The sequence below is a fragment of the Diuraphis noxia genome, unplaced genomic scaffold, assembly GCF_037042655.1.
Source record: "Diuraphis noxia isolate RWA-SAM2 unplaced genomic scaffold, SU_Dnox_SAM2 contig0002, whole genome shotgun sequence".
NCBI lineage: Eukaryota > Metazoa > Arthropoda > Insecta > Hemiptera > Aphididae > Diuraphis > Diuraphis noxia.
The window spans coordinates 59,627,673-59,699,761 of record NW_028301712.1 but is presented as its reverse complement, the minus strand read 5'-3'; the positions used below and the strand labels follow the sequence as shown (position 1 = coordinate 59,699,761).

At 27.3% G+C, this 72,089-nt stretch overlaps 5 protein-coding genes and 1 long non-coding RNA gene across 7 annotated transcripts; 4 read left to right on the top strand and 2 right to left on the bottom strand.

Annotated features, from left to right (window-relative positions):
* Positions 1 to 6,567: 6,567 nt before the first annotated feature.
* LOC107162491 (phosphoserine aminotransferase) lies at positions 6,568 to 16,425 on the bottom strand. Its single transcript, XM_015509426.2, has 9 exons — positions 16,183 to 16,425; positions 16,019 to 16,092; positions 14,349 to 14,476; positions 7,988 to 8,103; positions 7,759 to 7,920; positions 7,408 to 7,502; positions 7,120 to 7,289; positions 6,796 to 7,053; positions 6,568 to 6,712 (listed from the first exon to the last, which is right to left on the bottom strand). Exons 2-9 carry the CDS (start codon positions 16,082 to 16,084, stop codon positions 6,598 to 6,600), a joined length of 1,110 nt encoding a protein of 369 aa, XP_015364912.1. The 5' UTR covers positions 16,085 to 16,092; positions 16,183 to 16,425; the 3' UTR covers positions 6,568 to 6,597.
* On the top strand, positions 14,472 to 14,909 carry LOC149058736 (uncharacterized). The gene is made up of 2 exons (XR_016190321.1): positions 14,472 to 14,646; positions 14,768 to 14,909. It is a non-coding gene; the product is annotated as an uncharacterized LOC149058736 (long non-coding RNA).
* Positions 16,426 to 25,488: 9,063 nt separating the features above from the next.
* Positions 25,489 to 33,082, top strand: LOC107162502 (pyruvate kinase-like). 2 transcript variants are annotated; one of them, XM_015509445.2, is made up of 10 exons: positions 25,489 to 25,785; positions 28,620 to 28,737; positions 28,882 to 29,105; positions 29,169 to 29,355; positions 29,430 to 29,639; positions 29,710 to 29,891; positions 30,770 to 31,015; positions 31,083 to 31,305; positions 31,402 to 31,558; positions 32,773 to 33,082. In XM_015509445.2, exons 2-10 carry the CDS (start codon positions 28,620 to 28,622, stop codon positions 32,783 to 32,785), a joined length of 1,560 nt encoding a protein of 519 aa, XP_015364931.1. In that variant the 5' UTR covers positions 25,489 to 25,785; the 3' UTR covers positions 32,786 to 33,082. The 2 variants fall into 2 exon arrangements, with proteins under 2 accessions (XP_015364931.1, XP_015364930.1); XM_015509444.2 differs by lacking the exon at positions 25,489 to 25,785 and adding an exon at positions 26,124 to 26,371.
* Positions 33,083 to 36,777: 3,695 nt separating this feature from the next.
* On the top strand, positions 36,778 to 41,538 carry LOC107162486 (GTPase Era, mitochondrial). The gene is made up of 6 exons (XM_089219385.1): positions 36,778 to 37,303; positions 37,442 to 37,566; positions 37,644 to 37,818; positions 38,744 to 38,989; positions 40,939 to 41,119; positions 41,205 to 41,538. Exons 1-6 carry the CDS (start codon positions 37,058 to 37,060, stop codon positions 41,414 to 41,416), a joined length of 1,185 nt encoding a protein of 394 aa, XP_089075511.1. The 5' UTR covers positions 36,778 to 37,057; the 3' UTR covers positions 41,417 to 41,538.
* An 11,983-nt stretch (positions 41,539 to 53,521) lies between these two features.
* Positions 53,522 to 59,877, top strand: LOC107162492 (circadian clock-controlled protein daywake-like). Its single transcript, XM_015509427.2, has 6 exons — positions 53,522 to 53,695; positions 58,011 to 58,103; positions 58,176 to 58,326; positions 58,469 to 58,611; positions 58,697 to 58,846; positions 58,938 to 59,877. The coding sequence occupies exons 1-6, from the start codon at positions 53,611 to 53,613 to the stop codon at positions 59,096 to 59,098; spliced, it is 783 nt and encodes a 260-aa protein (XP_015364913.1). The 5' UTR covers positions 53,522 to 53,610; the 3' UTR covers positions 59,099 to 59,877.
* On the bottom strand, positions 56,631 to 68,940 carry LOC107162485 (pseudouridine-5'-phosphatase-like). Its single transcript, XM_089218450.1, has 5 exons — positions 68,874 to 68,940; positions 68,362 to 68,580; positions 66,610 to 66,842; positions 66,142 to 66,339; positions 56,631 to 56,675 (listed from the first exon to the last, which is right to left on the bottom strand). The coding sequence occupies exons 1-4, from the start codon at positions 68,938 to 68,940 to the stop codon at positions 66,142 to 66,144; spliced, it is 717 nt and encodes a 238-aa protein (XP_089074576.1). The 3' UTR covers positions 56,631 to 56,675.
* Positions 68,941 to 72,089: the final 3,149 nt, after the last annotated feature.

Below are 72,089 nucleotides of genomic sequence, written 5' to 3'. Positions count from 1 at the left end.
CCGAGCTTTTACTATATTACTATATAATAATATATATATACCTACGAAATACGTATAACCTAAGGTAAAACCTCTTTATAAGGACCTCCTGTAAACCTCGTTATAATTAATGTAATCAATACATTAAGTAGGTATAATGTTACCATAGGGTTGACAAAATGTATAATATTGGTAGTTTCAGCTTAACACAAACACTACTTGTAGGTCTGTAGGTGACAATATAGTATAGTAGGATTTAGGTAAAATTATAAATACTTAGAATACTTTACTTAAGTATTGTTGTACCAATCTATGGGCTACGGCGATTCTATATATAGTAAAGAATAATAATTTTCTTTGGGTCATTCGGCAGTGGCGTATATATATTATATATTATGTTACGGTAAAAGTACGAATACCGGTTAAACCTAGAATTTACCGGTAAATCTTAGGTTTCGCCGACCACTGTTGGTAAAACCTAGGATACACAACATTGTTTGGTCAAATCCTGAATAATTTTTGTAGTTCGGACTTTTACAGACGAGATTTGGTAAATCTTAGGAGAAACAATCAGTGTTAGTAAAAGTCCAAACATTTTTACCAAAGTTATTAATTATTATTATTTAAGTATATTAGGTAGGTACTACATATTAAATACACATATTTATATTATTGTTATATATTATTATGACAACAAATTTATACAATTATTACTGTAGTGCTAGTTTATTATTTTATTATTATTATTAAGTACTAATGCAAAATTTAAAATATGCAACAAGTGAAATTTTACATAATTTTATTACTGTAATGTTAGTAATTTAATTAATTGTATTATTAAATTATTTGTGCAATAGCTTGGCTATTGTGACATCTCAAGTTATTTTCAATCTATTATCAAAACTGTGTACCGTATCATACACTGAATTGTATGTGCATCACAGTATTATGTAGGAACAACTTTTATCACATACCTTATACCTAGGTACCTTTTTGGCTAATTTATTGATTGCATTGTAATTTTATTGATAGTGATTTAATTGTATGAGTATATAGGTACACGTGTCAAGGTCTTCCATTATAATGATGTTTAATATGAAAGTCGAAATGAAAATTCCCAAAGTCAATACTTAGATAATAATAATTATGATAATCAAGATAAAAGCCGATCGCAGTTTAGTTGTCATAATAATATATAACAAAAATAATATAAATGTGTGTGTTTAATATATATTAGTCATTGATGTTGTACCTACCTAATATACTTTAATAATAATAATTAATAACTTAAGTAAAAATTTTTGGACTTTTACTAACACTGATTGTTTATCCTAAGATTTACCAAATCTCGTTTGTAAAAGTCCGAACAACAAAAATCATTCGTGGTTTGACCAAACAATGTTGTGTATCCTAGGTTTTACCAACAGTGGTCGACGAAATCTAGGTTTAACCGGTATTCGTTCTTTTATCGTAACATATAATATATAAACGTCTACTCATATATCTATCAAAATCAATTTATGTTTATTTAACGTTGATCATAATATGTTTATCATTGATTGGTCAAACTCATGTCAATGCTTTGGTAAAAAAATACAGTTGTTTTACGTCTAAGATACTACGTATATAGATACTCGTATATTTTCCGAAATCAATTTGAATTTATTCAACGTTGATCATCAGTTGGTCGAACTTTCGTCGATGTTTGTGTAAAAATCTGCATATATAGGTATTTTACTTCAAGGTACGTATATAAATAGTCCTATATTTTTTAAGATCAATTTATTTAGTACAATGTAAAGTGTGATTCATCTAGTATGCTCGCCCCCATATTTTCGTTTAGTAATGAATTTATTCAAATTCTAATCTTTAGAATTTTTAAATTTAGTCTGACAATATTTTTCAATGGAATTTCCTGTGGCGATACAAACTTCTGTTTTTCAAATAAAAACCCCTCCCCCCTTTGCTAAAGTTATTTAGTTTTAGTTAACTACTATTTAATTTCTCTTGTGTACTTAGTTCAAAATAAATTCGAATGAGTAGTTTCTTGGTTATATTTTTACTAAGGATAATAGTTCTTAAAATGGTATTATACAAATATAAAATAAACTTAATATATTGGAACTAGTATTTATTATACTTTATAACAATTGCTGAAATTTTTAAATCACTATAGTGTCCATATTTGATAATTGATGAACCAATAACCATGACCTTTGATCCTTAGAACATAAAGTTAAATAACTCAAAAACTACTCGTATGAATTTGATTCAGAGATACATCAAATTTAAAAGAAAACAAAGAGTTACAAGTCCTCACAAATACAAATTTTTAAACTAAAATCGTTATATTTCGTTTAATAGGAATCAGTTTTTTTTCGTAATTTGAACTTTGTGAAGAAACGTTATTATGGAATCATATTTTTGAGGTTTTTAGGTTTCTTTATGAACAAATTACGTATAAACTTGTATCAATTTACTATAATTATATTAAATTATATTACTATAAGCTATTAAAGTTGAAAATGATTTTCGTGATTTTGATGAAAGTTATCAACATTTTTCTTTTAATACAAGATTGAGCATTGTTCGGTCAATAAGGTACCCACGTACTATTATATAAATCATAGGCATAAAAACACGGTGAGTTTTATAGCGTTTAAAAATGGTTCGGATTATGTTACCAGAGGCGATGACGCGCATCTTACCGTAGATATACATTATTTGACATATTTTGTATGCGTAACATGATATCATGTCCTAATGAGTGATTTTATTTTAGTGTGCAAAGGTGCCTTCACACTTAAAATCTTGTCGTCTATGTTATCACATTAAATTGGTATATATATTTAGAACCAGATTAGAAATTAGCCACTTTAATAAATATAAGTTTTCATAATATTTAACATTTTAAACACATCATAATTTATAACCATTTATCCTTAGCTGTAACCACACAACGACGTTAAATAGTTTTAAAAATGTATGGTATAAATAACATACATGGTACCTATATATATTTTAAAAAGATGATCCCAACGTTAAGCTGATTAGAACAATGAAATTTTCATTTTTAACACAACGTGTCAAATTATGAACGACTATCGTCATGATAACTTGTTGTTTCGCGTGAAGACGACAGGGTTACATTTCTCTGGAAGAAAAAATGTGAGCACATAAGCACCCGAGTTTTGTGAGGGTCACCATATTATTTATTGCTATTATATTATTATTGCGAGCGAAATAGAATCACAGTGTCTTAGCAAGAGGTGAGTACGTGTACAAGTGTACAACAGGTTGCAAAAACCCATTTCAGAAAAACAAATTCGAGGTAAAGAAATGTATACAACACATACCTTTTATAATTGTATATATATATACCTACCTAAATGCTTAATGTTGCAGAACAACAACGCGACGTAACGAAAAGCGTCATTTAGGTAGGCGACGGAACTACGTCAACAGAATATTTAATTTTCTTTTCACTTCCGCCGGAATACGGTATGTTTTCTGTATCGTAATAATTGATTTAAGTAAACCGTGAGTAACAACATTTCCGCCAGGAAGTCGATCCGTAACATCTCGAGTATTGACGCAGTTATTGCCACGTGCAAGCTTTTTTTTTAATGTAGGTACTATCGGTAGTACGATTTCATTTTTTTTACAAATAATACAAATCCATCGTTTCGCTTTATCTCCGCTAGTCCAATCGAATATTCGCGATTGATTAATGCAATTATTTATCAAGTGGCGTACACATTGATGATTGTACAAAGATCGCGCACAGTTTATTTTCCTCCTTTTGACCACGGATATTTATGAAATCATCATTGTTTTGTTCCAAATATTATATCATAATATAAATAATACAAATCGTATTATCACTATGTACTTTTAAGAACATGTAGGTATGACATACATTGTAGTTACTACTAATAATGTACAATCCATAATTTTCTATATCTACTATATTCGTATATTGTATATTATATCTACTGACTACTAAAATATATTTTTTATATCAGAGTGTCAAATGTGATAGATTAGGTTTTAAATATATGAGACTATGATAATATGATAGGTACGTATTTTTATTAAAAACGTATTTCTAATTTTATTTTATTGTATACAGGGTGATTCTTTTATCAAACAATACTCATTATTTCAAAAACTATTGACTTTTTTCAAAACTTTAGAACCATCTTGTTCTAGAACTATATATTTTTTAAATATTTTCACCCTTATATTTATCAGGTTAACCATTATCAACTTTTGATTTTCAAATGACAACCTATACTTAAAATTTCATAAACTAAAAAGGCTATTTTTTCAATGAATTTTCACGTTTAAATTTTCATTTTTCGTTAATCTGTTTACAAGATATAGCCTCCCAAAGCTGGGTGGTGTTTGTGTGTTATAGGTGTATGTTAGGTGGTATTTACACAAAAACACCATATAAGTGTTGTTTGATAAAAGAACCACCCTGTATATCGATGTTAATGATGAAATACTTTTGTTTGATGGATCCGATATTATTTGAATATACAGATCAATGAATGTGTGTAAATGCATCTAATATGTTTAAAAAATATAACTTTTGTAAATTTGTGTATGCCATTTTCAATTCTTCCTACTCATTTCTTCCTACTCTTTACAAATGCAAATCCTCGCATTTTAATTTATAATAAATAATATTCAAATCACTAAAATATTATAGTATAGGTATATGTTAGCTGTGCCAAATCAAACGACTATACATCAATTTAAATTTTATAATAATCATCGTATTATACACAATAGAAAATAATTATACTCGTATTATAGCTATGATATTTACAGTGATATTGTATAATGTTCGTTTTTTAGTTCAATTTGCTTGTATAGTTGTATCCGTCACATACTAAAATAATATTCTACTGATACGCACTATATGTAAAATGTAGATCTAATATAAGTAAATGCAGCTCAATCGGAATGCAATGTTTTATTCACATGATTTAATACTTTTAATATACCTGCATGGCCGCATGGCTCCATTTTATATTATGATGGTTCTGTTATTACAAAATTGAAAACAGATTAGTAAAGCAATATGTTGGGTATGTCGTATGTCGTATGTCGTATGTAATAAATTATGCATAATACATATTAAATTATTATTATATGTACCTATTGGCTATTCACGCATAAATGAAAAAAAAAACTATAAGTTTTATTCATTTAATGTAATATATGTGTACAGTGTACACGATATTATACTTTATTGATACTCACACATCGTGACGTTTATAAAATATTGGCTCAACAAAATATTTTTAAAATAATCAATTTTTACTATGCTTTACTGGGGTCCTTACTGAAAAAGAATTTCATTGGATTACACGTATAAACCACAGTCTTCTTATTTTTGTTTGTATGCCTAAATAAATAGTTTCACGGTATTGTTGTGCAGTTTGTAGATGAATCATTTATATATAGACTATTCAACTGAAATTTCTGCAGACATTTTTTTATTCTGAATTAATAAAATGGGTACATTTTTTGATGATGTTTGAACTGTCGAAATAATAAAAATAGTAAATACACACTATACGTAAACATTTCTTACAATCCATTGTTTGGAATTCAATTTTATATTATGAAGGTAAACTTTAAATAAAATATAGGTATATTGATCAAGTATAAACGCAAAATATTGCTATTTGTAATTTAATGATTATGACTATTGAACATCATTTCTGGACTTCTGAAATTTTTAGTAGGTACGTTAGTTTTATTTGATTTGAATTTTAAAAGTAATATTTTTAAAAAATTAATAATTTTTTGGATTTATTATAACTTTTGAAGATTTTATTTTAAATGTGATCTCTCAATACATTTTAAATATAAATTAATATTACGTTTTAGAAAAGGAATGGACTTAAAACTAAATAGAAGTTCAATTATGTCCATTTTTAAACTCTTAAAATAGAAAACACCAATTTGATGTTAGCGTTGAGTTTAAGACTAAGACCCAAACGGTAAATACTGATCAATAATATGATTGTCTATGTTTTTGCGTGTGTCCTCAAGTTTCAAGGTTTCAGGGTTTAAGTAAGTCTATAAATTCATTATTTTAGTCCCACGTTGGCCTCCTGTTGAAAATCGTGTGTTTGAGAAAACTAAACGCTAATTTATTCAACTATCTGGGCGCTACCCGTCCGTGACATTGATTTATCCTTTCGACCTCCTCGGTAATAATAAAATATCCTATTTCACTAAAAGCTCTCTTTTTCTCACTCCCACTTCTTCATTGTTTGTCTCTCTCGCTTAGAAAACTGTACATTTGTTTGCTTGTCAATGAAAAGCAAATCAAAACGGTATACAATATATATACATATGTATGTATGTATCTGATTTGTTTTGTACTGTCGAAGTACTATAAAACTCAATCTCGTGGTGTACAATTACTTCAAAACAAACTAACTTTTGACGATCAGATTTCCAAAATAGAAATACTGCTTTCATATTTTCTGTTTGAAGGAACTGTAATTTCTCATTCTCTATAGCAGATGTCAAAAAAAAAAAAAACAAACAAAACAAAGAATGTATAATAAGTATTGAATAGTTTAATTCTTTTTAAATGGAATATTGTGGATTTCGTTCCTGGAAGTTGGTCATAAAATCAACTAGAATTGTTACTTCATCTAATGTCAAGGCATTATACATGGCTGCTCGAATACCTCCCACCAATCTGTAAACAAACAAATTATTAATGAGTTGCTTATAATCTATCTTGAAAAATATATAAACACTAATTCAATAATATTTGAATACCTGTGTCCTTTAAGTTGTAAAAATCCTAAGTCTTGTGCTTCTTTTAGAAATTGTTTGTCAGCCTCAGCTCCTGCATTAAGGCAAAATGGCACGGTTATGCGGCTTCTGGAGTTCTGAGCCACCGGACACGAATAAAAGCCTTGAGAGTTCTCTATGACCTTGTATAAAAGCTCACTCTTTGCTTTTGAGTTAGCTTCCATAGCCAAAAGTCCTCCTTGGTTTTTCACCCATTGTAGTACAAGTGAAAAAATATAAACTCTATTCGAATTGTTAAAATTAGAAAAAATACTTTTATATAAACATACTCAAAATTAACAAACTCACATTAATGTTGGAGGTGTGTTAAGCAAAGAATTTTCTTGATTGAACAATGTGTAGTCAAAAACTTGTGGGCAAAGCGGGCTTGGTTTTCCTAGAAGGTCCTCGCGTACAATAATTGCAGTTATACCCGCGGGACCGAGGTTTTTCTGAGCACAAGCTATCACCACACCAAACTTTAAGTGAAATGACAAAATAAATAGGATTACGTGTCTTTAATCGAAAAGGTAATACATCATCATTGAAAAAAAAGGCTGTCGTATTCGATTTGGTACATATATCAAAGTAATTTACCTTGGTCACGTCAAAACTTTTTGTCATAATGTTGGATGACATGTCACATACCAATGGTACACCATTTGTCTCGGGAATGAAGTGAAATTCAACTCCTATGGAAGTTTTTAAAAATGAAAATTTATTTTAGACAGTATTTCTCAAAATTAAAGTTAAAAAAATTTAACATATAATTTGAATTAAATATGTTCGTGTTACTCACATATTTCGGAAAGCTAATAGCAGATTTATTTCATATGTGCGTTAGTATTAATAACGCACAATTTAAATAATAAGTAACTTGTTATAATTCTGCCTATAATATATATATATATATGTATATATATTATAAAACAAATAATAAATCTTTACCGTTCACAGTTTCATTATCACAATAATACACATATGCAGCCTCTGGATCTAGGTTCCATGTAGATTGATCGGGAATACCATTAAATTTCTCCGGTCTTGGAAACACATGATTTACTTTCAAGTATTTAGATGCTTCTTTAGCAGCTTTAGCGGACCAAACGCCTGTCGAAGAAAACATTAGAGATTATAATCATTAGATATTCATAAAATTAAAAATTAATTCAATAACCAGTCAAAATGTAGTCAGCTTTTGCACCTCTGTGCAACAAATTCAACGCTACTGAAGCAAAAGCACCGGTTCCTCCTCCTTGCATCAATAATATTTTATAGTTTTCCGGGATGTCACTGTAATATTAAATTTCGTATTTATATAAAATATATGTAAAATTGATAATATGAAAGTGCTAGGGTGATAAGTTATCACAAGTTATAACAATTTAGTTATAATGATTAATAATAAATTAAAGTGGCATAATCTTAAAAATGTATATGTATATGTATAATATATGTATCATGTGACATGTATATATGTATTGCCGATAGAAAAAACAATGTTAACAATTAAACTTTCATTAAAATAAACAACATATAGTTAATGATTAACTTTTCCATCCCTCTCGTGGAATTTCAATAAGATATATCATCATGACCAATTTAACACACACAGTATTTTATGACAATGAAAAAAATCGAAAAGTTCTGCTTAAAAAAATAACTTTTTCTTCTTTTCCTATAGGTAAGGAGAGCTCTAAATTAGTAATGCATTCTATAATATTTTGCTTAAAAACTGAAGGAAAAATAATCACTGTCACAAAATGTTTGAGTTAAGTTTTATCTAAATAATTAAATATGCTTTATTGATATGGTAAATCGTTTCAATTAATGTATAAGATGTATTTTTATTTTAATCTCATAATTATTAACAAAGATATTATAAAAAAAAAAATAGAGCTAATTTTAACTGTACGTAATTTTTTTTTCATGTTTAAAACATGATAATATAATTTAACATAAATTGCATATTTAAAAAAATAATATATTTAACAACTTTAATAACAATTATTAACTGATAAATGTTTATTTTCATATTGTTCAAAAAATTTTATTTTACACATGAATAATTAAAAAAAAAAAACGGCACCAGTCCAATGTGTGACCTACATTTAATAATTTACCTATCCTTATCAATTTATTATTTTTTGGCCAATGTTTGACCAACGGCAGGTTGGTCTTGATACAAATGGCAATACCCAAACCATAGAATGTTTGTGGAAGATACTGAAAAAGTGATATGAAATAAGAGTAAACGACGCATCTCCATTATTATACCTAGACAACTTAAAGTTGAGTGGTGGAGATCCCTTCACCCAAACAAGCAAATTATCTTCGACGAATTTTTATCAGTCATGAAAGATGTTTTTATGACATAAATTATTATGAGGAATTCTTATCAGACAAGAATGATAAATTTAAAATATTAATTACTTATAATATAATAACTATAATATGTAACTATTAAAAATTCAGTATAGGTCAATAGGACTGTATGTAGATCGCACACTGGACCGAAAATGTATGTGTAGGTCACACATTGGACCGATGCCAAAAAAAAAAAAATATTATTTCCTGAAATTTTCAAATGGTTTGAGTGATAAAACAATAAATAAATGAATTTTATATTCAGGGTAAATATATAATTATATAAAATCATCTGATATTTGCAAATTTGTTCATACATGAATGGATATTCGTATTAGTTTATATACAATATAGTTAGGAGGTATCTACAGTGGTTTAAAAATATTTATTTTTTTTTTTAATAATATTAGTATACATGAACATAAATTAATATTATACATGATATAAAATCTATTTTCATCATAAAAAATATGTAAAAACGTTATATCCAATACAAACGACATGCCTAATGAAATATATAAATAAGATTTGGAAAATCTATTACAGATATATGTACTTATTTTTGTATTGTACCACAAGAAGTGGAGTTAGTATAAGCATTTGTATAGATATCATGGGAGGGTAATTGGCTGACCACCCCCCTTGGGCTTTTCGCTACCACTATACATAATTGCAATATTGGCTACAACCAATGATTATAATTAATATTTAAATAGTTCTGTTCATTGATTTTTTACTATAATACAATATTATTTTTTTCTCCACAAAATGTTGGGACAAGTCCCTGATGCCCCCATGGCGGACCATACAATACCACTTAATGATCTGATAGCACGATTAAAGATAGGTAGTACTACTAATAGCCGTGTCTGATAGTCATAATTATTGTTGTTTACGCATAGTATCTTAGTTCTTGCATTTTGTATTCGTGTATTACAGGCTGTAATACGGGTTTTAAACTATAGATACTATAATACTATTTTATTAGAATATTAGATAACATTTTTAATATATGTTATTTGTACTATTATTATATTTCCGATTATAGTTATATATTTCCAAATAAAATAATGGAAGGGGTTAAAAGTCATTATCTCTGTAGAATTGAAATAAAAAACAATTTTGTTCAGGAAATAGTGATTTAAAAAAAATCGAAACAAATAATCATATCATCAAATATCATTGATAGACATTTCAAGTTTAAATTATTAGATGTTTACCTAATTACATTGTTGAAATTCAAAAAAATATTAATCATAGAAACAAGTGTTCTAGTAAAATAATTTATTGTAATCCGTTATTTTATAATAAAAACTGCAATGTTCAAAATATTTAATTATTTTAACCAAATCAAAAATCACAATTTAGATATATTTTTCTATCAAAGACCAAGCTCGAAGTATAACAATAATAATTCACGAAATATTGAAATAATTTATAATGTTAAGTTTTTATAATAGAATTATAATGTAATAAATTAAAATTTCGTCAAAAACTGCAGTAAGTTGTGCCGTCATTTAATCTTCTCTTCGACTGTAATGTATTTAAAACTAATTGACTGTTGAAAAAAAAGCCTTAATTTATATTTTATAGTGCCTGCAGATCTATAAGACTAATTTTTCATTTATTATCATATTCGTGTAGATGAAATCAAAATTTTTGAAGGACTTTTTATACAAAATTGTTGGTGGGTTGAAAGCTTATAGTTATATAATTATAGTAATCTCTATTAGTTATTTCGACGATAAATATATGTATATTTTTAGATACCAAGATAACAGTTCTTAAGCTATCACTATGACACTATAGGTGTTAATATTAAATATAATATAATATATTAATATAAATATAAATGTTATAATATAATATGTATTTGGTATAATATACTGTCACAATTTTTTAATGGTGTAGGTATATGCATAATGCTTTTATATAATATTATATTACTATATTAAATATTAGTATTACCTACACTTTTACACACTGAATAAAAACGAACTCATCACTTTTATTTTTATAGATATATTATTTAGCAGTATTTTAGGTTATGTAATAATTAATAAAAACTACATTATCTTTTTAATACCTACATCATTCAATATTATAGAATCACTGAGATTTTTTTTTTAAACTATTACTGCTTTTATAAAATAATTAATAAAAAGTGGGCAAGTGCGGTAATGATCTCCTGTACATTAGGTGTCTAAAGAAGTCACTGAAAATTGTGATGGACGTGTTAAATTTGAATTCAACCACATAAAATCATTGTATGTGAAAAACTATACTGAGCAAAAATGACTTTCAAGCTGGTCCGTCAGCTTATAATATATTACTAAGTATATTTCATAATATAATTGTAATTAAAGTGATTTACTTTACTATTAGGCAACACTACTATAGTAGGTAAAATGACTTTTACTGAAAAAATTGGATTTAAAAATATTGTGTATCACATAATAATATATTTTAAAAGTTTCATGTACCCAAAATAGTATTTTTGAAATAGGTACTTACAACAAAATATCTAAAATCGTTTTTCTTCGTTTAAATATCTTATTCCGTACAAATTTGATATTAAATTGTCTATAAAAAAACTCTGTTTATATATTTTTTAGATTTTTTTATTACAGTGTTAACTATTTATGAAAATTTTTGATTCTTAGCTAAAAAAATTAAACATTTTATTCATTTTTAAATAATACCTAATATTTAAATTTTCAAGATTTTGGCGGGTTTTGTTTAAATTCAAAATTCTTACCCATATGTATCTTTAGGATATTTCAACAGCTATTTTTACAACTAATAAAAACCTTAAATTAAATCATATTAGCTTTCCAAGCAGATCGATCCAAGGAAAATATTTTATTAGCGTTTATATATAAAAATAAATAAATAAAATTGAAAATGTCTATAAATAACTCAAACATTTTTAAATTTTATTATGTATACAAAATAATACGATAAAAATCTGGAGGAAATGTCAAGTAACAACAATTAATAGTTTTTGAATCACGACTAAGTAAGAAAATGGTCTATCTGAATTTGTTTATTTACAGGTGAATATCCCATGTTTAACTTCTAATTGTTTACATATTACTGTGGATTTACGCTCACATTGTTTCATAATTCCCATTAACAACAAGCTATCGAAATACATTGTATTAATATTATTCAAATTTTTTGACTGATTTAATATATTTTTATCGATAATAATTTTAAAAATACTATTAAAAATTGAAGACTTTCATGCATATAGATTCTGAACGGAGTGATGATGATGAATATATTGATTTTACAATGTGTGTATTTTTTTTTGTGTCTGTGTATAGCATAACTAGTTGAAATAATGCAAAAGTAAACATTTTCCAACATTTTTCAAAAAAATCGAGAAAAACAAAAAAAAAGTAATAGAAAAACGAGAAATTTTACGCAAAACCAGTTATCGACCAAATCGATTTTTTTATATGGTTGTAATTCAAAAACTAATCACTGTAAATATTTAACATTTTTACCAAATGTTTATGTTAGTGTTATCTATAAACAGTTTAGTTTTCAAAATTTTTGATTTTTTTTTGAGTTATTTATAGACTACTGAAATTTTTCTGAGAATTTTTTTTTGAAGTGTTGGTAAAATTTTTTTGGATGACCAAAAAATCTTGAAAATTTAATACAAGGTTCATTATTAGTTGTTCTTATTGTAGCTAAAAAAAATTAAAAATAGTTGGTTACAATTTTTTTTATAAGCGTTTATAGTTCAAATGTTTACAAAATCCGTCGAAAACGCAAAAATATTTGCAAGTAATTTTGAAGTTGAAAAATCATAACATTTTTTTTGTTTATAACTAAAGATTAAAAATACTACGCTGAATTTTTCATAAGTTTTTCTTCAAGTAACTATAGAGAAAACTCGAAGCGTCATTATAGGAAAGGTTTTAAGTGCGTTTAAATTTTAAATTTTTACGAAATAGCGTAACAATAACGATTTATCGTCAAACGATTTTAAATATTTGTTATAATTCAAAAATTATGAGTTGTAGATACTTGAAAATTTTACCAGTTATTTATATTGACATTTTCTTTACATGATTTAATTTTCAAAATATTTTAACTTTTTTTGAGATATTTATAGACAACTGAAATTATCAATTTTTCTGAAAAATTGTTTTTGAACATTCAATAAAATTGGTCCAATCAAAATACTTAAAAATTTAATACAAATTTCCTCATAAGTTATTCTTATAGTGATTAAAAAATTATAAGAATACCTACATAGCACAATTTTTATTAGCATTTGAAGTTCAAATATTGACAAAATTTCGTCAAAACCATGAATATTTGCAAACTATTTTGTAGTTCAAAATTCATAAAATTGTTTGTATTTATATCTAAGGTCAAAAAATTCAACACTAAGTTTTCCATTAGTTTTTCTTCAAATTGGTATAGAGAAAATTTGAAGCGTCATTATAGAAAAATGTTTTGAGCATTTGAGTTTTAAATTTTTATGAAATCGCGTAATGATAACGATTTATCCTCAAACCAGGTATTCGTATATCTATGATAATATAAGGTATTATGAATTATGATAACTATATGATAACTACACTAATTGATTAACCATGCCCTATGCAAAATGCGTCCTGATTGAAAAATAAAATATTTGTTTCAAAATAGAATATATGACAATATTTAAATATAATATATCCTAGACTGACAAATCATCTCTGTTCAGAATCGTTTTTCGTATACAATGATACCTATCATTGCATTCAAATTTAACCTACCCTAGTCAGAGGTCCACCCCACCCCCTAATGTACAGCAGAGCGACATCCACTTACCCGTTTTTTTTAAATTATATTATGTATAAATATCCTAATATAAATATTTGTTACAAATGCCATGTATTTAGTCATTTCTTTTAGGTACACCAAAAATCGAAATTGATTTTTTCAAACGCTGGATTTGCGTAAAAATATCCTTTTTTCCTTATTTTCATTTTCCGATGACGATTTTGAAAACTAGACTGTTACTTTCATTGTTATTTTAATATTCTAATAGAAAAAACCAAATTATAGTTCCCGTTTTCATAACCAGCACGGCAGCACACCGTACAAGAACTATGAAATTGTTGATATGAATAATTAACAAGTAATAACATAGTGTTTGTATTTACAGTAGTTCTCTGTACAGTTCAATAGCTCGGTTGTTGATGGCCGAGTACTCGGATGACCGGTGACTGAGTTCCATAACGCTGATGCCGCAACCACAGTCCAGGAGTTCATCTTTGACTTGTTCCAAGACCTAAATATGGAAATTTTATAAATAAATATAGTACAATTACTTTCCCTACTGAAGGTTGGGGCAAATAGCAGGTGGGAAAATATAAACCTAACCACAACACGGGATGATTGATTTATCATTTATTGCAAAACAACAAGGCTGGGCAAATTACTTTTTCTTTTAAAATTAAGGTAAAGTATATGGAATAATGTAGTTAAGTTTAAAGTCAATATTTGCTTTTATTTGTTTTAATTTGTAAAAGTTACAAGTTAAATAGAAATAGATTATTATGTTATCTGATTTGCTGTACAGTATAGGTGCCGAGTGCAGGGTCAATGTTATGGATGTGTTAAATACGAATGATATAAAATCATTGTACAACAAAAATGGTTTGTCAGTGTATTTCAACATAAATTAGTTTATCACTGAATATATTTTATGTTATTATTGTTATTGGAGTAGTTTATTTTACTTTTAGTAGTACAGTCTTACCAAAAATGTTACAAGAAAAAATATTATTGTAGTAGTGTGTATAAAATAAGGTAATATAAGTACTTTAAAAATTACAATCACCCTCGAATAATATTTTTCAATTACAAAAAATAACTAAAATGTTTATTTTTTTTTAAATATCTATAAAAAATAAACTGTGTGCATATTTTTTAGATTTTTTTTATTTTTTAAAATATCTATGAAAACCCTTGTATTAAATTTTCAAGATGTTTGACAAAATGGAAATTTGTTTTTATTGTAACAAAAACTAAAAATATTGAAAATGTCTATAAATAACTCAACAAGAATCAAAATATTTTTGAAATTATACCATGTATAAAAAAATTGAATATAAATATCTGGTCATAATTTAAATTATTTATGATTACCTATTTGTTTTTAATTATAGGTAATAAAATAAAGAAATTGTTCTATTAGAAATAATTAGTTTACGTATTTACAGATATCGAAATTGATTCCGAAATAATTTAAACAAATGCTGTTAAAAAATTAATTTGATTTTCCAGTTATTTTTTTTTTTTTTTGAAGGAAGGAAGGAAAGTATAAAACTGAGGAATCTTGCGATACATTTTTAAATTACGAATATAAACAGAATATTTTTTATGAATTTGTAACTCAAAATAATTTCAAAATGTTTGTAATTTTGACCATACTATAAATTTTGTATTACCTATATGAATTTATGCTTAACTTTTTTTTAAAAGTACACTAATAACAATTTAAGAGTTACGTTGTATTTCAAGTTTTGTTTTTACTATTGTAAGCATTTACATTTTAAAAGAGTAGAGTTTTACAGAGGTGCCATCTCAAGCTGACGGACATTTGAAAAAGTAAAAAAATTATAAATTATATCGACAAAAAGTTGTAAAATAATATTGTTTTATTCTAAAGCGTTGCGTTGTAAATAACTTCAAAAGTTCAAATCGTAATCTAACTAATTAATTGTTTTCATAATCACAATAAGTTATCATGAAAATTACTATTCGCAACTGGAGAATCGCTTCTTATACAAAACATGCATTATCTGTGACGTTTAAAATAAAAACTTACCTGTTTTGGGATCTTAGCCGGTCCAGCTCCGAAGTTGATCACTTGCTTCAACGAAGACTGCGCCATATCACGTCCTATAATTAAGTAGGTACAAATTTAGGGTTGTACAGATCGGTATACAAACACTACCAATAAACTGCAGTGGGTTAGGTGCAGAGTATTACCTGCTATGTTTTTCGTACGATAGAGAGAAGACGAACAGATTTGTAGACGCGGACGAGCGGCAGTATTGATTGAGTCCACGAAATACGAATCACGAAGATTATAATACTGTTGTTACAATGAATATCGACGGTCGTGGCGCAGTTCGACGAACGCGTGGCCGTAGTGACACCGACTGAGTGAACGAACGACCGAACTAACCTAACCGAACCGGTTGAGAAGAAAAAATAACCGTTTGTGTATAACACAGACGCGTTTCCCGGAGGAGGAGGATAAATAAATCGATTTTTTTTTTTTGTAGGCACTGTTGTCCCACCACTACTACCTACTACCACTATGTATACTGCACAGACGTCACCACTAAACGATGATAATCTTTAGTCAATAATTTTTCGACAATTATTTGCCCCAGGGATTTAATCACATCGCACGGTCGACGGCAAATAATCTATGCTACGACAAGATAACATACATAGTCGTAGACCACTACAACAAATCTGCATACACACACACACACACAGGATGAATAAGAATATAAAATAGTATTAATTATCAACAGTAACAACCGTAGTATTTAAGTGTTGTAATAATTCAACTGGGTATTATAACGCGGCGATATGAAAATAAATCATCGTTGGATGATGAAACCAATTAAACAAAAATGATAATTATTATAATATTAATTCATGAATTAACGCAATTATTAATGTCATACGAAAATCGTAATCGATTCGTGGAAAATAAGACCACTTAACACGTGATATTCTCAGTCGGATCATATAATTAAGACCGTTTTATAAATTGTGATTGAAGGTCTATATAACTATTTTGTCTACTAAAATAACGTTTAAGAAATAATTATAGCATAATTTAGATAAAAGATAGTATAAAGAACACTTTCTTCGCGCCTTATAAAACGTTTAGTAAAAATTAATATTTATACACATATTTTATATTTAATAGATACTACTAATAGTAGCGACTATTTCGAACCTTGACAGAAAGTCCGATATGAAAATAGTTGGACGAAAATCATGTAACATAAATTATATTTTTATAAATACTAATAAATTTAAAATAAATATTTACAAAAATTACAATTTAAAACTCTATTATTCATTAATCATTACACAGTGTAAAATGTATAATACCAAAATAATAGCATACCATAATAATGTAGGTACACTGTACGTCTGTAAAGTTCATACAGTTACACATTTATGGTTTACTATTGCGGGTCATGGTGCCGTGAAATAATTAGGTTTTTACATTTTATCAACATTAGAGAGGAGTAATTCAATAAACGTTATCATAATCGAACTTCCGATTAATGATCAAGTATATTGCAAGACGCATGGCTATAGCATATACTTTTATAGGTCCTTGATGTTAGAGTTAAATGTGGTATTTAAAATAATGTAAAATATAGAAAAGAAAAGTCAATTCTGAAATAGGCCTTCAAATTCCAACAAATTTTATGATTTATAAATAGCTAAAACTTCTATAGTTTATTTTATTTTATCAAGTTTAACAAGTATATGGTTCAAAGTTATAAGCAAAAATAAGAATAGTAATTTTAAATTGTGTGATAATGATAGTAGTAATATTTACTAGGTAGGTACTTCTATGATTACCACCCACTACTAATAGTACTAATAGGTTAATAGGTATGAAAAATTCGAGAAATACAAAATACAATTATGTAATAACAGTAATTATAGAATAGACAATTCTATAAATAATGGTAATATTAAATATTTATTTTTACTTTTATAGTCAGTAATGCATATGTAGATTATTTTACTATCTTGATTTTGTTGCAAAATTACAAATTATATTGGATTTGGTAAAAACTTTGTTAGCACATACAAAGTTACTATTTTAAGTAAAAAATCTTTAAAACATAAAACAACAATTAGTAGTAGCTCTAAAATACTCTAAAAGCATGCAAAAATAATATTAAAAATGAAAAAAAATAGCAAAAGAAACTTCTTATTCTGATACAAAAATACACTAAACGTTAAACGTATTTATTAGACGATACTTCCACGATTTACTACGATATGTAATATATTATTATTATTTATTATATTACGCTTGTGTTTCATACACATCAGGTACTTAGTGCATTCGATATTAATATATTATTAAATTACGTTCATAATATTATAATAGTTTAAATAGGTATGTCAGTAAAACAACATAATAATCTAAGATTTTTATAACAAATAATATTCAACTAATCCATTACCTAAAATAAAATAAAATACATTTGATTAGCATTTACGAACGACTATATACAATTGTATAGTATTACATTTTTTTATCATAAATAAAAAGTTTATATATATTGTAGCTTATCATTCACGATAAAAAATTTAGGATGGATTAGGTATAGAAAATATGGACCACTGTAGTCGGTCTACATACATGCAATTTAAAATTAAAATTAATTCCCCCCCCCCACAACTGACTTAATCAACCGTTATTATTACCGTTCGACGTTTACAATTTCCATTTTAAGATCATATTTTTCCTAACTTGGAGGTTCACTGTCCTGTAGCCTGTAAGTCTCTAGCACCTATTTAAAACATCGATAAATTTAATATGTAGGTATTTGCTCGATATTTTTATATAATTTATGATTTTTGTTCGATAAGACTTTGAAAATTTGCGCTTGTACAGCATCATAATTTTGATTAAAAACGCTTTTCAATACAACCATTACAATTTTTACCTCTAATTTTGAACTGTAAAAGATATTTTATAATCTAAAAACATTACTTGCGGATTATTCTTATGTAATTTGTATTATATAAAACATAAATTAAAGGTATTAAAAAGTTTAATTATTAATAGCTAGGTATATGAAATATTTTAAACGGATAAATAGTCATAATATTAGTGTAATTTTACTTATACTCTTTTTTTAAATAGTATATTATACAGAATCAAAATTTAAAATTTTTAGCAACATCTAACATAATAATAATAATAATTTCAAAGAAGTATTACAATATTAAATATTATTATGGGTACGTGGTACGTATGTACAGTTAATGGTATAGTACACCCTGATGATGTAAGGCAATTATGCAATATGCAGAAACTCTACTAAATATACAATATACGTAGACCTAAACATGTAAACTATGTCAGACAATGGCCTCCACTGCCGAGGCTTATTTCTTATAAAAAAAAAATATATATATATATATATATATATACGTAGTCATTTATTATAGCTTATACAGGCTCAAGTATAAATATTAGGTATAAAAATATTATTTAGTTTACTCTCAATTATAATAGATGTTTATATAATTTCCATAATCAGATCATGGACCACCGGATAAATTATGGATATCCAGACACCCCGAGGTAATCTCAGCCTATAGGTACTATAGATATATAATATGCATATAGGGACAATTTTCTGTCTGAGAATAGAAATGTAAAATATATATAAATGGATTGTAGGTAGTTTGTGAAATACTTTTATTAAAAAGGTAGTAACTGAATGGTTTCCTAGGCATTGAAAGGGTGTCAGTGGTATATGGAAACCTTTCCGCGAGATTATTTCAGTTTTTAATATACCTATATATATAATAAATATATATATAAAGTTACTAAAGTTATAACACTTTTTAAATATCCCACTTCGACCTGCGTTCATAGAATTCATTTTATTTCATATAAATTTGTTCATGCATTATAGTATACACTAGATTAGGTTTCCTATTATAGTATGGCTTACATTTATACATTTAGGTGAATCAATTTTGAAATTATCACAAAAATACGTATATTTTTTGAACAATATTTATGCGTTTTATTAAAATAATAGGCATATATCAGATGTGATACGATTTTAACTGTACTTCTGTTCCTCCACAAGATTTCGTAATTTTATTTCAGGAGTATAAGAAATTTGTGGTTATAGTTTTGAAGATTGCCAACTCTTTGGCATACAGATATACAATATATTACGTAACTTTAAGTGTCATTGAATATAACTATATTTCTTTTGCAAAAATGGCGGGTTAAGACACTTAAAAAATATGTTATCGCATTTGTTATACATCAGAAAAAAAAGATAACAAAGGTCATTCTAATTATTGTTAATGTACGATGAAAATTTTCAAGTTTAAGACAGATAACCCCTCCTACTTAATTATGTAAATTTCTTTTTATATTATGTTGGTAGTTCATTTAATGAAAAAATCTCGTCAACATAGTTTATAAACAATAACAAACAACAACGATTTTACTATAGGTAGTTATTATGATATGCGCTTTTATTAAAAATTGAAAAACCTATACTTTTAATATTTCTATTAGTTTGAATTAATTATTTGAGAAAAACTATTACTTCAATAAAATAGTAATGATTATATTTTATAATATAGAATTTAGGCAAAGCATTGATTTCAGAGTATTTCAGCTGGTCCTAAATTAATTATAATGAGTGAACTGCAGGTATCCTCAGAATATTTGCAAATACAGTATGTATGTAATTTGAATATAATTTAAGCGAACCTATGAGTGTGGTAATTAACATGCATTGATTAAATAATGAAATAATAATTTTTTTAATCAAAATTCATATACTGCAGTGTTAATTTTTGCTTAACGGCGATAAGCATATACCCTATCATACACGAATATACAGTACCTAACAGTACTTATATGATAAATCATACTCAACGCCCGCAATGGTAATTTTTCAAGAATTATTTTCTTACATAACATTATAACAACGTGTTAACATAATGGCATCTGTAATTTTATCTTATAAGGTAACATCGTAGACGATATCATTAACAAAACTGTAGCATATAAAATATAAGTAATCATCTCCCAAAGGGATAGTGTGGACAAATGGTTATGCATAGCTCGGTTGTCAGTGAATATGACAAACTGTCGGAAAGATGTTGTTCGGATTATGTGAAGACTTCCAACAGATTGCAATTTGTCGAGTCCCTCTGATGAATACCTTTGCCCTTGGATTTTCAATCCTAAATGTTTAAAATAATATAAATGATATGTGTTTGTAAAACAAAGCATTTTCTCAGTAGCGACTTTTTATTACGAGTACGAAGTAAGTATTATTTTTTATCTGCCACACTATATATACATGCATATAAATATATATTTACAGAACTGTAAATTAACTAGAACTAATTATCAGAAAAATTAATGAAATTTACTTCTAAAAGTACCTATACGACTATACATAATATATAGTTTTGTAAGACTGGTTACATTCAAGTAATGAAAAATAAAATTATTTACACTATGACAAATTCGTGTTTTCTTTATTCAATCTAAAATTTTCTATCACAAATATGATCATATATTTCTTAAAAGTAACAGAAAAATATTAATATTCGTTTACTATATTATTATTATACCCTTAAATGTATAGAATTTGGTAGTCTATTTATCTTACATCGTTTCTAAAATTAAATATTTGTATCTAGTTAAAATAAATTTAATTTAAAAATTAAAATTTTTCAAACAACCTTAAAGTTTGAGCAGAACAAAGTAAACAAAAGTCAAAAATGAATAAATATGAGATAAGTATAATAGTGTGTAATGTGTGTAGTTCATATCAATAAAACGATATTGTATATATTATAATTTATAAACATAGTTATTATTACCTTTAAATTTTTCTAATTCATACTATATTCTTCATATTACAAATTTTAATTTTTCATATTCAGTAATCATTAATTTATATTATAGAAATAATGAACAATCCTCCGATCGCTAGATTCGATGGTCAGTTAAAGCAGGTAACAGTATATGATGGATAGTGGCTCCCTTCGCCTTCCAGCTCCAGTATTTAATATATAAAATATATAAAATAATAACATTAATTTAATGCTTGAATTATAATAATCCGCTCAAAATAATGACATGATAATATGTTACTGTTATGTCCATAACACATGTATTTTTTAAGCTTAAAAAAATTTACACGCTATAATATTTAATAGATGTACAATACAGGTACTATACTTTTCAGTGTACTACTCGACATATATAATAACCACAAACAATAAAACGACAAAAATATTAATGATAATAAATTATTAATAGTCCGACCTCATTAATAAAGACGATGTAACAAACTAACAAATATAATTTAAAAGATAACATATTTTATCAAAATTCATAATATATTTATATTTTATATTATGTACAAGTTTTCGACGTCTATACGTCGTTATATATGTATTTAATGTAACAAGTATCTAGTTGTGATAAAAATGCTTAATTTGAGTCCGATCTTTATCTATTGGCATAAATCGTCAGGTCATCTTATTCATCTTATTTGAATTAGGTACGAACTAAAATAGGTACTGCTGCAGTGAAGGAAATACATAGTTTAAGTCAGTTTCCTTTGCTTCCGGGTTTTATAAAATGTCACAAAAATGTATCTACCTACGCAAGTTAGAATTTTGAGATGTTAAAAATAAAAGATTTCCATTTCATAAATCAATGGTTTTAATTAATGTTCCCTTATATTATATGTACAATAGGCGTCCGGGCCAACTATAATAGATTTACAATTATTAAAAACATCACATCTATCGCAACGGCAGATGCATGTGCTATTATAATATATATCGTGGTTACTGGTTAGGTTAAGTTATCGAGTCGAGGTTGTACGAGGAACACAAATACTGAAATACACATTATTGTATTTTGTGTACATAATACTGAAATCAGTGAAATCGCTACACGTAAATTCAATAAAATGAATGGAAAGGTTCAGAAAGTTCAAAAGTATTCTGATATATTAATAATGTGACGTATACGTTACCTAAACGTTAAATATTATACCAATGTGCACTTTTATTTCTTTGGATAAACTACCTAATACCTAGTAACTTGCTCGATATTGTTGAAAAACCAATGCATTTATTTATTTTCTTCCGTCGTTGTATTTTACACAGGTATTTCACAATTTAAACGTTATATATACAAACGTCTTGAGTGAGATTTATTTCTTGACAACTTCAAGTGGCCTTTCAATATCGAACTATCAGCAACAGTATATTTATATTATGGAGAGGATATATTATATACTATATACCTAGTATAGGTATTCGATAGTCGATATCATATATTTATACATGAAAATATGAAAATATGAAACTGGACTACTGCAATCTACTGCAGCAGTACAAAAAGTTAAGTATTTTGTACCAACGCATTGCTCACTGCAGGCTGACGTTTAAAATAAAAATACCTAACAATAATAATTTATGACAGTCAATAAGATGGTCGGTATTTTGATTGCGAAATTTAAAATAAATTTCACTATTTGCACATTAAAATGAATTATATATAGTTTTTAAATACTTCTCGCGTTTCTTAATCTGAAATAAATATTATTCAAATAGATATCTATTTTTCAATGATTTAAATGTTCATAGTTAATATAATTGTTGATGGTAGCGTATTCTAAATGCATTCAAAAATAGGAAAAAAATAGAAATTTTCAAGAACCTTAATAATTGCACGATAAAAAAGATATATACCTAACTAAAAGTTTGAAGATAAATATTAGCTTAAAAATTTATTGTGAAAGCTCATTACTTCAGAATAATAACACAATTGAACTGACCTTTGGAGAATTCGTGTATATATAACATGGATATTTAAAACAATTAAATATATAATTACAATAATTTATTATGCCTTATGTTAATCATAAATCATTATGTTCTGGATTTCTGCAAAGTTAAAAGTATATAATTTAATGTTTTTATGGTGTTAACTAACAGAAATAAAATGGGATATAATATAAAATTTTAAAAATGTTTAATCATTAATTAAATTTATGTATAAGTACCTACTTACTTATTGAATACTTACCTATAAATAATCTAAATAGTTAAATAGTCATGATTACAAATTTAATCTAGGTAGGTATTTATTGTTAAAAGTAGGTAGGCCCCTACAATATATACATTATATTATAATTGTTACACAATTATTGTAACTTGTATGTGAATTAAATTTAATCCTATCTATCTATACATTCTACAAATACTTGATACGTACTTTATAAGTATAGGTTTAAAGGTATTACTTTATTCATACTTAAAATTTAAATTGTTTTTACAATATCTAACTAATAATTTAACTCACGTATTTTGCATTTTAAATTACTTAAACTATAGTAGATGCTATAAACAATTTTCTTCATCTGTTCTTTAGAGTTACCTTTATTATAATTCATAACCTATTTTCATCTTAAAATTAAAAGCTTATAAAATCATTAAGTAATATTTTTCAATTTTCTATAACTATTATAATTTATGATTAAAACCTAATTAAATAAAAACAATTATTTGTTATTATATTATATTACTGTAATTATTTAGGACTTTGTAGAAGTTTAATTTTACTAATTAGGTACATTTTATTGATGATAAATTAATTATTAAAATATACAATTTCATTTATTAAAATAGGTACAAAAGTAACAAAAATTAATCAAAAACAAATGGGACGTTGACATTTCAGTTAATTGTTGAAGTGGTATTGGTATGAACAACAACCAGTGTCTATTACGTATTTAGTATTTACGTAGGTATACCGAAAAAAACTAAAATAGGTTAATGAAATAACTTTTGCAATTTTACTTTGTACTAGCTAGTAATTGTATACAAATTTATAAACAGTTGTACTTTAGCCTTTTGGTACTGAACAGGACTATCCAGCTATAGAATGTAGATGGTATCTAATTTTTAATAAACATTTTACTAAAGGCCGTGTTATAAATACTGATGGCAGATGGGCATCGAACAGAGAACGGATGGAGGGAAAAATTCTGAAGTGTCATCGTGATTTGAAATCACGGGTTTAGGTGAAGTCGTGAAGATAAAAAACATGATTTAAGATAATTAAATCTTAAGTCGAAAATATCTTAAATATCGTTATCACTTATCAATAACAATCGGATGTTATCAGCAGCTGCTGCTGATGGGCATAATATTCGATTTCGCATACAGTATGAACGTACAGTCGGTATTTAGTATTAACTATTTTGTCGATTGTATTTTTACGCAATCGCGGTAATAAATAAGAATTGCACTTTAAACGACTTGGAACGATAGCAATAATTATTATACATTTATTAATTTATTAATGGTTTATTGTGTTGTTTCACCTTGATTGGGCTAGACAGGTTAATTTGATAACTTATCTGTGTTGTTCCCGTTCGAATCTTATACCCCGCCACCAAAGCCTACCAAAGAGTTTTATTATTATATACATAAAAAGCCGGTCACGTTTACAAAAATATCTCTGGAAACATCGAAAACGGAAAAAGAAAAACGTTACCACATTCACTCAGTCAGCGGCGCTCCGGTACATACGGTCGATTTTTGTCGGGATTACTTTTGGTACGACGCCGAACGACCAAACGCTCATCTGATTTGCCAGCTACTTATTCGATGAAAATCGTTCTTTCTTGATACATAATTATATTAACGAACTTTATTATTATTTTCTATCACCGGTGTATCTGTGTGTGTGTTTAGTTTCGCATCTCGTCAAACGTCCTTACAACCAAAACAAACGTGAGTATCAAATGAAACTATTTTTGTAATCATATTACAGGTAATAATACACTAATACCTAATTAATATAGCATAACATATATTTTATACGCAATGCTCGTCTCGTCTTGGCGCTTTCAAGCGGGCAATCTGCGAATTTTGTATGATGTATCTGTGCCATCGTGGTATATTGGTGTTACTCTATGTCCTATGACATTGCGGTAACCTTGAGACCGGCTAATGATTTTTCCACCCATTTGATATTGGTACATTTTTAACGGATTCTAAATATTAAATACTAATTAGGTACTTTGTACTTATATAATCGTCACTTGCCATCGAATCAACGTGCAGACTGCACATTGCACACTCGATACTCACGCGTTTTACACATCGTTTTAAATTTTTTTATTTCGTTGAGTTTACTAATTATTTTTCTCCCCCTTGCGGTGTTATTCGTGTTTAAATGCACCGTGTGTCGACAATCGTCTTGCGTTTCGTGACGGACAGCTGTGTAAAACATCGAGCAGCAAGGGCCACAACATTAGCCTACAGATTTGGTTGCTACTCAAAACGCATGCAATCCAACTACGTTGCACCAATAGAGGTGTATAATCCTAAATAAAATGTTTGATTCATAGAAACAAAATTGGCATCTACTGATCCTACCTGTGCTGTACTCAGTATTGTATCTATTATAGTTACTTGTAAATCTGCTACAAGAAGTGCAGCTTATGCTGTTGTTTGATTTTCATTTTATTTTTTCATGAATTTACACTTTTGGTTCATTCTTTTTTTGTATTCCTAATTTCTATTCCTTCTCAAAATATGTCTGTAGACTGTCAGATAGTAATACCTACCAGATAAATGTCGTGAATCATCCATATTTCAGTTATAAAAGTTTTTAATCGCGCATTCATTCAAATAAAGTTAAATTTGCTTCTGATAAATATTTTGTTAAATGAAAATTTATTTATATAAAATTTACTGTAGGTATAATATTATACTTTTATAAATAGTTAATCCCTAATAGTTATAATTATTATTAATATAATAGGTACACCCATTGAATAAAGAATATCAATTACATATGTTAAAACTAATTAAGTTCTAATACTACAGACCCTTTGGTAGGTTTTGGTATTCTTAAAACAATTGCAATGACATATTATAATTTATTTTACGTAACGTGTAAAACTTTGTTATATGCCCATGTCATATTTTATTTGCTTATTAGAAACATTTTACCTGGAAAAATATAAAATATAAAATTATAGGTATTACCTATTTATTAGCTTTTAAAATTATATTAGGCTTTGATCTCGAATAATCCCTATATTATAATCTAATAAATTAGGTATTGACCTTGTACTCTACGACTGTACCGTCTGTATCTACCTATTAATTAATGATAATTAAGCTTGATCCTAGAAATATCAAGTGTACCCAGCTTATCTCTACAGCAATATATTTAAATAACTTAAATTTAAATTAATGTATTTTATGATATTACATTCAAATAATTTTAATGGTTTCATGTACTATTTGAATATTCTTTAATTATGAGTGTAGAATATTCAAACTAAGATATACATTTGTTTTGAGATGTAACAAACTGAAATATTAAAATGTATTTTGCATATTTTTTAGGTCAAACACTTGACAAATCTTAGCAATTTCAATTTCATTTCTAGCATAATATATTAATATGTATTCGTTTTCATGTTTTATTTGAAGTAAATGCACTTCAAAAGTTGACATTATTTAAACATTTTTACTGTTAAAAGTCAACCGACATGTACATACAGTCCAAATTGTTTTGTTAACTTAGTGAAATGAAGATAGGTGATATTTGGTTACACCAAACTTAAAATTTAATAAATCAAAATGTTCAATTAGAAAAATATAAAATTCATTAAGTTTAAAAAATTATATTCATATGTCAGAAACAAAAAGAAACATGGGTACTGATGATAAGTGGTGGTAAATAACTGATGGTTCCTTAAATTTAAATATTGCAAGTTGTAAAGCAGGTTTCATAAAGTCAAATGTACAATAATTATTTATATGTCAAATATAAAAAGTTTTCACATTTTAATTTTATAATAATGCCTTCGGTAACTGGCTTAATATTATTTAGAATATAATTTTCAAAATTGCCAAATTGTGTGTTATGTTATTTGTGGTCTTTCAACTATGTATTTCATAAAATACTTATTTGTTTTAATCAATGTAGTAACCTAAAAGGTAGTGAGTCTCAATAACTTATGTCTAAAAACAGATATAATTTTAAATAATTACTCGTAGATACCTACTATAAAATATTAAATTCAAATACAGAAACTAATACCTACGTTTTTAAATTTTATTTTAATATTCTTAGCTTATTAATCTAATAAAGAATTCTGATTACTAAATACTAGGTTCAACTATCAATATATTAAACTTTAGAATACAAACTGTCAGAACATGTACAATGTATGCAAAGTCTTTAATGGGAGGTTGAAAGACAACGTGTTTTATTTTGGCAAAGCTACAATTTTTTTTTTTTTTTTTATCAATTGTGAAAACTAAAATACCATTTGAAAACAACCTGGCCTTGTGCTTGACATTTCTGCAATTAGACCTGATTGTTCTACTATGTTCATTCAATTTTATTTTATTGTTGGTCGTTATGCTACCACGTTCAAAAACCATAGATCAAAATTGTACAATTTTATGATGAATAAAAGTTCTTTACATACTAGTTATAATAAGTTAACTTGGCCAGTTTTCAGCAGTCAACCTCATAGAGTCTGTTTAAATTATTCAGTTAATTTAATTAATAATTTTCTATTAAAATTGTTTTATTTTAGATGGCTACCTCACAACTATCACATGATAACACTACTACTCACTTGGATTATATGAGCTCCTTAGACATTGATGTTGAAGCACAATTCGTTCGTCTGTCTGGTATCATTTGTACTATTGGTAAGTTTTAACACTTCTAAAGTAGTTTTAAATATGTTTAAACCGCAGAGGCAATGTGAAAGCAGTTACCGCAGCATCATCAGTTAAACCCGAAAATAAAAAAAGTAGCATTAAATAATATTTAATAACTTTTATATCTTCTAGGACCTGCTTCGGTTGCTGTGGAAACACTCGAGGAGATGATTGACGCTGGCATGAATGTTGGTCGCTTGAACTTCTCTCATGGTTCACACGAGTATCATGCAAACACAATTAAGAACTTAAGACAAGCTGCTGAAAATTATGGTAAGAAGATTGGTGTTTACAGCCCATTGGCTATTGCACTAGATACCAAAGGACCTGAAATAAGAACTGGCTTGTTGGAAGGCGTGAGTTAACTTAATTTAAAATACATTTTTATATTATTTTAATTTTGTGTAATCAAATTTTAGGGTGGATCAGCTGAAGTTGAACTTAAGAAAGGCGAACAAATCAGTTTATCTACAGACAAGGCATTTGAAAACAGTGGTAATGCCACCAAAGTGTATGTTGACTATCCTAACATAACCAAAGTGGTGAAACCAGGCAACCGAGTTTATGTTGATGATGGTCTAATATCCTTGATTGTCAAAGAAATTGGTAAAAAAATTAAATCAATTATTTACAATTATAATTATAATTCAAATGTAACCATGAAAATTTAATTTTTTTAGGCAGCAATTTTATTGTATGTACCATTGAAAATGGTGGTTCATTAGGCAGTCGTAAAGGTGTTAATTTACCTGGGGTACCAGTAGATCTACCAGCAGTATCTGAAAAAGACAAAAGCGATTTGAAATTTGGTGTTGAACAAGGTGTAGATATGATTTTTGCATCATTCATTAGAGAAGCTGCTGCTATTAAAGAAATTAGAGAAATCTTAGGTAAATAATGACAGTGATTAATATGTATAACAATTAAATCAATGTAACTTATTTAATTTTAATTTTAAAGGAGAAAAAGGTAAAAATATATTGATTATTTCAAAAATTGAAAACCACCAAGGCATGAAAAATTTGCAAGAAATCATTGAAGCGTCTGATGGTATTATGGTGGCTCGTGGTGATTTGGGTATTGAAATTCCACCAGAAAAGGTGTTTTTGGCACAAAAAGCTATGATTGCCCGTTGTAACAAGGTAATTAACAAAAAAAAAAAAACTGACGTATAATTTATATAAACTATACAGAGTGTCCCATGAGGATATACCCATTAGTCGTAGAGGGGGACTCGCCGCCCGGTTAAAAATCAGTTTTTCAACGTTTTATCTTATTAAAAATCATGAGATTAATGAAAATAAAATGTTAAAAATTCACAATTGTCATCAAAATAAACTTTATTAAATATGTATCTTTATTTTTTTCAAAAATTAAAAAACTAATTAATATTTTTAACTTTTTACCAAAAAATTTAACTTAACTAAAAAATAAAATACATGTAGCCTTTGTTTATGTGAGTCTAATAAAAAACACAGATTTATGATATATTTAATCTCAGGAGATATCACAATGGGTAAACCTTTGTGATACACTCTGTATAAAGGTGTCATTCAACAACTGAGACTGTTACTGGATTTTGTTATGTTCTGGTATCCCACATAAAAAAATTATGATGCTTATAAATTTTTTAATTTCAATGATTTAATTAATTAATAATTATTAATTATAATTAAATAATAATACATAAATAATTGATGTAATTTTATTTTTTTAATGTTAATTTTATAATCTATTAAATAATTGTTACAATTTGTGTTGCATTAATAGGTACAATGTATTGCAACTTACATTGTATTTAATTATATGTCAGTTTTTAAATAAATATTAAACAATAATATTTTTCATGTAATTTTGGCAACCTTCTTAAAAACTTCTTAAAATATTATACTGAACTATAAATTTTGGATTGTCTTATTTTCCTGTCAATACTAAAAATTAATATTTTTAATTTTTATTGAGTTGTATTGGGTATAATTCTAACACTTTATTCACATATCTATTCTTGAAATATATATAGGCTGGCAAACCAGCTATTTGTGCAACTCAAATGTTGGAGTCTATGATTAAGAAACCTCGCGCTACCAGAGCAGAATCATCTGATGTGGCAAATGCCATTCTCGATGGAGCTGATTGTGTCATGTTATCTGGAGAAACAGCTAAAGGCGAATACCCATTGGAGTGTGTACGTACTATGGCTACCATCTGTAAGGAAGCTGAGACAGCCGTTTGGCAGAGACAATTGTTTGCTGATTTATCTTCTGCTGTGAGTTCTTAAAAGGATAATAATAAAAATGTTCATTTTCTAATTATACATTTTCAAATTGTTTAAGGTTAATTTGCCTTTGGATGCTTCACACACAACTGCTATTGCTGCCGTAGATGCAGCTAATAAAAGCAAAGCTGCTGCCATTGTTGTTCTTACAACATCCGGCCATTCTGCACATCTCATTTCCAAATATCGTCCACGTAGTCCTATCATAGCACTGACCAGGAATGCCCAAGTTGCCCGTCAATGTCACATTTATCGTGGTATCCTACCTTTGTTCTATAATGGTAAATACATAGATCTATAATTATTGCTTACATGTTGATTTCAATAATTTAAATTGATACATAATATGTATTGTCTACAATATTGAATTATTTCAGAACAACCATTAAGTGATTGGTTGAAAGATGTGGACACCCGTGTAGTGCACTCCATTAAGTTTGGTAAGGCCCGTGGATTCATTAAAACTGGAGATCCAGTGGTTGTCGTTACTGGTTGGAAGAAAGGTTCTGGATATACCAACACTTTACGCATTGTGTATGTACCTGAACAAGAAGATTTTTGTTTTACATCTAAATAGTTTATATGTTATCAAAAAACACGGGCACTAGGTTTTAATATTCAAAGAGATAATTAGACTAAACTTTAAAAGCTATTAGTTACAAACAAATGTATTCCATGATTATTTATTGGTTATAACATTATGTTATTAAGTTCTGTTTATGTTGTGTCTTCAACAGGAAAGATTTTAATTTTACTACATTTTCTGGTTTTATTGCAGTTAAAAATGCTTAAAAAGTATACTAAGCCCAAATTCATTATAAATTATGAATACATTTCATGAATATAAATTTCCATTATATATTATTTATTTTTAACTAGTATTTTTAAACATTAATTACAATTTGCTTAAAATCTTTTATTTTCTGCTAATATTTATTTAATCTTTATACTTTCGTTTTCATTACCTAGTCATGATTTATATAAAATGTATTCAATTACACTTGGCATACAATTGTAATGTGCTTATATTATCATTAAAACTAATCATATATTTGCTTTTGGCCTATATTCATTTCAGGATTTGCTTTGGTTTCTAAGATCTAATTATACATAAATGTATTGTATGCAACATTATAACCTAACGCTTTTATTATTAACTTTGTTGTGCTTATTTTAAATTCTTCTATAAGTACATAGGCTATTATAGTCTATATAATATATGTCTGGACATAAATACATATTATAATATTGGGTCTACAGATTGATTAATTAATTACTTATGATTAATTTATTATTTGCCTTAAGTAATTTTACAGGTATATGATATGTATTGAATATCAGCTTTTAAGAACTTCTGATCTCTTGGTTATTGAGTAAGAATAATTTTTGGTGAACCATTTTGCAATGTGAATTTAAAAACTATGCTAACCTTAAACCCTGCTTAGAATAATACATTTTTCCGTATTATAAATATATTATGCTAATATTTAAAAAAAAAAATATTATTTTCTTTTATTAGTACCCTTTAGATAAATATATTTCTTTCAGATGATAATATTGCAATATAGCTTTTCGCATCAAATTTATGGTATATTTTGTACTTATTATTTATACTTTTAAATATTATAATGCTTTAGAGTTAAAAATTACTAACATTATTTAAGGGAATATTATACTTTAAAGGCGCATCATACATATAAATGTTTCAATTTAGTGACATTAAGAACTTATTGTTTTTTTGTTTTCAGTAACGTGGAATGAGGTTCTCCAAAATTGGCTAGTATATCGTGATTAAAAAAATAAATTAAATAAACGTTTTTATAAGAAACATCATTCCGTGTTATGTTTAGAAGATCCCAAAATTGAATTTGTCTAATTATGACCTGTGCAATATATTCTAACACAAATACCATAGTAAATTATTAATGTACCTACTATATTCTTTTGTATACGATTTTTTTTTTTTTCTAAAAACTCAATTTTAGGTAAGTGAATATATAATTGTATTTGTTTTTATAATAATTAATAACATGGATACATCAAACAACAAAAATAAAACTGTCTTTGTTTATTTATCTGCTCTAATAATATTTTTTATTATAGAGCACTTGGTGTCGAGTCTCTTAAAAGAGTTAGTGAGTTACTATTCTACTATAATAGTTCTAACCTAATGTATACTTGGTGTTGTAATGTAATTTGTTTGAAGTATTATCATCATCATCATCGACTAAACTACTGCTGGTTTTCAAAGAAAGAGAATTGGTGATTAAACTAAAGATTAAATGTATCCCCTGGCTATACGGGGATCTCCGGTAACGAGACTGTAGACTCACTGGTTAGATCGACAGCCTCCTTATGCTGTCCCCCAACCAGCACAATATCCTAGTCTGACATTTTCCCATTGCTAAAAAATAGTGTCGATAAATTATGGCTCAGATACTGGGGAGGTTTTCCCACTCATTTTGACTACAAAGACATTGTACCATCCATTTCTCCTCTCCCTTGGTTTGATAAATCTAAAATATCTCCCAAGAATATTTCCTCTTTCTGTCTCCTCTTTGGACACACCTTACTACCTTCGCACTCTTTTAAGCTCGGCCTAAACGATTCCCCCCTCTGCACCTGACACTTGCTTTGTCATTCACATTCTTTTTAACTGTCCATATATCTTCTCCCAACGCAAAGCTTTTTCTCCTTAATCAATTCTCTAAATATTCCAGCCAATCCTCAATCTATCCTTTCCTGAAATTCTCAATCTGTAATTTTGTCCACACTTAATTTATTCATCCAGGCGGGTTTCATAATTTAAATTTAAAAAAAAAAAAATGTTTTTATTTTAATTTAGTAGATATTATATATTACATGTTTATTGTAATTGTCAAAACTAATGGTTCTCGCCAAATTTCTTAAATAATAAAAAAAAATACTTATATTCTATTATAGTGTATACTATATTTAACCTATGATCAACCTTTTAAGTTTGCCAGTGTGGCAGTGGTATATTTTAAGAAATTGATTGTAACAAAAAGCTACCATAAGCTTATATAAGTATATGGACAACTGGTATAATTTATTTAATATACCTACCCGCACATACTTTCCAATTATATCTTTTTTACAAAATATCACATTTATTTTTAATTACTTATTCATGGCACAAGTTCATACCTGTTTCCTTTAAAAATCAATTATCAATTTTTATACAGGTTTCCCATGATGATTTACTCATTAAGATATCTCCTGAAATAATAAATATATCTTAAATCTGTTTTTTTTTTTTAATAGACTCACGTAGACAAGGGCTATATGTATTTTATTTTTAAATTTAATTAAATTGTTTGGTAAAAATGATTTATTAATTTTTTTAATTTTTTATACATTTCGACTATTAGACTACAAAAACACAAAAAGTTCATGTTTTATAGTATATTTCATTATAATTTGGAAATTGTTGAAAACACCAAATCTAAACTTGGCCAAAAACAAAGGACCGATCTCTGAAAAATCGACGAAAAATATAAAAATGTGTTAGAAAAAAATACCGGGCTAAAAGCTATGTCTACGATACGTAATATTTTAAATGGCGACGATGTAGATGAAGATTTTCCTAATCTAACTCCTGGGGAATTTACACAATTTAAATATGCAAAAATTACGTCATGTGATGTCGAACGGAGTTTTAGCAAATATAAAAACATTATGAGGTCAAACAGAATATCGTTCATTTATGAAAATTTAAAACATCATGTAATTCATTTGAGTAGCTTTATCAATTAATATTTTAGAGATTTTATTACAGTCCCTAAAATATCCAAATTTTCGTACTACACACATAGTCCCTAATCTAAATTATACATAGTACATATCAGTTAATGATAATTGATAATATATACAGGGTGTAACAGATATACTGACTTTTAGAATAACTTTTGTTCTAATTAATTTTTTTTTAATTTTTTTTTTTGATTATTATAAAGAGCCCCTTGCACAACACGTACAATATAAAAAAAAATTTCATTTTTTTAATAGTACAAATAAAAAAATTTTAATTTGATTAAATTTTTGTTGGAAAAATTCAAAATAGCCAATTTGTAAATTTAATTAAAAGAAATATTTTGATGGTAAAAATACTTATCTAAATCAATCAGTTTATTTTTTAGAATTTTTTAAAATATCAATATTTTTTTGCATAAATTACTTTGGAGCGTTATTATTTCTGAAATGAGTATATTTCTTAAATTAGTTATTAATTATATAATTTTCACAATTTTTGTTGTACGTTTAATTAGCATAATTTTTTTTTTTAGTCAGTTCTATCTGATACACTCTGTATTTACAATAAATAATTTTATTTAAATAAAGGAGAACCTTTATTTAACAATTTTAAAGGTTCTTTAAAAAAAATTTGTGAAACAAAATTTTTGTAGAAAAATTTTTTTTTATATTTTTCTGATATCCTGAATTAATATAGTTATATTAAAATGTTATAGAATATTATTATAAAGGTTATTATAACACACTTTTAAATTTCGTACTACACACAATTTTAGGGACTGGATTTTAAGATTTTAGAATTTTTTTAATGTTTTTATATTTTAAGTGTTTAACATATTTATTTTTATTAATTGGTATTTAAAAGAATTTATAGAAAATATGTTTTTTAAATAATATTTATAAATTTATAATTTATCTGGTGTATTTTTTAGCATATTTTTAATAAACCAAATTCAGATTTAATCATTTTTTATTGCATATAAATCCTAGCCCTAATTATTACTATAATAAGTAATAACTTATTAGATCGTAGATACCCTCGGAATTCAATGGTTATTATTATCTATTTTTTCTATGTAGCTAGGTACATTATACCATAATTTGATTATACATAACTCTATAACTGTATAATCTGGGCGACTCTAGGGAGATGGGAGGTGTCAGAAACTCGGTCGGCATTTTATAACAATTCTTAAGAAGTATAATAGATAGGTAGTTAAAATATTTATTTTTAATTTTTTGTCCTTGAAATTACGATTTTCGTAAATCGACAAAAAATAATTATAGTTCTTATATAAAATAAATTACTATTATAACTACAGAGTACAGATTTCTATGCAATCGAGCATTTTTTTCCTTTTCAAATTTTTGAATTTTCATAAGTATTTTCACAAATCATAATAATTTGAATCTAATAGTGAAATTTGGTTTTGTATATCTAATGGTTACCTATTGCATATTTTTGCATATTTTTTACAAAATTCTAAACGTATATTGCATATTGAACCGAAAATTTTAAAAAAAATTGTATAAAATAAGATTTTGTAGGTACGGTATAAATTATAAAAATAATTATTTTGTTAGCATAAGTAATAAATTTAAGATGAATAATCGATTACGATAGAAGTTATTTTTTGTGTGTACCTAAAATTTTAAAAATATATTAAGTTGCTCGGAAAATCTCCCACATTTTTTTTTCGTTAAGTAATTAATTATTATAAATTGCTTGATTTGTAAATTTAAAAACGATAAAAAATAATTTTCTTGCATATTTTTTTTATTTTTTATTTATTTGATAAATGTATCATAATATTATTATCATGCATTTATATAATATATATGATATATTTCGATACTTTTTAATGCATGCTGCATAAAAATCATAAAAATCCTTTTCTACTTATCATCTTAAATCATGATAATTGCAAAAATACTAGTCCGTGGTTATCACTACAAAAATAAGTGATAACCGTTAAACTACTTTTTAACTATTATAATAATTAATTATTATATTTTATGAAATTGTTTTCATTCAAGTACTTATATTATTGATTTCAAATTTCGGATTTTTAAAATTGGATCTTGAATCACATTGTGTTGATTCTTTACGTTTATGCATTATTCATTTTCATTCCTAATAAAATGTTTGTGTTTCTTTGTGAAATTCGTTGAAATTCAACAAAACGTGGGAACTTGGTTTAAACATCAAAGAACTTCGGGTTGTTCAATTGTTAACATCTGATTTGTTACTTTTATTCAATGGCTAAGTATTTTAGTTCCGTTTTTCTTTCAATTCGTTCAAAACCAATAGCAATACCGAACCGTGTTTATACATTATTGAAATGTAAGTATAGTTCAAACCCAGAACAATGTCACAGCAACAGTGAAAACCAAAATGAGAATGATTTCATTGAAATTAAGCGCCAGCGCCTATTGAAAATAGCCATCATAGGTGTACCAAATGCTGGAAAGAGCTCATTAATCAATTCTATTATTCAAAGACCAGTAAGTACTGCCAAAATGATTAGGTATGGACAAGTATTGTAAAATTACAAAAAATGTTTAGATACACATTTAGGTAAATTTAATTAATCAACTTGAAATCACATTATGCTTGATAATTTGTAAAACTGTGTTTTCCAGATATGTCCTTATTCTTGTAAAGTTCACACTACAAGGTCTAGTGTCCGTGCAGTACAAAGTGTTGATGATACACAATTAGTGTTTTTAGACACTCCTGGTCTTGTAGACTCTACAGAAATTGCAAAGTAATCATAATTTTTAAACTGGAAACACTATTATTATAAACTATTGGCTAATCGTACACACCTTACCATTGTCATAGGTATAATTTAGAAAGGACATTTGCTAATGATTCAGTTAACTCAATCGAAGAAGCAGATATAATTGGTGTTATTCATGATGTGTCCAATCGGTATACGAGGAACCATTTAGATCCCAAAGTTTTGAGGCTTTTACATCTTTATCCTAATAAAGATTCATTTTTAGTGCTAAATAAAGTGAGTAAATATTTATTTCAACTTAAAAAGTTGATAATGAACAAATAGCTTTTCCTCTAGTAATAGAAAATATATTCCTTGCATGTTTACTTATAATTTATTAAACTTGACCAGTGAGTCTTAATCTTTCAGAATCACAAAACACTTATAATTTTATAATAACTTTGCAGATTACAGCCTTAAGATAAATCAGTTTTTATATATTATAAAATCAGTGTTGGCCTGGCCATGGCTGCTAGGTCACGAACACATCCGGGGCCTCCGGCGGTAATTATGTCGAGGGGACCCGATATTACTAAAAATATAATATTTCACTACTTATAAGCATTTTTATCATTTTATGAAATAATATGTTTGGTGGCCCTTCTGAAAAAATGCATCCGGAGCCCTTTAAGTACCAGGCTGACACTGTATATAATATATATAACTCAATATACCTAAAATAAAATAATTTATTGTGTTGTAAAAGTAAAGATAATGAAACTAAAAATTCTTCTTGTTTATAAACATTTTTATTTTACACTAGTTTAGTAGCTTTTATAATACCTAAAACATAAATATAATTATGGTTAGTATTAAATAATCTTATTCATGGACAAAAATTGTAGAGGGCTTAGCCCCCTCAAATATTCCATTATTAACCACTTATAACTATGTATCATTTTCAATAAGCTTGTGGCGTAGCTCAGGTTACCAATATTTTACCCTTTATCAGTATGCATACAATGTTTTTTTAAAGGTTTTTATATGAACCTAACCATAATAAAAACAAACATATCTACTTCTATTTAACAAATTTCTCTATAACAAGAATTGTTTTTTCCCACAAGACTTTGTCATGGAAAGTTTAGAAGTTTCACTGTAAATTATACAAAATAATTACTTTGTATTCACTTATTTATAAACAAAAAATTATGTGTTTTAGATAGATCTTTTAAAGTCTAAAAGCTATCTTTTAGATTTGGCGAGGTCTTTAACATGTTATAAACATAATAACATTCATATTCCTGAACCATACACTATGACACCTGAAAAAAGAAGAACTCATGAAAGCTTAAAAATTCAAGAGAGGATGTTGGGGAAAAAAATTATGAAATCTGTTGGTTGGGAAAACTTTAAAGATGTATTTATGGTATCTGCAATCCATAGTCTGGGTTCATCAGATATAAAGGTCAGTTATTAAGAGAACACCACATAGGAATTTGTGTTTAAGTCTTACAAACATACAACATGGTAGATTTCACGTTTTTTAATAATACGTTTTACTCTGTAATTTCTAAAATTAGATTGAATTTACCTCTCATATATTTTAAAGGCAAGAATATTATATAAGACACTTCAAACAATTTTATAGATGTTATCATTTTTAAGTAATTTTTGATTATTTATATGTACAAAAAAAAACAGTTTAAAAATGGTTATAATAGTATCAGTTAAAATTCTCCGAGTTGTCCTAGATAATATTCTTGCCTTTAAATTTTATAATAGGTAAATTCACTCTAGTTTTAGAAATTACAGAGTAAAACGTATTATCGTGAATGTAAAATCTGCTTTGTTGTATGCTTGTAAGACAGAGACAACAAATGCCCATGTGGTGTCCTTTTAAATATTTTTATTGATTAGATTGTGTGTATTGAAATAATATACTGACCAATATTTTTACAAAATTAGTTTCAATGGATATTGTTAAAAAATTACTTAATCTTTTTTTTCTGAGGTTAGGTTCATCAGTGTTAAATTTCCAATTTTAATTTTTTGATATTAGTTCAGTGTATTAGTTATAATATTATTTTCAAAGTAGATGATGTAAAATTGGTTTTAGGGTAGGGCCACAAATAGCGGTTGAACTGTCTAAGGACCGTTTCACATTGACGCGCATCATACTCGATGTATCGTACGCGCGCGTTTTTAGTTTACATTGATAAAGTTCATACGCATCATACTGGCAAGGGAAACGTGTCATCGTCGGAGTGGCGTGTATTCATTTAACAAATGCAACTGAAAACGCGCGATACGTCGCATATGTAAAGCGTCCATGTGAAATGGGCCTAACAAATTCAAATTGTTTGATTTTAAATGCAACCACCTGATACGAGTTCACACTTGAGCAGTTCAGCCGCTGGAACGGTCTCGATATGCGGTTCAACCGCTATGTGTGGCCCACAGCTTAATGATGAATTAATTAATAATACTTGAAATATCGTGTATTATTAAAAATTACTATATTTAACAGTACTATCATTGTTGTTACATTATTTATAACTTACAGATGTATGCACTTAAATTTTTCTTAAATTTTGTCTCCTAAAAGGTACGCATGTGTGGCCCTTTTATTGATTCCTTACCACCATTTTTCAATAAGATTCATGTAGGTAATTATTATTGTATAATATTATACTTCGGAAACATAATATCGATTGTTGTACTCCACATATTTTTATAGCATTTTATAAACTTTCTATCTTTTAAGTATATGCATTATTTAATAAATACCTTCAATGAAATTGAGTAGTAGAGCATAAACAACAAGTGTCACATAACTGCTACTATTACAATCTGCAATAAAGCACATACAACAAGAAATCCCAATTTATTTTGACACAATTATTTATAGTTCTAATTGTTCTAATTACTAAACCACAGATGTTATTTATATAGTTTTGATTATGAATTACACCATTTTTTTCTATGAATGTACCATTTAATCTATTCTGTCTTAAAGGTTCTTGTCTCGAGTTTTGATGTTAACATAATAAAAGTATTTATTAATTTAAAAAAAAAAAAATTATTGTTTATTTCACCACAAACAAATGATTTCAGTACATTACGAAAACCTAAATTTTGACTTTTTACAGTTCATCTATAAGTCCGAATTGAAAGGTATAATAGATTTACCTATATTCTAAAATAAATTAGTGATTTCTAAGTGATTCACTATAATAGGTACTATACATATTTTTTTTTTTCATTTACACAAAAGTTTACAATAATTTGTTATTTAATCTATATTATGAGCATCGGGCTATCCAATTAATGAAAAATCAAATACATAATGAATAATAATATTGTGCACCTAATACTTGTTGTATAATAAAATTGTGTATATTTTGTTGCTTTTAGGATTATTTATTACAAAAGAGTAAACCATCACCTTGGATATTTCCCAAAGATGTATTGACTGATAAAGAAGACCACAAATTAGTACTGCACATGATAGAGTCAATACTATATGATTTGTTACCCAATGAAGTTCCTTACAACTTAAAAGTAGAAATGGAATATTATGAAGTTTCTCGGGAAGGTAAGTTCAGTTTTTTGAGTAACATATATTATATATGTGTTGTAAGTAATAAAAAAAAATATAACACTTATTTAATGATATCTAGGTAACATACACATTGTTGTATTAATTCACTGCAATACACCAAGAATAGAGAAGCTGGTGATGGGAAAAAGAGGCAGTCGTATCAGGAACATTGCTAAGACATCAGAACAACAACTTAGAAATCTGTTTTTAACTGATGTTTTCCTCAAATTGGTCGTCACAGATAAACAAAAACATACTGTACAACAAATGACAGATACCTTAGTATCTTAAGATATCTAAGTTGGTAATCTGACATAATATGCAATAACAACCATTGCTATGTAATTTTTTTTTTTTATTCTTATTACAATGTTGTTAAATTTATTTTTTAATACAGCATTTATGAAAAAGTATTATTTGCTGATTCCTAGTGGTACTGATAAATCTAAAATAATTATGTAAATTAATATTAAAATTGTTACCTAATGAATATAAAATCAACACTCTCTTCCTAAAAATTGGCAACTTTTTCTATGATAATTAATATATACAATGTATATTATTATTAAGTTAAAATATGTAAGTGTACTAGAAAAAGCTTGCTACCAAAGCAATCTGTTTTTCCTTTAGTAAAATAGGCCTGTAAAACTTTTGCATCCTCTTTTCAAAAACTGAAATGAAACAATTTTATTCCAATTCGTTCTCCTTGTTACTAAACATTCGTCATCTTCCAATTAGATTTAAAATTTAATATCATAACAATGTTATTGCAGCTATGTTCTTAGTAATACTGAAATGGTAAAATATTATATATTTTAGAAACTACCTTATTACATAAGTTATAAAGTATTATATAGGACAATAGGAGATGCGTCCTGAGAGTTTTAGATTCTAAGCCGAGTGATGAATGTATTGATTTTACAATGATATGTGTTTGCTTTTATTTTATTTGTGTCTGCATACGTGATAAGTAGGGCAGAGAACTTGAAGCATTTGCATATTTGTTTTACATAGTCACAAAAATAGCAGAGTACAATACAAATACACTTCATGTTTTCACAAAGCTAGTTTTGAAATTTTATTGTGCATATAAATGCATATTTTGCGCTTTTTTGGTTTTTAAGGCATATATTACACTTACTTTTATATGCTATTTTGTACTATCTAAGACATATTTAACTTAAATCAATTTTTTCCACTTTGACATTTTTATTTCAAACAATACAGTCAAAATGTTAGGATAAAAATATATTTATTTTTAATATTTGTCGTATAATAATATAATATGGCTTTTGACTGTCCACGGGCGCACATTTTTCGAAGAAGCGATAACGATCTAACCTCGTACACTATACCTACGACATCACCACCACAGATTTCTACGCACCACGCGGGCTTTTATTCGATTAGCATTTATTTATAAAACATTTCTAAACATAACAATAATAAATATTTTAGTCTTTAGTCCCAGTCAGTTCTGTGGAATGTACATTTTAAGTGCATAAGTGCTTGCATATTTAAAGCTTTTTTAGAGCTACAAGTCCTCTACTCAGTCTACCCTAATGATAAGTAGTCAAAATAGTGATTCAATTTTCAACTTCATTAAACTTTTCTATGTTCTGTTTGTACTCTTCTGGTATCCGAGTTGTCAAAATTTTAAATTCTCACTTCTCAGTAGCTTTCATGTTTTCATAACAAAATTGGGAAATTAGTTTTTCAACAAAATAAATTTTGTTTTTTGTCGTAAAAAATTAACTATAGATTCATGATTTTGTCACCGAATGTTTATTATTAGTGTTTTCTGTACACTATAAAATTTTCAAAATATTTTGACTTTTTGAATTATTCATATGTACGAGAACATTTTAGATTATTCTTAGTTTATTTTTAATTGTTATTGATAAAAAATTCTTTGCTTGGTCAAACAACTTAAAATTATAATACAAGGTCTCTCATAAATTATTAGTAGAGATTAAAAAATAGTTGAGCGTGAATTAACAACAATTTTTTATGGGCGCGTCTGAACTCTGAAGTAAGTATTTTTTCGATATTGGATATTCACTCGTAAACTGACAAATTCTCATTGATAGATTTTCTTATTTTATTTTTATTCAAAAATGAATAACCCTAGATATTTGTTATTCTTACCAAATGTTAATTTTATAATTTTCTATATTTATAGGATTTTCAAAATGTTTGAATTCGTTTGAACTATTTATCTTATACTTATGAAGTTATAACCATGAATTTGAATTTTTTTTTTTGTATAAATGCAAATACAATTATTGACAAAACTTTGAAAATCAAGGGTTCCTCGTATCATAGTTGTTATAATAACAATTAAAAAATAGTAAATGTACAAATTATGCATAATTTTTTTACAATCATTTAGAGCTTAATATTTTTTAACAAATTCATCGAAATCTTTAAAATTTGTGGGCAAATCTTTTTGTACCTACCTAGTTAAAAATGTTTAAATGTTTAAATTTTTACTGTTAGGGATTGAACATCTAAATTAAGTTTCTTAAAAGTTGTTCATACTACAACCAAAACAACTGAAAAATATTCACAATTTTTTTTTTTATAGATATTTTAAGTTCAAATTTGGGTGAAAATGTGAAATCAGATTTTTTAACGAAGAATAACGATTTTAGTTAGTTGTAATTTAAAAATATTATTCGTGCGTAGATATTTAAAACTTTTGAAGTATCTACCTATATATTTATATTATATTGCATACGCACAATGTTATTATCAAATGTAATTTTTTTGATAAAAATTAATTTGACATAGGTATCGCATTAGGTTATCCTAATAGGTATAGATAACCTACCTACTGATATTTAAAAGTAAAATTATTTATAAATAACATACTATTATTATAGACTATAGTGATAAAAATATAAATTATGAGCTGTAATGTTGTTCAGTTATTTGGCAGCCTGGCGTGTTAAAACTTATGACGCCACTGAACTGACCGAAATTAAATTTTTCCGTGTAGGTACAATATTAATTATTATATTTAAACATGACGTTGGGGGGCTTATAGCCGTCCCGGCGCTCTAGTCAAATATTATTCTTCATCCATACTGGCACGATAATAATATATTATATGCGACACAGGTTATAGACCCGAACCGGTTGTGTTTACACAACATCATACACATATAATTATAGTGAGTATATTTTGATGTTAATTCTGCTATACGAACTGGAAGAAGACGAATTTGTCGAGTTATCTTGCGCGTTTGTCTGTTTACAATATTATATTATATAAACCAGCTAAATGGTCATAAACTCATAACGCTTTCACCTGCAACTGAATTGCTTCTGATGCTAGAATAGCTTCCCGTTCAAGGTCGGTTTGATGTCCAAACACGACAGTGCGTCACAAATTTACAATTATTATAAGTCGTAGAAAATTCTCGGATGGCCTGTCCGTGCAGCACCTACTTCAGTTCAACCTATATCGGATATAAATAATAATTCAGATACAATTTACGCATTATATATTGTGCTCGACGCACGACGGCTTACACCAATGATATTGAAGTTGATTAATTTAATTAGCTCGTCGCTGAATTTCCGTCTTTGCTTTTTAATCCAATCAGAAACGATCTTAAATTTCTGCCACTTTACTTATTATTATTCCTATATAATATTTTTCATTGTAGGACAGTATAGGTGACAATAAGTACCTATTGTGTCAAGGAAAACCACCTCTTATTAGTCATTTCAATGGAGTGATTTTCGCGTTGTCGCTTATTATATCATATATAATATAGTGTTTAGTGTGTGTAGAATACTAATGTGTATACTATCATCTATATAGGCACTAGGCTCTAATTTTAAACCAATATACCACAAACTACTAAAGTCTAAAACTAATAAAATCACTCGATATAATCGTATAGATAGAATAGTAAACGCGTCAGTACGATACCACAAGCACTAATAGGGTATTAGGGTGGTACCTAACCTGCAGGGGCGTCATTTGGAGGGTGGCAGCGAGTGCGGTTGCACATCGCACCCCTTACTTTTAGAATGTTACAATTGGCCTGCGCCTTGCTGAAGCCTAAAATAATGCACGAGCCACGAATGCACAATTATTTATATGATTAAAATCAAATTGTAATAACCGGTCTATATGGAAATAATTGAATGCAGGATAATATACATATACGTATGTATATCTATTTTTATATGGCCTGGTGAGTAGTATATATTTGTATGTTCACAGCCAGCTTTTCCACGGTAAAAATTGTTTTTCAAGCGGAAAATTCTCCCTTGGAGCACACTGATTTACCGCGTAACACAATACGGTGATTACACAAGATTGTCCACCTATTTGCCCCTTACACAAAAATATTTACCGTATCAACTATTTTTTTATTAGATTTTCAGATTTTTTTAAATTTTTATAAAAAAAGTTTATTAAATAATTTGTTCTTTACTTGAAATATTATTTTTATAAAAATTAGTGATATTTGATTGAAAAAATTTAAAAAAAAACGGAAAAAAATAGTTGATGCGGTAAATATTTTTGTGTAAGGGGCAAATAGGTGGACAATCTTGTGTAATCACCGTATTGTGTTACGCGGTAAATCAGTGTGCTCCAAGGGAGAATTTTCCCCTTGAAAAACAATTTTTACCGCGGAAAAGCTGGCTGTGAACATACAAATATATACTACTCTGGTGAAATTTCAAAATGGCCAGCTTGAAATTTCGCACACCCGAAAAAAAACCTGAAATGACGCCCCTGTACCTAACCTATAATGGGCTATGACACTATGCGTTAGTTAGGTAGCTACTTATGAGTAGTAATATTTATCTATGATGCTTTCGCAATATTTCGAGATATTAGATTTCTATGATGTGCAATTTTATATTTCAGGTAATTTTAGATTATTAATTATCTTTAAAAAAATTAATGATTTTTTTTTTTCCATACATTTGTCACTAGGTTCAAGGTTGGTATGTACAAATATAATTCTGAATTCTGAGACAAAGCTGAAGTGTAGAATCCTATAGTGATTGTAGAGCACAGTTCACACAGGAATTTTTTCGGAGAGAGTTGTGCTGATAACATTTTTTCCGAAATTAGATACATTCAACTAATACAAGCTATAGGTGTTGATGAGAGGGCCATTTTGCAAAATACATTTTTACAAAGGAAGACAGTTTGAGGAGGAGCCTTTGACACCTAATCTCTCACTCCCCATTTCCTGTATTATCTACAGTAACAGTTTAGACTATTTAGAATATTAGAGCCGATCAGTATCTACTCGAAATTGAATACCTATTATCGGGAGAGAACTTGTACACATTTATTAGAAAAATAACACATACGGGCTTAATAAATAATAAGTTTCTAGTAATCTACTATGAAAAACTTATTGTTCGTTGTTATAAGTTTTAATTTCTAACAAATCCAATATTTCCAGTACATTTTGAATATTACTTAGTCTTGAAAAATAGTAAATATTTACCTTTCAAAAAGGATTTCATGTAGATTTTGGCTGTGGACCGAGGATACACCCATTTATGCCAATAAGTAGATAATAAGTAGGTACCCTCATTATAGGTATAAAATATTCGACAGCTTAACTAAATGATATATTATATACAAGATCCAACTCAATTTATTTTTGAGAAATATTTTTTTAATAAACATAATCTACCAATGTTTTTTTCCAGAGACCTCCGGAAACCGGATACGTGCCCTTGCTTTTTTTAGCTATATGATTTACAAATAGATTTTTTACAATAACAAGCTATACATTTTTCGCATCTTATATGTCTTCAAGAAATCATATTTTAATTTTGTACTATAATGCCGTGGGAAAATTGACAATCGCCTACAAAAGTACAAAATTAATTCAATATTTCGTGTGGCTTACAGTATTACCTTTAACTTATATAGGTACCATTACTACTATTAGTACCTACTTATTGGCATATTTATCCAAAAGATTGCAGCTAGAGTACAGGGCATCATATCTATACTTGATAGTAATTTAGTGATTGCCAATAGGCTTATATTTGTTATGTTTTTTTTGAATTTAACAATGTTTATCAACAAACTTATAAATGTATATTATTACTTAGGTATTATAACAATATAATATCATGTTTGAAATATTAAAATGAAGATTCTATACTTATTATATACATACCAGTATGTTCATAAGTTATAATTATAACTCATAACAAATACACTTCAGCCATATAATTATCATATAAGTTATATAAACAATTAATGTGAAGTAATACACTGTATTACTGAATAATATTCTTAATTTCAAAAGCCCCAACAGGCGTAAAATATTTTAATTATTCGAATTTAATATTTTCTTTTGTGGCTAATTTCATTTTAGCTTGAAGTTTAAGATACCAACATTTAATTCGATTTTTACTCATATATATGTATATGTATAATCTTTTTATTGGTTTTAATTGATTTTTATTTTATTTGTCAATTCTATAGATTTGTGATCACTAAGGCAAAATTCACACTTTTTACCAATAATATAAAATTATTATATTTAAAAATTGTTGATCAGGAACGGAAATCTGTGATATATACACTTAAGTCTAAGCTCAACATTTTTTTCTCGGGTAGAACGTTTCTGTCTTAGATTTTAATCTAGACAAATACCTCGTCACGGTGACATGAATTTTTTTAGGGCAACATAATTTCATTGGCCATCTCCTACTTTTATTCCGCTAATGATGATACTCTTTTCCAACAAATTTCCTTGTACATATATTTTACACCCTCTTTGAATTCTTAGAACATCACATTAACAATACCGCTGGTAAAGTTCTTAAAGTATATTGAATTTAATGAAACGTAAACATCATGCAATAATGTACGCCAATGTTTAATTCCACATAAACTGGCTATAAATTGTTTAATAATTTTCCAAATATACCAATATTAAATCTTCAAAATTGGCGATTTGGAAAAAAAACAAAACCATGTGTACCATATCTAATAAAAATGCAGCATTAGATCTTCGGTTTATTTAACAAAACCTTAAAGTCAAGTTATACCAGAGTAAATCAACAGTATAGTGTTCACGTATAGTTAATCGAAAATTAATGTATTTAATATTTATGGCCCATTCGAAATAAGCACCCAACTATTATACCTACCAATCAAAGTTAAATATTATTTCATTCTTGTTCACAAAATTATTAAGTTAGTATCTATCAGAATTATTCTTTTCAGTAACATTAATCTCTAGTTAGTAGTTACACAGGAATATTGATTACCACATCACTTTGAAAATACATTTCTCTACCGATAAAATTGTAACATTACAATACCATAATTTACCTACTGTTTTTGAATTCCCTCTAGAATCTAATCTGGAGTCTCGATAATAAATATAAATTTAAACACTCGTGTAGTATTATCTTACCACATTCTCATTTCGTTTGTAAACTACCTAACAATTAACAATACAAATGTGATTACGGAGTGTCATGGACGAGGTTTACGATACACATTACACAACCAAAAGACTGCACGTTGACAGCTGCTGCTGCTTTCTCTACAATGAAAATTGTTGTTATACCTATTTGAATGTATAGTGCAAGTGTGCAACCATTTATCAGATGTAAAAATTTAAGATATATTATGATATATATATATATATATTTACCATAATTATTACCTACTTGTCAGCCTCTATGAATATGATATAATTTTGACGAATGGTAAGTATAGCTAAATAGGTATTATAGAATGTGCTTTTTAAAGTCTATAAATTACGAATATATAGTTTAGTTATAATACAGTTAACAGAAAATTCGAAGTATAAATTAATATAAGTAGATTGGTACCTACATTTAGGATAACTTTTACAAAGTCTGCGCTATTACACGAGTATTGTGCATCGGCCATTGCACGGATTAACAAAATACTGCATAAGATGGCCGCTGATAAACTATAGGTATACCTAGTTGGGCTAGTTGTGTACAGTGTACCTATATAACTCTATAAGTTCGTAAAACGTAATATACCTAATATATAATTGTTAGCCAGCAGATCCAAATAATTCGAGTTTAACGAACTGTTGTTATAATATATAATAAAAAAATTATAAAATATTAAAATAGCGATTACATACGAAGCAGAAATCAATCAAGCAGAGTTATCAAAATTACAACGACTATACATACATAAGGCGACGTCTGCGACGAAAGTGGGGCTATTGGAGTCATTTCACTTATTGTCGTACCTAACGACCAGTATTTTTTACCGTTTCTTTTCATTATTTGTTTTTAGATATATTTTATTATATTTAGTTCATTTTTTTTAACCAAGTGTTACTTATTTTTCTTTACTCCTATTTTAGAGTTTTATTACTTGTGCGTACGGAGACTTTTGTGGTGAATAACACTTTTGGAAAAGGTAGTAAGACACTGTCGTACTTACTTTTTCGTCCAGTACTCGTTATCGTGGTCAGTTGAGAGAGAGTAAGACTTTGCCTAGGTTAAAGATATCTCACCCCCAAACATCCAGTACTCGTTATCGTGGTCAGTTATTAGAGGGTAAAGTAACCTTAGAGTTGGTATAGTGTTAATCCTGTTGGACCTAGTTTAATTACCTTTTTGTGCAGTACTCGTTATCGTGGTTACTAAAAGGAGAACTTAAATAAACTCATACAGCAGATATAAATAATTTACTCGTTTGACGGTTTGGAAATCAGAATCAAAAATCTACGATCAATGTTTTTTAATTATTTTTGCTAAAATTATTAATATTAATAGTACCTAAATTACTAATTGTTTTTTTTTTTTTTTAAATCAAATTTAAATATCATTTCAGTTCACTCTATTACACATGATACAAGTCATCCACAATGAGAGAATAGTAAATGAAAATGACGAGGTATCTTCTCAGCATCACATCGGCAATTTTTCTAAGAATTTGCTTTCAGAAGATGCTTGTACACGTAGTTTAAGTCAAACAATCGTAGGTATACCTAATATTTTATTATATAATTTTTTTTTAAACACATCACAGAACCAAAACTCTTAACGATACGCGAATGTTTATAATAAGTCTGTATAGGTAATAGCTTTAATTATTAAACAGAATTATTTTTAGTTGAAGAAGTGAAGAACAATCTGCATTATTTCAAATAACTATTAACTTTCTCAAAATATTATTATACCGATTTAAATTTTACAAAGTTATTTTATATATTATGATGTTACAAAACACCATTTTTGAAAAACCTATATTTTGATTATTTTTGCCATTTTTAAATTTTTACTTTTTTAATGATTACCTATATATCTCATATATTTTTTATTCCATATTCAGAAACGAATTATTCTAATGTAGGTATAAAAACGAATTTTGATTGATTAGGTGTATATAGTTATAACCTTTCTTTGGTTTTTATAGGACATTTAAATTCTATCTTAAAATATTTAATTTTAAAATAAGGAATTAAAGATGCACCTATTTGTTGTCTTTCAAAAAATAAAAACCTAAACAATTGTAAAAACACAATTTTTTTTGTCCAAAAATTTTGACTTGGTGCGATAGCTAAATTATGTGAATACATTTTTTTTTTCTAAAATATTCATAGTCATCGAAATAATAAGTCTTATACATTCAAAAATCATCCTTAAGTTTACGATGAGTATTGTTTACTCACAGCAGGCGGGCGTACATTACATAGGTACATAATTATCTTATCTAGTATTTCCTTATTCCGGAATTGACATTACAGGAAGTAGGTATAGGTATATCGCGTAAAACTATGCAACTTCACTACCTATAGATAGTTGCACACTCGCACATCTCGAGGTCTTGGAATGTGTTGTGAACACGGACGAGTATGTTTGGCTGTATTTAATGCGTATGCTGTATGCACACAAAATCGTGTACACATTATTTATAATAAAAAACATAACATTATAAATATATCATATACATCCAGTGTTTAAAGTGGCAGAAAACTACGAAGGGGGACTGTGACCTCAATATTTATAATATTTTTTGAGTATATTATCATAATACAAAATGTAATTTTAATAAAACTATCTATCTATATCTATATAATTTCAGTAAAAACATGAATTTTCACCAGGGCTTGGATTGATGAAGTGCCCTTATAAAAATATTTAAAAATTCTCTTTCAAAAAATGAATTTATGACTAAACCTCTAAATGATTTCTTTAAATTGATCCCTAATTTCTTCAAAAATCTAAATAAATTTGTGAATCGTTTTGTTTTAAAACCAGATTAACTAATGTTGTTTTAGTTCAATGTATGTGTAGGAATTTATATTTTATATCTTTATTATTTTTCGCAATATAATCAAAATTAGGTTTAAAATGAACTAAAAGGCTAAAAAAATGTATTCTTACAAAATTAAAAAATTCACATAAATATAAAAAATTCCGGAAAATTGAAAAAGGTTTGTTGTTAGCATAGTGTGCACTTGAAACATATTTGTATTTTGGAAAGCATTGTGTCAAACATTCCAGAAAAAAAATGCAAATGCGTCGAAATTCGAGCTCTAATTATTAGTATTTACTATATTATGTGTATACTAACAAAGTGACAAAACAATTTTATAAACATTTAACATAAAAAATATAAATTAATATAGGTACTATAACTATAGGTTCTTATGAAATAATACCATGATATTATGGTTTATACCTATATATGGGACCTCTTATTTTATGTTTTTAGTGACTATATACATAACTAATATTCTCCGAATACGAGCCACAACCATTGAACATAATACACATTACTATTTCCTGCCAAAAAGTTCATTTCCATGAACTTATTTTCTATCTCTTCACCTCTTTGTCATCGCCTATAACAGTTATCTATTAGAATGATGTACAAATGTTATAAAATGACATATTATACAACAGCCGAAACAGTGAATTGCAGTTGATTAGGGAAATTAAATTGTCTTTGTATAATACATATAACGATATAATAACGGTCACAATTCAGTTTTTATAAATCATTTTGAAATCATGATCATTAAAACATTTTTAAAAAAAAGGTGAGCAAGCACTGTGCAATATAGGTTCCTGTGGGCCACTGTAATGAATGTATTAAATTATTAAATTTGATTGCAATAATATAAAATCATTTATATAAAAAAAAAACTATAACTATTTTTCAATTTTAAATGTTTATAAATAGCTCAAAAAAGATCAAAATATAATAAAATATTATATGTGTATATAAAATGATCATATTATATCATAAACATTCAGTGAAAATTTCAAGTGTACTTACGTGTATTTGTTATATGTATATATTACGCAAAAACCAAAACTTATATTATTCTTGACAAATTTGATTTTTTGAAAACTACTGTGAATTTTTAATCATAACCTCTAAAATATGGAGGTTACCAAATATTTTCAGTTTCCCACCAGAAAAGTTACTCAAGTTGAAAGTTAAAGTATTATTTTACTATAACTACTTGTCGTTCAGACAGACACAGATATAAAAATAGTAATAAAAAAGTAGAAATAATTATTGTAAAATCAATACATTTTATCGCCCCGCTTAGAATCTATACTACATCAATAATGTTATTGTGATTATGGATTAACACTGGTTGACACATGGCTATATTATTTTTAGACAGTTTCGTAATCTACAAGATAAATATTATAAGTATATACTCAATAGTCAATATAGGTAAAAAGTAATATCTAATAGCTCTTCCCTCTTCCTAAAAAAAACTTAAAACGTGAAGTATATGCTGACATATTAATAATTCTCTGTGAGTTAATGTAAGGATAGGTTAGGATTTTACATAATCTTATTTCCAAAATATCTGTATATTAGATTTGAATCTGTGACCCAGCCTACTGGTTTCTTGGTTTCTCCGGTATAATATAGGCACTACTGATAAGATCGTAACAATTTTTCTTTTCAAGGCAAATCCAATATTTTTAAGGTGAGAATGCGCATTACAAATAATTGGTTAGTTGGCAGTCTGTATACATCGCTTTTATAATAAATTAAAACAGTTTTGTCGGGAAAACCTACATTTACCTACTCATATTATATTGTCTTAAATTCTTAATACAACGCCGTGTTGACCTATATGGTAATTGAAATTACGAAAATTGAGTTTACCAGAAAATCGTTTAAAAACGTCTATATATATATAATATTGCGATAGCCGAAGTTAACCAATTTATCCTAAATACGTATTACATATTATATTATATTATATATAAATAATATCTGAGTATCTGACGACAGAGACGCAGCGGTTCGGCCCTCTCCTTCCGTACGAGTGTACGACTCGATGAAATTATACATATTATGTGTACACTTTCCCTCCAAGAACTCGAGGCTCGTCTATAAAGCGGAATGGTAGCCAAACGGATCGCTTATTGCTCGACAATCGTCCGTGCATAACACACATCCAGTAAATTATCTTACCTGTAACTACGACCACTGCAACAATATGCGTAACGCAGTCATACTTTTACTGGCCGCGTTTTCCGCAGTCGCCAGGGCGGCGATCATCAAAACCGGTGGCATCGAATTGCGTAAGTACCTACTCATTTTGGACACACACACACACAATACAATCGTACATAATATCATATTATCGAATATTTGAGTCTATGTACATTAATATATTATAATATATAGTTGCTTAACCGTCGGTAACCACTTTAATAATGCACAGTGTACACATACCAATATTATATTATGTTACAATTATTAAAATGTGTTTGACATAAACAATGAGCAAAGTTACACTATAATTATTTTACAATAAATATACAATATCCGCCGGGGCCACAAAAAATATATGAAATATCAAATATGAAGAAAAAACCATTATACGTAAAAATAATGCATAGGTGCTATACATTATACATACATATAAACAGATATATAAATATTTAAAAACTATTACTTAATGAAAACTTTTAAAACCACCATTAATTACATACATAGATGAATTTTTTTCCAATTAAATTAAATTTTTTTATTTGGGTATATAATTTAATATTTAATAATTGTTGTTATATTAATGTTTTTATGCATCTAGGAGATGCGTTACCATTTACTTCAGGTGTTGTAGGATTTTCGTAAAAATTATGGCGTGCCATTCAAATATAATATTCTTAACTTATCTGTATGAGTATTCACGTATAATAATGTTCTGTTTTTACTAATAATTGTCTCTTATATAAGTTTAACTATTGTTATTATGTATCACTATTATTATTCGTTCTAGGCAATAGATTTTTTTTTCGATTACAGTTATAACTTTTATCATTATAGTCTGTAGGTTGGTTCATATGTTCATATTTTGTACTAGGGCAGATTTCAGTTAATACCTACTAAATAAATAAATAATAATGCAATGAATAGCAATTATGTGCTGGTGAACTGGACTTGATGTTATTCTTTCGTTTTTTCACATTTCAAGTTTTCAACAACATAACTATGCATAACTAAATATATATATAAGAATATTATATAACACTTTGTTACGTATGGAATATATGGTTTTAAAATAGTTGATCGAAAGACACTGTACCTTGATGTGCCTAATAGTATCTACACCCAGAGTGCGGAAGTCGGAATCCACTGTACTCGTAATACTATACTTTTCAAACATATACGATATACGTAATCGTAGTTAAACATATATATATATTCATTTTTATATATTCATTTGTTTTGAAATTTGAGCTTAATCGACTACGAAGTTAAAGTATCGGCCACTACTTAACGTTAATAACTATAGCACATAACAATATAATTCAAATTTTCTTAGAAACCCTTTTTATTTGTTTTAAAAGATATTATCGATTGGAGATTATTTAAATATTATTTAAAATTATTCATCTAGGTATTAAAGTTTATCCTATCTGTATTTAATATGTATTATTTGCCTGGTACCTGTTTTTGTATTTCTATAATCAATAGGCATGAACTATCAGAAAAAAATCATATTCTGAACCACGAGATTATGAAAGTATGTTGTATTTATATTTACAAAACTATATTGTTACTTGTAGTTAAGTTGTGAAGTATGAGGTAAAGTGATTATAATTTATAATATTCCATACTAAATAGTTTTTACTTGATATATATTTCAAACTTCAATGAGTATAAAGTATCGGTATGTATCATGATGTTTGATAAAATTACAAATACAAACACATGTTTAATAGCTGTATATTAAATACCTATCTTGTTAGTGATTGATGCGTGATATATGCTGTGAATTATTAATACCTACAAATTCGATAGGTACCTGGGTAATTATGTACTATTCAAGCTGATAGAAATAATGGTTATTATTATAATTATAACAAAATAAATACTTAAATTAATTCAAAATTTCTATATTATAAGTACATAAATTGCTAATATTATATAACTAAAATTATTCAATGAAAATTTATGTAATGGCAATATTTTTCAAATAACTTAAATTATTCAAATTTTCAATATCCAGTTTTTTTAATTTGTGTACTTGACATAGTTATATATACTTGCATAAACATTTAATTTGTTGCTGAATAAGTTTTCATAAATATAAATAACTCTAGGCTAAAATGATTTAATATTCATTATAAATATGCATCTCATACTATATTGTATAAAATATATTTTATATTCGGCTATAATACGAGTACATTGGATTATTAAAATGGGGAATACGGAATCGGTTCCTGGGCAAAATAAAGTACCTATACGAATTCAAATAACTTATCTATCTACTTGCAATTATTCAAACTGATTCCCATACCTAGGTTATAATTATAAAAAGATCGGATGACTGCGTTATTTTTCACCAAAAATGAGAACAACATTTTCATCAACTTCAGAAACAACCACTAGTTGTTGCAAATTGTTTGACAGGAACTGTAATTCTGAATTTTATTCCACTATATGTATAAGTTGTAACTTATAGTTGTATAAAAAAAAATAATGTACTATAGCTACATTAAAAGTTTACATATTAACTATACCTAGGTAGTAGGTATTGATATTCTATAGACACTACTAGGTCTATTTAATTTCCAGTCTTATTATTAAAATGAAAGTTCATCCTAACCAATTCGTATGTTACCTGCAGAATACTTCGGTACCAATCAAACATCAGTAATTGGGAACCAATTAGTAGACGTCTATTATAGAACTAATTGAATATAATATGCACGTATGACAAATATTTATGTTGTATAAAAATTTCCATTTTCTTTTTTTATTGTTTTGATTTTTCTATATAACCCAAACATCCTAAACTAAACATTCATAACCTCACAGTATTGTATTCGGCTTATTATACGTAACATATTGTAATATAAAAAGTACTTAATACCTAGTTATTATACTCGTTTGAGATGCATATCGTTCAACGTTAATAATTGACATGCAGCTGTGCAGGCAATAAATTGGTGACCGCATCCGTAATTTTCCTTGTGTTTTACCTGCAGGTATTATCATATATATCGTATTTTGAAAATTATAATCAGGAGAGAGTTCGTTGGATTTTCTCTGCAAAAGACAATGAAAATGTAAAATTTCATGCAGATGCAATAAAAAAATTGTAAGTCATAATACCATGTATTAATCTATATAAAAACTAATTTACACGCATTGATCTTTGTCATTGCAGGGGAAATTTCACATTCACCGATATTACATATTATATACATATATATATATAAATATTCACTGTATATAAAATATATTTATTATGAGTTCCCGTAATAATAGATCATAATAGGACGTACAAATAAAAAAAATTAACGGTTTCACTGTTGTTGTCTATATAATATATATATATATTTAAACACAGTAGGTAGCGTTACACTTTCATTATAGGTATATATTTTGCAGGACCGGATCATTGACCGCAGGTTATAGACATAATCAAAAGAACAGAATATAAAACGTGTACCTACAAAAAACGTTTAAGTAGGTAGCTGGTAGGTATAACTGACACATATTGCGGTACAATTGTAGTAGTCTATACGTGTATAATGTAGTACAATATATATTATATATACCTATTCAACCTAAAAATTTGAAAGTGAATTTCGAGTAAAAGTTGTTTACTATACAATAAAGTATGAAAACGTGAAAGCTCAAGTCTATTATAGTATATCGTTTCCTTTTAGTTCAAAGGAAATAATTTTACCCAAAAATCAGACGTCTATGTAGCAGTCACGTTAAGTGTACCTAACTTAAAACAAATATTTATTCCATATTCTAAATGAAGGAAATTTTCAAGGTAGGTATACAATAAATAATAATAAATTCGAATTTGGTTATTTTTTCATAACTTGTTTAATCACATATGACCTTGAGAGTTGATGCATAATTAATTATCACTTGTGCGTCCTCTTAAGACTCAATTAGTTGGGACTTGGTATTGTGTCTACATATAACATACCTATATATACACGAATATAAGTATATACATAAACGTACTACGCACAAAGTTTAGCCGAAGGTCAACCACTATACAATATAATAATGGGTACAAAATATAATATAATAATAATATAAATGTGCATGTAATCAAAACATCATCGTTAGGTACACTATAATACACACAATACGAACCATCCAACGAGATAATTAAATGATGATATTGTAATTTAGAAACAAATGGTTCAGCCGTGAATATGCATGAAACATATTATAAAAACAACCAATGAGCTGTTTTAAATTTAAATTTTAAGACGTTTAAATGGATACCTATTCGATAAAAAGAAAATGTGCACATAGAATAAAACATTCTATATAAATCATCTATGTATATCATAAATAATTATGTATTTTATTGTCCAATTAATATAATATTATTTGTATTGTTTTTTGTAGCAACTTACACTGATCCATGCAAAAGAAATGATAAGGACTTCAGTGGTTGTCTGAAGAAAACTCTTCAATACTTGATCCCAAAATTCAGCAAAGGTTAATATTATTATATTTATATAACTAAAATGGTTTAAAAATTAATAAATTTATTGGCGTTATAATTTTTAGAGGGAATTCCACAGTTGAACATCACATCCTTGGACCCATTCTATTTGAATGAATATCTTATGCATTTTGAGTCTACTCAAATCGAAGGAAAATGTCTATTCAAAGATGTTTATGACCATGGTTTAGGATCTATAAAAATCGTCGATGTCAGGTAGTTAGAATTAAAATAAATAATAAATCGTAGTAATATAACGTTAAATATTTAATACTTTAAAAGCTGACGATTTAGCGAATAAATAAAATACGTTTTGTTTTCATACGTTGTAAATTGATTGAAAATATCGTTTTTTTAGATCTGTCGTGGAAGACCCAGAACAACTAGAATTGGAAGTTGACTTTTACATGCCAAAAGTTATATCAAACGGCAAATTCAAGGGTGAAGGAAGAATTGGGCAGATGCCAATCATGGGCAAAGGCGTATTCAACGTGACGTGTTGTAAGTACAAAATTACTAAAAAAACAAATCAATGAAATCCGATTAAATAATAAAAAACATTGAATTATTCCATTTTTGTGCGTAGATGATGTGACCGGTTCATGGATGTTGAAAGGCAATGCTGTTGAAGTGGACGGACAACGTTACATGCGTATCAAGGACGTTGGCATGAAATTAGACATTGGAGATATGAAAATATACGCGACCAACATGATTAATGGGAGTCCCGAATTAAGTGAGTACTATATGCCATAAAGACGATTAAATATCTCGAAGAGAAAGCCAACCATAATATATAATACGTGGTGTTATTATCAATATTCTAGGCCAAATGGCGTTAACCTTCGCTAACCAATTTTGGCGAGTTATATTCCAAATCGTGATGCCGTACGCCGAAGAAGGTTTCGAGAAGATCACGAGACCCATTCTCAACCAAGTGTTCCTAGAGGTTCCTTATGACCAGCTATTCCCACCCAGCCGCAAATAAACCCTCCCAACAAAATCTTATTACCTACTCATTGACTTAAGTTTTTCTCTGTGTTGTAGGACCATAGTATTTTCTTACTATATATATTTTTAGGTGTAAGAAGTTTTTATTTTAAATAATATTATAAAACGCATCACCTAAAACTGGAATTTACAACTAGTAGGATATCCGACGAATGTTATTTATTATTAAGATTAATATTATGTTTTGTTTTAAGTGACGTAAATAATTAATTTAATAACTATGTACCTTTTGTTATATTATAAGTAAACTACGTTAAAACACATTTGCTGAATTTTTTTCCGTTTATTTACCAACATAATTACTCTAAACCCTATATATATGTGTTGTGTATTCAGTATTGTATAATTTACTATAATTTAAACGATTTAACTTTGAATTAGTGTAATACAGGCAATTTATCACACACCGATACGATAACGTTAAGATACATTGTGCGCAATACCACGAACATAATTTGTTATTTACTTGTTACTTGGTCTATACTCGTGAGTACATTACTTGGTACCATTAATGTTTTAATTTGACATGGGATTATGGGAATAATGTGATGTGTTCCTAAATCTCAATTAAAATGAAATTGACTTATGAATTATCATTAAAGTTTAATCACAACGTATTTTATTTTTTTAGTCTAAATACTCTAAATTTTGTGTTTCATTCTATAAACTTATATTATGTTGGTGTGTTACTTTTGAAAATGTATATAATATCTGCAAGGGGATTATTCCATTGTTGAATAAAACATTTGAACAATATTCCCTGCCGTAGTCTTATTTATATTGTATTATATAGTTACATAAAATGTAATAGGCATATTCGTCATAAATATACAGTAAGAAGGTAATATAGGCATTACGTATATATATAGTATATACATTATACATATACCTATACCTGCTATATAGTCACATAGTGTATCATTTTAAATAATGTTTTATTCACAACACTTTATAATATATTAATTAATCAATGATGTATGATTGAGATTCATAGTCGCAGACGAGTACATGCGATAAATTTCTAATCAAACTTATAATTTATAAGTTATAGGCACAAATCACAATAACTAATATTAAGCTTTATGTCACGAATATGTGTCACCTATATCATAATAATTGGTAATAACTCACAATGTTGCATGAACGTGTATTATGCATAATACCTATACACGTATAGGTTCTTATGTTATTTTCATAATCCCTAATGAATGTATTCATATTTACAAATATGCGATAATTATTGTTTTATATAATCTAATTTGACACACAGTTTTCAATTATTACCTTGAATAGATTATGTATTTTAATTTATACTTTGGAAATATGAGTACTAAAATAATGTTTTATTTTAAAACAAACAAATTATCAAAGTCGTAAGTGAAGTGCAAAGGTCGAGGAGAACAAAAATGAATTCTAGATTTTCGTGATTTGGTAGATAGGAGTAAAAACGTTTTTTAAAAACTCGCATTGTATGCCATATTATATTTATGCTATATCTACCTGCACTTGGATTACGTTATATGTAATCTACCTTTTTTTTGGGATACCTATTGACTCTCGTTAAGAATTGGCTGCAAATGTTTTGACCCAAAATCAACCTTTTGTACATCGTAATCTCACCGATAAATCAGATAAGTTATAACCGATTGTGCGAATGATGTATGGATACAATTCGAGATAAAATTATACATATACCACAGTCGTGCTAACATAACAGACAAATTGTAAGTGAAGTATAATCGAGTTACAATTTATTTGAATAAACTTTACATAAAACTTAAAATAGCCGTATTTTTAGTATGTAAAAGAGGAAAAAAATGATTACTTTAAAGAACTACAAGTATAACTTAAGTTCGGAAAATATTACAATTGGTTCAATTCATTGACGCACTATTAAACGTAATTGTTCAACAAAGATATATTTAGATTGATGAAATAGTAACGAGTGCACTATAGATTCCATTCAATACGATCACGAACCATCAAATGCAGATGAAATTAATGGACAAATCGTAACTAACACCTGTAAACGTAGAGCTAAAGGTGATATACCTACATACTTATCTAAAAAAAAAAAGCGGGTAAGTCGTGGATGTCGCTCTGCTGTACAGTAGGTTACTGTAATGGATGGGATTAAATTTGAATGCAATGATAGGTATCATTGTATACGAAAAACGATTCTGAACGGAGATGATTTGTCCGTCTAGGATATAATATTATACTTAAATATTGTCATATATTCTATTTTGAAACAAATATTTTATTTATCAATTAAGTAGCATTTTGCATAAGGCATGGTTAATCAATTAGTGTAGTTATCATAATTCATAATACCTTATATTATCATAGATATATATATACCTGGTTTGAGGATAAATCGTTATCATTACGCGATTTCATAAAAATTTAAAACTCAAACGCTCAAAATATTTTTCCTATAATGACGCTTCAAATTTTCTCTATAGCTATTTGAAGCAAAACTTATGGAAAACTTATTGTTGAATTTTATAACCTTAGATATAAATACAAACAATATTCTGAATTTTGAACTACAAAATAATTTGCAAATATTCTTGGTTTTGACGAATTTTTGTCAATATTTAAAATTCAAACGCACTTAAAATTTTTCCTGTAACGACGCTTCGAGTTTTCTCTATAGCTATATGAAGGAAAACTTAGTGCTATATTTTTAATCCTTAGTTATAAACACAAAAAATTTTAAGATTTTTCAACTTCAAAATTACTTGCAAATATTCGCGTTTTCGACAGATTTTCGTAACTATAAACGCTTATAAAAAAAAAACGATTTTTAATTTTTTTTTGTTACAATTATATCTACTCATAAGGAACCTTGTATTAAATTTTCATGTTTTTTTGGTTGTCCAACATTTTTTTACCGACACTTCAAAAAAAAATTCTCAAAAAAAATCGAAAAATTTCAGTGGTCTATAAATAACTCAAAAAAAGTCGAAAATTTTTTAAAATTAAACTGTATATATATATCACTTACATTAACATTTGGTGAAAATTTCAAGTATTTACAGTGATTAGTTTTTGAATTACAACCATATAAAAATATCGATTTGGTCGAAAACTGGTTTTGCGTAAAAATTCCCGTTTTTCTGTCATTTTTTTTTGTTTTTCTCGATTTTTTTGAAAACTGTTGGAAAATGTTTACTTTTGACCTCTCTAATGCACCAAGGGTATTCACTTTTACATCGGAAACCACCCCCAAAGTTTTAAGTTGAAGCATTATTTCGACTAGTTATGCCAGAGGTTCCCAACCTTTTTTGACTCGTGGCACCCTTGGACATTTTCTAAAAATCCGGAGGCACCCTATGGTCTATAGTCTATACTATACTATAGAGTACTTCGGTTCTATTTATTAGTGCATAATTATAATCAAAAGTAGTAAGGTTTAGGACGTGTAAGGATAGGTTTTATATTATTATAGTCCGTTTTATTACTCACAATGCTATATTTTTAATGAAATTGTTTTTTCTAAAAAAATATTTCAAATAATTTCGCGGCGCCCTAAAAAAATTTCGCGGCACTCTGGTTGGGAATCTCTGAGTTATGCTGTACACAAACACAAAAATAAACATAAAAAAAAGACACACACACATCATTGTAAAATCAATACATTCATCACCTCGTTCAGAATCTAAAACAATATTAAAAGAGTTTAAATATGGAATACTTAAAATGACAATTTTTGAAGTGGTTAATATTGATTTTTAGATCTATACATATGGTATTCAAATCTGGGGCCAAGACAAACCATTTATCTCAGACAAATAGACTGGAGCCCCATGGTATATGACCAACGACGCATTACATAAGGATCTACAAATCAAAACAGTCAACGAAATAGCAACTTGACAATACAAAACCCTCTTATTTCCCTCATGTCCTCTATAACCATCCCCAACAACCCTCCGAGGAAGAGCTTAAAAAGAAAATGACAAAGAGACACTCTTGTCTAACAAAAAAAAAAAAAGCTGTCTCTATAATAAATATGAACCCACAAAATTAAATAGGAGGTACTGTTGATGGACGGTTTCCCCCCTCAAGACATCATCAAGTCATTATATTATTATTCCCTATGTTATCAAATTTACTTATTGTGCTAATTGTATAAATTGTAAATATGCAAAAATAAATAAATAAATAATGTATACAAATGACAAAGAATAATAGACGAACGAGTATTTAACGAACTTTTGAAACCAAATATTTTATGAAATCATGGCATATTTATATTTTTCCTAAAACTAATGTTTATATTATGGTTATATATTGGAACAATACAAACATTTTTTTAAATAGCTTTTCATCATTAAACACTTTTAATTCCTTATGCATATATAATATCAGTATTTTTATAGCTTGGTAACTACAAATTGTATTTATTTATTTATAGTTATTTTTAGTTTTGATAAGCGGTATCATAAGCACAACCTCAACTCCTATACTACAAATAATAATTGATTGAGACACTGAAATATATATATACTTAATGTATTTAATCAAATAAAGATCTAAAACTACGAAAAATATAGAAGAATTTACGGATTTATAATAATAAATGTTTTATGTGACTATCCCATTTTAAATTTAAGTCAATATTATAGTCCCAGATATTTACACAACACAAATTTAATCAGTTCTCATGGACCAGTCACGGTACGAGTTCATCAAATCCATCATGGATTATCCATGTGTCATAATTTTGACAGATGATTTGTTTTTTTTTTATTATACGAGACTATTTTTTTTATATGCTTTACATATATTTACTTAAATTCGCTTTTCCATGTTATATATTTATCCATAAATGATGATAAATAATTTGATTTCTTATTAGTTAAATATTTTTCTCGGAAAATTCTAAAAAAATAAATAACATTTTCAATAAAAAAAAAAAAACTACTCTAGTAACCAAAATGTTTTTCTTTTACTATGCATAATATTTTTTAAACAAAAAACTAATTTTTTTTTTGAGGTTATAAAGATCATTTTGGCAAAAACTAAAAGGTCGATTTTGGGTGAAAATAGGTCTACCGCTCGTTGTCGTGCGCGGCCGGTAATTGGGTCACATTTTATCTATACCTGCTTTGTATAAAATATTTGCTTACATTTTACTACCTGTAGTTTGGACCACAAATTAAATTTTTATTTTTAAAGTGTACTCTATTTTACTTGTATTGGGCTATGAACGTTCAGCATAATAGTATACGAATTTATGGCTTTTGCATTTATTAACTAATTTTTTTATTTAATACATAAGAAAAACATTATTTTTTTCAATTATTCCATACCCAGATTTTATAAGTATAATATATAAGATCAATAAAATTAGTGAATAATAATAATTAATTATAAATATTTTTTTCTGATAACTAAATAAATATGATCTGTATAATTTGTGAAAAATTATTTTATCTAATACATTAACTAAAATTATATTTCAAAATAATCTGATACCAATTTTACGAAGACAAATCTACTTATTTTCCCTTCTTTGTGATATGATGTGTGTAATTTTTTATTTCATTTAAAATATAATTTTTTTGAATTAAAATTTATGTTCGTTTTCTAGCTTTAATTGTTATTTGTAATATATGACATATTAATTTAAAATTTAATAGTACCCCAATTACCAGATATAATAATAAAAAATCATTTAAATAGAGGCTCAATCATCAGTCTACTTGTTATAAATGATAAATTATTATGGTTCAGTTACCGGGCGTATATCGATTCCGCCGATTTTATATCAACTCCTAGCATGATTCCTCCGGCTACTGTTAATTATATCTACACATCGACTCCGCCGGCTACTGTTTATAATATCTACACATCGATTCCGCCGGACACTTTTAATCTCCCCCCCCTTCACCATTGTATATGTATTTTAAAACGTATAGTCTAATTAGAAAGTTTCTAAGTTCACTTATTTAAAATACGTGTCCAAATATTATCAAAAGTAGTTACTTATATACATTTTAATTTTATACCTACATACAATTATTACTATCAGTTTATTCGATTAGGTTAGGACATGTGACCAAATTTGATCAAAAGTAGTAACATTTATATATTTTTATTTTGAACTATATAATTATTATAATTTTATAAAATTTAGATTATACATTTTATAATATATTCATATATTAATTAGATTATGCATTTTCATTTTGAATTATATAATTATTATAGTTTTATTCAATTTAGACATGTTATCAAATTAGTTACATTTATGCATTTTAAAATAGACATACAATTGGTGGTGGGCGGGGGGGATGAACAGTGTCCGGTGGAATCAATGTGTAGATATTATAAACAGTAGACGGCGGAATCAATATGTAGATTTTATAAACAGTAGCCGCCGGAATCAATATAAACCTTTTTCCTAAGCAGGTAATTTCGGCGGAATCAATAAATCCCCCAACTACCGTATACCTTTTTGAAAAAAGGTTAATTGTGGCCCAATTCCTGGATGCCCATAACTGCGTATGACATAAACGTCTTGCATATATTTGCTGTTTATAAGAGGTCGCCATGCATAATATATTGTCTCTGCTTTGCAGCCGAAAATTTGTGTTACTTCTAATTTAGTTTTGTAATATTTAATAATATAGTGAATTCACCTACCTATTATAATATACTAAGAATATTTTCTTTGTATTCATATATATTTTTTTTACAGTATTTTAATTTTTAAATAAGATATTGGTTTTTAAATTGTAATATTTTACATATTTAAAGTTTGCTTAAATACCTCTACATGTTTCTAAGATAGTAAGATGTCATCAACACACGCGGTGTGGAGTCCTCTCATTAGTAAAAACTTTTACTTTTCAGTAAACCTTATCGTGTACCACATACAGTATACACCAGCCAAATAAATAAATGCCAGACAAATAAATTATATATTTTAATTTTTAATTTTATGTAACTGCGTGGACTGCGTGAATATGATCATGCAGATATCAATTTAGAAGACGAATCTCATACTTATGAAGAGCGTGAACTCAAGGAATCGCGTGGTGGCAAAGAAAATATTTCCGGACAGAAATCTTCCAAGGAGTCCAAAACGCATGTAGCGTTAGCAGTCAGTTCTCTTGGCAACATGAGATCGGGTACCATAATCACTTGCATTCCGGCCGCTAACGCTGAAGCCACTCCGTTCGGCGAGTCTTCGAACACCAGTATCTATATTATACATGCGTATGATAAGTGTTAATCATTTTTTAATGTTGGGTTATTAATATTATCAAACGATAATCAATTCCAATATGTGTAAAAATAAGGTGTTGCTTGGAGATGTAAAAGAATTAAAATGTTATTTTCGATTTATGATATTATGCTCTGTACAAAATGATTGTATGTGATTTCAACTTCTAAATCTTAGTTGGTTTATTAAGCTTAAAAATATTATCTTAGACTGGGTTTAACTCGTTTATAAATATTTAAATAAATTACATTGCTGTTCACTGGGCTTCCCGGAAACCTGGAAGCGCATATATTGAAGATATCCGGTGCTGGTTTGCCGTTCTTTACTTCCGGATCGGAAGAACCAGTGACCACATGGTGAAACACAGAGAATATATTTTTCAAATGATTCGTCTTCATGTGGAAACCCTCATTTGAACTACTTGTTGCTATCGCCATCGGTATCTTATGCTGCCAGAAATATCCCAAGAGATCTTCGGCTCCTAAATGGTTCACACATAATAATAAAAGACATCTATATGCTATATTTGGGCTATATAACATTATATATACGTAAAAGAAATTAACATTAGTCAAAATGAAAAACGAATAATTGTTTGGTGGGGAGAGGTAGATCGTAGAGATTCATACACTTTCTTACCAATTAGTGGCGGTGAGACGACGATAGTCAAAATATATTCAAAGCCCCACGTTTTCCTAATTTTACCTAAATAGAGGGGTCTTTTTTTATATAACCGACTAAATAATCTATTCTCATGCCATCATTGCAGCTATTAGGTACCTAATAATTATGATATATGTCATAAATAAGTCTAAATTTGTCACATAATATATAGGTGCTTGATATTAATTTACACTTATTTGTTATACTAACCAACCGAAACGTTGTTTTCTGATAATAATATCCAACATGGAAAATTTTGAAAAAAAAAATGAAATCAATTATCATTAAAAAAACTGATCACGTTACACGACATGTTATTGATCAACGAATCAAATGGTGACGAATATATTTTGAAAATTTTATTATTCTGTCAGAATTTCTAATCATAATATCTACTAGAAATAATCAGTACAATAATATGATTAAAACTATAGAGAGTACTTATTACGTCATTTTAATTCTTACAAATTTTGTTTTTTACAAATGTTAGAATATGTATACACTTATATAAAAGTTCAGAAGTTTTTTTTTTTATTACTTTATTTATATTTCCACAATCTGTTACATAAATTTTGAACAATAAGTGAAATTGATGAAATAGATAAAGTTCAGAAGTATTTTTTTGTAAATTATATGATTTTCGTGGAATGTTCAATGTAAAAATCCATCTATTTTTGTATATATATATATACCCCCATCTAAAGTTTTATCACATGGAAACGATTCTAAAATCTGTGATTGTTTTATAAGGTTTGATTACCTGTATCATATAATAGAGAACAATATTTACCGACTGTTTTGTAATAGTGGCCCACAAATTTACTGTCAGTTGTATACGGGACACTCCAATAATCAAAAATAAAGTCCAATTATGCCATAATATATTAATATTTAATAATATACAATACCATTAATGTACCAATTATATATAGTTGCATCTTATCTAATATATAGTATCTATAGAAATTAGAAAACAAGCTTCAATAGCCCAATCACCAAGTCCAAAATATAATGCAACTATGTAAGTATCTGTTAAACTATCAATAAAAATGCATATACATATATAGTATCTACCTCCAAAATATAACAATATTTTATACTATTATGCATACCTACGCTTTGTTTTGTACATCGATAACATAAAAGCACATAGCGATTCCGGTATGGTTAACACATTTTATTACTACATATTGTATAACGTATAATGTAACATGTTTAATGGAAATAATCAATAAATACCTTATTATAAAAAATAACAGTCATTCAAAATTAAAACAATTTATGAATGAATTAATGCTTTAAAAATCATTACCTAAAAGTAATCTATACCCACTAACCGTTCATGATTTTTACGTCTTTTAGTTCTTTTTCTTCCTCGATATGAGCTTTTTCTAATAATTCTTCGGGTGTTAAATCAAGTTGCAATGTACTGATAATCAAATTAGCAACATCCATTTCTTGTTTTCCGAGGATTTGTAAACGTAAATCATCGGGAAATTTTTTACCACAATCATTAGCGATTTTCGTATACGTTTTTTTATGGATCCGTTCCGTATCTAAACGTGATAGTGCGGCATAATATAAGTAAATAGCACATAAGTACTTAAGTATAGTAATTTATTACACAAATAAAAATGTGTTTAGTTGAAAATTTAAATTTACATAAGATGTATATGATAATTTATATACTTTTTAATTAATTAATTAATTCTGATTTACATATTACTATTTAATAAATATTTGTTTTATCTATATCAGTTATAATATATAATATATATATATATATATATAAATTATTACTTCAAAATGAAAATTTATTATGTTACAAAAAAACAGCATATTTTCTTACCTAATAGAGTTCCATCCAAATCAAAAATGACATGGGTCACAGGTTTAAATACCGGTGTACTACTCATTGTTTGTGGGAACACTTAAACGTCGATCGTACGATGTCCGTAATTTTAAGCACTTTTACCTAATAAATAAGTTCTTGCTGTGAAATTATAAAATATGATTAAAACCCACGAAATGTCAGAATAGATGTGTTTATAAAATAAATAATATCATTATAAGACACAGAATAAACGATAAACGGCTGTGTATGAAGCCACTATACATTTTTTCTAGTAGGTATAGGTATTCTCTGGTTTAATAATCCCGCACTCTTTTTGAATCTTTATTAATTATGATTTGTGCCTATATTTATATAATACACAAAACAAATAGCATTATATACATGTATACATTTTTTCACTTAAAACAAAATAATGGTTGTAATATTAGTTTATAATTTACATTTTAGATTCTAGAAAGATCGATGAATAGATTGACCATATTGGTTTTACATTGATACCTTTGTTTTACGTCACCTTTAGAAGGAATATAAATGATTCAATTTTTAACTTAGTAGTTTTTGTTAGAAATCTTGGATGTATACTAGCAATAGCGCTCATCAAACTAAAGAAAACTAAAAAAAAAAATACGATTAAAAAACAATACAGTTTTGGACCACATAAATTCCTTTTTTTTATGTAAATAAAAACTTAAATTGGAATATTCAACAATATTTATGTTAACATTTACTAGACATGATATACAATCTTTGAACTATCTCGTACCTTATAGCGCTAGGTATTCATGTATATTTTAAATGTTCAACATTTTAGTTTGTTTTCGATTTATGTATGGTACCTAATAGATTTATATATAGGTAAAGGGTACTCGGAACATTTTTATCTCATATTACAACTATGTCTTCAAATACGTTAAAACCCTATGTGTTTTTGTGGATTTTGAAGAGGCCCGCACGATACATATTATCGTATAACAAGATTATAATATTTTCCATGTCAAACAATATGATGAACGAATTGGAAATCAAAGCGCCGTCCGATTCGATTTTCCCAAAAATGGAGTCGAAAATCCTGCGGATCAAACATAATGTGAAGCCGTGAAGGTGCCAACGATCGCTTATCTAGACTTGCTGCAGGATACGGATATAATATGATATAATAAATTTAATATAATATAATATAATACAGATCATTGGATATGAAAAACGATTCTCAGTGAAGATGTTCTGTCAGTTAATTACTATCTATGTATTGCTAAGGATCTTCTATGATATTACTTCTGTCAAAGTATAATTTATTTTACTATTAAACAATATGATGACAGATTCTATACAGTATATAATAATATAATTAATATATTTATTGTAAAAATATTTTTTAAATCGTATTATTATTGGATTTACCGATTTTTTGCTATTTGGTTATTTGTGGGTATTATTATAGATAAAGTGTTAGAACTTTGAAAGTATTAAATTAAAATTTTATTATGTCAATTATATAGTTACATGCCATCGATAACATTTACTCAGTCTTTAGCATAGTATACACATTTGTAGAGTTCATAGTCGGTATATTATAGTGTTATTAAAATGAGCGATTCTTTAGAAATTTTGGAAACTTCTAAAAGAAAAGCTTTAGCAGTATACAATGGTTACCAATATAGGAAGTATCGAACCATTAACGAAAATGTAACAACCTGGGTATGTTTGAATGAAAAAAAGGAGAGAAATGCACAGGAAGATTAAAAACAACAGGTAATACAATTTTAAATGTTACTATTCATCAATTTAAATATAACTCGGCAAAAATTGAAGTAAAAAAAAATATAATATTGCAAAAAAACGCGTACGTGATTCATCAAATTCTTCCGCTCAAATTTTTCGTGAAGAGTTTGTGAGTGACAACTCCGTTGTGAGTGACCGAAATTCCAGTTTACTCGTCTGTAAAAACGACATTAAATCGTATACGTAGGAAATCGCTTGGCAATTCATTAGATCCTAAATTAAGGGAAGATATTATTATACTTAGTGATTCTGAATTTGTATTATTTGATGAGATATATTTAGTATATAGAATCAATTTAGTATATAAAGTATATTATATATATATATACCTTAAATTTAGATATAAATAAGCTGACCGCAAACGGCACGAAAAAGGTGCCGACCGCAAATGTCCCGGAACCTTAGTACTCCGTATTATACCGCCGTCACGCGTTCACTATAACGCGTGAGAATTCCGTTTATTGCATATTCGAAAATAAACTAATACCTACGTGTATTTTGGTTATCCGTTTATCACTATACTTAAGTCACTATAATAATCAATTAAAAAATTAAATTAATTTATAATAATGAAATAGACTTTGAGAAACTATGACAGACTTGATAAAACGGGTTCTTTATGGGATTCAGACAATACTATACAGTATGCACTGTCGTATAATATATTATATAATATTACATTATTACAATATATAGTAAAACACGGATTCGCTAGGCGACCATGTCCACGTAAAATGCTTACTATAATTGAAACTTTTAATAAACGTTTTCTTTGGAACTAACTACAAACTTTCAACAATCTGAACGTTCGATCTGATTAGCGAACACTTCCGAATAACGAACGAAGTTTCAGCCATAAGCTAAGCCTCCCCTCCCCTCATAAACTTTGTATAGCCCCCATAATAATGATGTCGTTTATACTCTAAATTAAGTACATGTCATATGACACAAATTTTATATTTAGTTCTGCTCATACACATCGAAAAATAATGCAAATATTGAAATATTTTATTTCATCAAAAATTAATAAAATATTTAACCGTGGTTAAAAGAGAAAGAAGAATAAAACTAATGCAATTTACTTTTAAAAAATTTGTTGTGATTAAAACATACATTTAATCTGATTGTAGCAAGGAAAATTTTTTTGAAATACAGGTTGTCCCACAGAGATCTGACATTCTGACAAATGAAATAACTTTTGTTCTAATCAATATTATTTAAAAATTTCTTTTAAATGTAATCCATAGACACTTGCGCTACATTTTTAGAATGCATTTTTTATTTTTTATTTTTTAATACTGAAAATAAAAAAATTAAAAATTGATAAATTTTTGTTTTCGAAATATTCAATATAGCCAATTTGTAAATTTGATTTTCAGAAAAATTTATATGGTAAAAACACTTATTTAAGTCAAAAGGCTGATTTTT

Coding starts and splice junctions, on each gene's coding strand:
- LOC107162502 (XM_015509444.2), top strand. CDS start 26,231: ATGCACCGTGTGTCGACAATCGTCTTGCGTTTCGTGACGGACAGCTGT. Junction 29,640..29,709: donor AGAAATTAGAGAAATCTTAG/GTAAATAATGAC, acceptor TTAATTTTAAAG/GAGAAAAAGGTAAAAATATA. Junction 31,016..31,082: donor TTGCTGATTTATCTTCTGCT/GTGAGTTCTTAA, acceptor AAATTGTTTAAG/GTTAATTTGCCTTTGGATGC.
- LOC107162491 (XM_015509426.2), bottom strand. CDS start 16,084: ATGGCGCAGTCTTCGTTGAAGCAAGTGATCAACTTCGGAGCTGGACCG. Junction 14,477..16,018: donor CGGCTAAGATCCCAAAACAG/GTAAGTTTTTAT, acceptor TTCCATATTTAG/GTCTTGGAACAAGTCAAAGA. Junction 7,054..7,119: donor AACACACCTCCAACATTAAT/GTGAGTTTGTTA, acceptor CAATTCGAATAG/AGTTTATATTTTTTCACTTG.
- LOC107162492 (XM_015509427.2), top strand. CDS start 53,611: ATGCGTAACGCAGTCATACTTTTACTGGCCGCGTTTTCCGCAGTCGCC. Junction 58,327..58,468: donor ATAAAAATCGTCGATGTCAG/GTAGTTAGAATT, acceptor TCGTTTTTTTAG/ATCTGTCGTGGAAGACCCAG. Junction 58,847..58,937: donor TAATGGGAGTCCCGAATTAA/GTGAGTACTATA, acceptor TCAATATTCTAG/GCCAAATGGCGTTAACCTTC.
- LOC107162485 (XM_089218450.1), bottom strand. CDS start 68,940: ATGAGTAGTACACCGGTATTTAAACCTGTGACCCATGTCATTTTTGAT. Junction 68,581..68,873: donor TTTGGATGGAACTCTATTAG/GTAAGAAAATAT, acceptor TATCACGTTTAG/ATACGGAACGGATCCATAAA. Junction 66,843..68,361: donor AGACGTAAAAATCATGAACG/GTTAGTGGGTAT, acceptor TGAACCATTTAG/GAGCCGAAGATCTCTTGGGA.
- LOC107162486 (XM_089219385.1), top strand. CDS start 37,058: ATGGCTAAGTATTTTAGTTCCGTTTTTCTTTCAATTCGTTCAAAACCA. Junction 37,819..38,743: donor CATTTTTAGTGCTAAATAAA/GTGAGTAAATAT, acceptor TATGTGTTTTAG/ATAGATCTTTTAAAGTCTAA. Junction 38,990..40,938: donor TGGGTTCATCAGATATAAAG/GTCAGTTATTAA, acceptor TGTTGCTTTTAG/GATTATTTATTACAAAAGAG.